Source organism: Papio anubis, chromosome 18 (assembly GCF_008728515.1).
Source record: "Papio anubis isolate 15944 chromosome 18, Panubis1.0, whole genome shotgun sequence".
Lineage (NCBI taxonomy): Eukaryota > Metazoa > Chordata > Mammalia > Primates > Cercopithecidae > Papio > Papio anubis.
In genome coordinates, this window is record NC_044993.1 from 16865277 (window position 1) to 16919719 (window position 54443).

At 48.3% G+C, this 54443-nt stretch overlaps 2 protein-coding genes and 1 non-coding gene across 5 annotated transcripts in view; 2 read left to right on the top strand and 1 right to left on the bottom strand.

Annotated features, from left to right (window-relative positions):
• The first annotated feature begins 2162 nt into the window (after positions 1–2162).
• Positions 2163–34259, top strand: CALB2 (calbindin 2). Its single transcript, XM_031658633.1, has 10 exons — positions 2163–2335; positions 15638–15714; positions 18234–18323; positions 21157–21237; positions 26286–26342; positions 26955–27032; positions 27559–27614; positions 28418–28563; positions 29760–29839; positions 33568–34259. The coding sequence occupies exons 1-10, from the start codon at positions 2242–2244 to the stop codon at positions 33682–33684; spliced, it is 876 nt and encodes a 291-aa protein (XP_031514493.1). The 5' UTR covers positions 2163–2241; the 3' UTR covers positions 33685–34259.
• Positions 34260–50945: 16686 nt separating this feature from the next.
• Positions 50946–51018, top strand: TRNAM-CAU. The gene has a single exon. It is a non-coding gene; the product is annotated as a tRNA-Met (tRNA).
• Positions 51019–52569: 1551 nt separating this feature from the next.
• Positions 52570–54443, bottom strand: part of TLE7 (TLE family member 7) — a 4962-nt gene continuing 3088 nt past the window's right edge. For 2 of the 3 annotated variants that reach the window (XM_017953546.3, XM_021932147.2), the window contains one exon: positions 52570–54137. In XM_017953546.3, coding sequence (XP_017809035.1) covers positions 54033–54137 — 105 coding nt within the window. In that variant the 3' untranslated portion in view covers positions 52570–54032. The other variant, XM_031658111.1, reaches the window with a different exon arrangement.

Sequence of the window (54443 nt, forward strand, 5' to 3'; positions counted from 1 at the left end):
GTGGTTAAGAACTTGTGTTCTAGAGATAATATCGGTCTTAGCCTTTCCCGTTGGCCTCCCTTTGGAGTCAGCCCCTCCAGGAGCCATTAGCTAGCGCAGGGGAGGGGGTGCTGACTGAGAAATTTCTTGCCAAGCCAACCACTGATCACTGGCTCCATGAAGGGCAGCAGGAGCCCTAACTCATTTAATCCTCAGAACAATTTTATTATTATTATTGTTATTATTATTTGAGACAGAGTCTCACTCTGTTGCCCAGGCTGGAGTGCAGTGGCACGATCTCGGCTCACTGCAATCTCTCTGCCTCCCAGGTTCAAGCAATTCTCCTGCCTCAGCCTCCCAAGCAGCTGGGATTACAGGCATGCACCACCACGCCTGGCTAACTTTATTTTTTTGTTTTTTGTTTTTTGTTGTTTGGTTTTTTTTTAGTAGAGACGGGGTTTCACCATTTTGGCCAGGATGGTCTCAATCTCTTAACCTCGTGATCTGCCCGCCTCAGCCTCCCAAAGTGCTGGGATTACAGGCATGAGCCACCGAACCTGGCCAACAATTCTGAGAGGCATATGCCCACATGCCCATTTTGCAGAAGAGAAAAACTGAGGCAGAGACAGGTTATGTAATTTGCTCAAGGTCGCACAGCTGATTCTGGGATTCGCACCCAAGCAGCCTGATTCTTGAGGGTCTACTCTTAACCACTGAGCCATCCTGCCTCCCTAGGGGCTTTTGTGAATCTCTCAGCAAGGTGCGTGGGAACCTCTAAAGCTAGTTTTTGATGACTTCTCCCTCCTAGTCTGTTGCTGCAAGAAACTCTAAACACATTCAACCTAGCCAAAGAACAAGTGGTTTTGGAACCTGCATTCTCTGTTGCCCTTTTGAGACTCTCTCTGGGCTTGGCCCTCTCTCCAAGGGACAACCCCCTCTCTGTCTCCTCCTGGGTTCCCCTGTCCCGCAGCGACCTCCTTTTCATTCTCACTTACCTCCTTCCCTTTCACTCTCCTCTTGGAAGGTGGTTCAGCTAACACTTATTAGCACATGTTAATGAGCGTCAATTCATGTCTCAGTCACTCCGTGGCAGGAGAGGGGAGAAACGAGGGATGATGCTGTCACTCTGTCACTCTGTGGGTAAGGTGTCTTACCTTACCACAAGGCCAGGACAGACCCCCAAGGGCTCAGACCGCAGGAGAGAATGGGGAGGGGAACCAGCTCCCTGCTGGGGAGTCCTGTCTGCTGCCCTCAGGGTGTGCGCTCAGTAGCTGCGTCTATTTTCTCTGAGACCAGCTCAGAACATCCCCAAGATAGAGCTGGACATTGTTCTCTGCCCACTGGAGCAGGCACATTCCCACGATGTCCCTAGGTGGGCGTGGTTAAGACCTGGTACGGGTTGATCTAGTTCTGCCATCCCCTGGCCAAATGTCTAAAAGCCCCCCAGAGCACGGCCAGGGTGAGGCAGGTACCAGGGGTGGAGGGAGGCTCCAAGGGGACGGATATACCAGGACCCAAACAGACATCGGAAGCCCCCCACCCCCATCCCCACGCCACTTCCATCGGAATCCTCCCAGGGCACTGCTGATTCTAGCTGCTCCCCACTAAAGCCTTGAGAACTCTTGGCTGCTCTGCAAGACCGGGCCCCATGAAGGAGCCAGGTGCGACGTGGACAGAGTGCTGAGTTCAAATTCTAGCCCTGCCACTAATTTGCTGGGCCAGTCTCTTAATCATCTCAAGTCACAAATACCTCATCAGAAAAGTGGTCCCTGCTCTTCCTGCTGTGGAAGGATCAGGAGAGAGGAGGCACGACAGAGACCTAGTGAACTCCGAAGCCCGAGTGCTAAATATTTGTCAAATTTGTGTATCACTATTAGTGTTGTTACTACTGTTATTATTGCTACTACCAGCAATAAGAAGTGGTGGATGTATTCAAGACGATCGGGAGGGAAGGCAAGGGCAGCCTCTCCCTCTTTTTCACCGAAAATCCTCCGGGTGTCCCTGGCCCGGCGCCGAGGGGTCTCAGCGCAGAGGTAAGGGCCCCCCTACGAGTCCGGGCCCAGCCTCTCGTGCCGCCGCCCTCGCCGCGCCGCGCCCCGGCCGGATTCCCTGAGCGAGCGCGCCCCCTGCTGGCAGCCGGGCGCGGGCGCAGGCTCCAGAGCGTATATAAGGGCAGCGTGGCGCACAGCCCCAGCGCGAGTGCCAGAGCCCAGCCGGCGCGGAGCGGGAGCGGTGCAGGCTAAGGTCTCCGAGCGGCTCGCCATGGCTGGCCCGCAGCAGCAGCCCCCTTACCTGCACCTGGCCGAGCTGACGGCGTCCCAGTTCCTGGAAATCTGGAAGCACTTTGACGCAGACGGTTAGTAAAGCTCCCAACTTCTGTGCCCATTGGCACCCAGGGGACCTGCGGTGAAGGGGGCAGGGGGCGGCGCTGAATGCGGGCAGGTGTACGTTTGCCCTTAGGAGGTGGCCTGGTCGCAGAGCCTGTTGGGGTAGGGTTCCCGAGTTTGGGAGACATCCGGCTGCTCTGGGCACAACTGTCAGTAACTTTCTTCCCTAACATAGATGACCCAGAGCCCACCCGCATTTGCAGCTTTATTCTGAGCAAGTGGGAGCTTTCTCAGAGAGGTGGCTGGGCTGGGAAGGCCTCTAGGTTCCCCCTGCCATCTCCCCCACCTCCCCTGCCTTCAGCTGCTCCAGCCACAGGTCTCAGAAGCCCACTCATTTCTTTCCTCCTCTTCCCGTTTTGTTGAATGTCAGGTTAGCCCCCTTACACTGCTGGAGGCTGGGATAAATTAGGGGATCCTGAAGGGAAACTTGGCCTCCCCAGCTTGATTGGCTGGGAGCAGGAGTATAAAATGGCATTGGGGACCCTGAGCACCCCCCAGGCTTCCTTTGTCCATTTTCCAGCCGCCATGGGCATGTGGGTTTCCTAACACAGCAGCAGTGGGTGTGGTGGGGACAGCGTTGGGGTGCCAGTCCCAGACCTGTTCCCTCATAGTAATAATCCTTGGTGCTCTTGGTGACTTCATCTCTGGGTAGGGGGAGGCACCACCCTAAGTGCCTCAGTGACCAACCCTCTGTTCTGTGTGGTCTTGACACTGACTCCCCCAAAAAGCAAGGGCCGGACAGAATGACCTTTGGAGGTAGCCCCCAGCACTGGGATTCCGAGAGTCTGTGGTGGTCTGACTCAGGCATAAAGGGTGGTCCCCCTTTAGAGGCTTTTGATATCACTAGAGACTCTGTTTCTGTCACTCTGAAAAAATAAGTGATCTGATGTCCCTCTCTACGCACAGACCTGGCTAAGATGAGCATTCAAAACGTCCTGGCATCTCAGACATTTTGTGGTGTCTGCAGCTACCCTCCCCTGGGGTAGCTAATGGCTCCTGGAGGGGCTGACCCCAAAGGGAGGCCAACGGAAAAGGCTAAGACAGATGCTGTCTCCAGAACACAAGTTCTTAACCACTGCACTGCACAGCCCCCCAGGAGGCCAGGCTCAGTCCTGTGGGCTCTGACACCTGTCATTCAGGCCCCTGTCCCAGATCTGTGTGGGGTGACAGAGTGGTGGCTCAGGGAGTTTATCCTGGGGTCTGAGAGCAAGGAGGATGGAAAACAGAGGGGCGTCAGGTGTGCCTCACTCCATTCTTCCCTCCTCCCTTCCTTGCCTTGGCAGGGTGTGGAGGTGGCAGAACAGAGATCCTCTGTCCAGAGTGCTATAGGGAGGCAGGGGTTAATGTCTGGGGATGCTAATGGGTGAAATTTTGTTTCCTTGGAGCCAACTGAGAAAGCTGAAGGGGTAGGGGACTAGGCATTTGAATACCTGCGTTAGGACTGTGATCTGCCTATGAATTACTGACGGAGGTGGGTAGATTGTTAAATCTGTAAAATGGGGCTAAGGAGGGGTTGTATTTCTAATCCCCAGCTCCTGCCATAAAATTCCCGTGGTACAAAGGACTCTCCTAAGAGAAGTGCAGCCTTTTAGTATTCCAGATGACATGCACGTTCCCTAAGGAGGCTCCTGCCAGTTTATCTGCACCAGAGACTTGCATGATTCAAGGAAAGTTACCAAGCAGCCAAGGTTACACCACTGGCTTCCTGGTAGATGAGTCAGCTATAAACAGAGGACTCTACAGTTCTACTTTCCCCCATTCTCAGAGGGACAACCAAGAGCACTGTCTATAACCATGCAGATCTTTACGTTTATCTGAGACATTGGACTTAAGCACAATTGCACCTTCTCAAGCTGTGAGGCTGCCGGGCAGACCATGACTCCCCTTATACAGATGGGGAAATAGACACAGGGGTTGACTTTTCTGAGGTGATGGAGCAAGTTACTGGTGGGACTGGTTCCTGGCCAGCGTTTACTCCCCCACTCTGGTTCCTGGACACCTGCTTGGTTTGGAAGAGGGTTTTTTTCCATGATGATAGGTACACGTCTCCCTCCCATTCCCCCAAAGAAAAGCCCCCAACCCACCCTTGGGGGTGATGGGCAGTTTCATGGATCCCAAAATGGGGTCCTTGGCTTGGCTAGAGTGTAGTTAAGCTACCACCAAACCCAAGATCTTCAAAGCTTCCCACAGTCATTGTGCCTCTGGCTCCCTCCTGCTCAGGGTTGAAGGGGGAGCTCGATGCTTGCATCTTCCTTGTCTATCAGGCTCCCACTGCCATCTCTGCATCACAGCCTCAAGGGAGTCCCAAGGAAGGGCCATGGACCCGACAGAGAAGGAAGGCAATGAGGATTAAAATACCAGAGATGAGAGAGAGGTGACTTAGGAAAATATGTATACAGCCAAGTTGGAATTCCACAAAAGGATCCAGAATTAGGCTTTGGGTGACCTTCCTCCCCTCCTGAACACCCAAAATCTGCAGATGAGCCCAACACCGCACTGCTTGAGGTGCTCCCAGCCCTATTTAGGCCTCTCTCCTACCAATTCTGGTTTCCGTTTTCAACATGGGGTTTCTCCCCAATTCTTAGAGTGCCCCCCACCACTCACAATCTTAAAAACGCCTGAGAGAACTCTCCCTTGCAGCTCTCCAGGTCCCTGGAGTGAGCTCACTGGAGCCCAATTAACCACAGCCCCGAGAGTGGGAACCACCTCCGCACCCCTTCTGGATGCTGGCTGGTAGTAAACAAAGACGAAGAGATCTTAGGAGGCAGCTGAATCCCAACAAGAGGGAGGATGGGGGCAGGAGGACCCTTAGCCCATTTCAAAACAGAAAAAGCCACCATCACCCTTAAGAGCTGAATTATTTTCAAAATTCTTATTAGCCTTGTGGTAGAGAAAGGAAGATGTGTGTGTTTGGAGAGTGAGAAACTAGGACTCAAAGAGGCAAAATTCTTTTCACAAGATCACACAGCAAAGCAGGAAGAGGTGAAGGGGAAACCAGGAATCTTGTCTCCTAGTCCACAATACCATTCCACCAACTCTGCCTCAGCAGTCAGCCAAGGGCATGCATTTGGGAGGGTTCCAACATTGTCTCTGAAAGGCTGAGGTAGGGAAGATCACAGCCAAGCCCACCCAATGACCCTAGTGGGGTCTAGGGCTCTTCACACATTACCTCCGTGCTCTGAGTGGCCCCGACAGGGCCTTATGTATCTGAGCCCATTGCCCTGTTGCTTCCTGATCGCTTCTGTATCAGAAACTTTCCCCCTCTAAAGGACCCAGGTGGCTGAGGGATGCCCAGTTCAGAGTTCACACTGTCCTTTATTTGTGGTTCTGATTAGACAGGCCAGCAGGCTCCTATTTTACTGACCATCTGCAAGCAGCAAAGTTTTAGCTCCAAAGAGAAGTGCCTTAGCTTTTGCTACCTCTTTGAAAGAAACTAAGAGTGTAGAGATAAGGTGAGTTCTCTTCCAGGGGCAAGCGGACATTCATGGGGCCAAGTTGAACATCCTACTCCCTTCCAAGAATCTAGCCTACATAGATATACTCGTATGTGCGCAAAAAGTTATACAAACAAGCATGTCTATTACAGTCTTCTTTGGAATTACTAACAATTTCAATGGGCATGGGGGTATGTGCTTCACTGGGGGACAGAAAAATAAATATGGTCATCTCTATGATGGAGTATGATAGGGCAAAGTGAAGCTTTTGTAGTGACATGGAAAAATGTCCAAGATGTATTACTAAGATATTGTTTAAAACTGTAGCAGAACACTATTATGATATAACCCCATTTTTATTATGAATGACGTATGTATGTTGCAGGATATTTAGAAAAATACGACTGAATAATAGCGGTTCTCTCTGAAGAGTGGATGAGCCACATGAAAAGGGATTTTCTTTTACTTTCTAAGTTAATTTCTGTAGCACTTGAAAATTTTCAAGAGTATCTGTTTCCTGTGTAGTCAGCAAAACAATAAAGATATAAGAAGGGAGGCCGGGCACAGTGGCTCAGGCCTATAATCCAGCACCTTGGGAGGCCAAGGCAGGAGGATCACTTGAAGCCGGGAGTTCGAGACCAGCTTGCGTAACACAGTGAGACCCCTCCACCCTCCACTCTACAAAAATTTAAAAATTAGCCAGGTGTGGTGGTGCACGCCTGTAGTCTCAGCTACTTGGGAAGCTAAGGCAGGAAGATGGCTTGGGCCCAGGAAGTCCAAGGCTGCAGTGAGCTATGATCGTACCACTGCACTCCAGCCTGGGCAACAGAGCCAGACCCTATCTTTAAAAAAATAACTAACTAAATAAATAAAGATATAAGAAGAAAACAATGTGATAGACACCTTTTCTCCCTTGTAAAAAATATATATATATGTCTCCAGGTGGGGGGATCTGTCTAGACTCTTCTGGGCTCCTATTCACCTCCAAGTGGCCCAGGTGACGCAGCGGGTGCTCAAAGCCTCTCACAGGGACTGAGTCCTGCTCCTTATCTATGTGGACCCTGAGGGTTTTGAAAATAACAACAGAAGCCACAAAGGGCTGAGGATGGCTCTGCCCAGGCTCCCATCCTCGCCCTCTGAAACCCAGTGACCTGGTGGAAGTCGTCCCTAAGCCTACACAACACTGGGGACCACTCAGGGCCAGACTGCAGGGCCCAGGCAGGCTCTTCCAGAGCACGGGTCACTGCTCGTTTGTTTGTCCCTGGTTTCGGGAATGGGGAGGAAATTCACAACAGCAGCACCTCTCAGAGATGGATGGAAACCTGGGCAACTGGCCTCGGGCGGCTGCATGAGGGGTCCTGCAGTACCAAAACGAAAGACACATTGAAATAGGGTCACAAAATACGTGACGTATATTCAGTGTTTATGTAAATGACACAACAGTTACCATGCAGCATACCTATGATGTTTATAAGGTAATCGTAGGATTTATCAAAACAATTGGGTCTTGGCCCATTAAAATCAACAGGGTCTGACACTGAGAACCGAGATGAAAGTTGTCAGAGGAGAGCTTTCTCTGAACCCTGTTAGTGAACCTCTAGGGGTCTGTATACGTCTCAGTTGGGCGTGGCGTGATGTCAGGATATGAGGTTCTCAGGGAACAGCTGCTTGAGCCATCTGGGGTAGGCCCTGGAAAATGTCCCCCACCCCTCCCTTTGCTCCCACCCCCAACCCCCCAGTTCACTAACAGTGTCCACGCGCACCAGCTCTACGCTGGGAACCTCCAAGTGGGCTCTTGCCCACTATGGCTCTGCTTCTGACTCTGATTGCACCAGCCGGCAGCAGGGAGCAGCTGGTCTGTGAAGAGCTGGGGCTCCCGGGGGAGGCCGCCTAAGGGACCCATTTCACAAACAAGACGCCAACCCCGCATTGCCAGGGTAGCTACCAGCCTGGCCCGGCCAGCTGTCCCTGCCCTGCTCAGCTTGTATCTTCCCCTCCAGACTTCAGCAGCTTTACCAGCCAAGCCCCTGGGGGAGGTTTCCAGGGCTAAGGAGACCCCTCAGGGAAATCAATTCCAACACCAAGGGAGCCAGAATTAATAGAACAGGCCTGAGGCTCTTCAAGAACAGTCCCTCTCCAGCCCCAGCCCGCCGGCGGATTGCATCACAGGCCCTCGTTTGCCAAGCTGGCCCATCTGGGGCCTCTGGCTTCAGCCCTTCCCCTGTCCTTGTTGGCTCTCCACTATCTCCCCTCTCACCCAATCTGCCCTATCCTTCTGGCCTCCCTCATGCCTGGGACTCAGCCCAGCATTAGGCTGCCAGATGTCCACAGGTTCAGGGGACCCAGCCCAGCTCCGGAGCCACTGGTCCAAAGCAGCACAGCCCAGAAACAGATTGAAATTCAAGTGCCCAAGCATTCAGCTGGTAGCTGGTAGCTCTTCACTCTGGGGCTCATTCTTTTTTCCAGAAGCCACTGGAAGAGGTGTGTGTGTGTGTGTGTGTGTGTGCGTGTCTGTGTGTGCGAGAGAGAAAGAAAGAGAGACAGAGAGAGCGAGAGTGAGAAGCCAGGACAAATGCAGATATGGACAGACATTGTCCCTGGGACAAACAGAAGGAGGCCAGGACCTCTGTCAGCTGTGGCTGAATCTCCTTCCCCCTCTGATTCCTCCTTTCTAAGATGGGGTTGATAACTGCTTACCAGGCAGGTTGTTAAAGAACAGATGAGGTGGGAAGCGGAAAGCTCTTTGTGAAGGATGCGCAGCATGCGAAGCCAGATTAATACTGGGGCAGAGCCTAGGGAAGCCAATTTCTTACCCCAAAGGGTAGGATTTGACTGTCCCAGAGGGTGGTCCAGATGGAGGTTAAAGGACTGTTCCCCTTCGGTAAATTTGAACTCCAGATAGACCAACAAGTGTCCAGGCCTCCTGGATGCCTTCTGGTGCAACTTAACGACGAAATTCGGAAGGTGCGAACTTTCCCTCCTTTGACCTCACTAATCTATGGACCGCGGAGTGCTACACAGGCTGGTGCACTAGAAGCAACTGGATGCAACATCTTGAGTGTGCTGGAGGGCTGGTTAGAACACAGGCTTCTGGGCCCCATCCCCAGGGACTCAGATTCTGTAGGTCCTGGGTCAGTCCTTAGAATTTGCATTTCTAAGAAGCCCCCAGGTGACACTGATGTGTCTGGCCTAGACCAAAATTTGAAAACCACTGAGCCATTGCTTCTCAGATTTTAGCATATTGATGAATCACCAAGACAGTGTGATCAATAGACTGCTGGGCACCACCCCCCAGAGAAAGAGATTCAGTAGGTCCAAGGTGGGCCTGGGATTCTGCATTCCTAACAAGCGCCCAGGTAGTTCCAACGCTACTGGTCCACAGACTGCATTTTGAACAGCACGCCCTTATGCTCCAATCCTACTAAATTAGAATCTCCACTTTAATAAGATACCTGGGTACTTTTTATATACCCTAAAGTTTGAGACATGCTGCTCTGAAGCAGTTCCGAACCTTGACTGTTCTGAGCTTTAGAATCACCTGCAGAGCTTTGAAAACACCCCCTTCCCCCTCATCCATTAAATGAGAAATTCTGGGGATGGGGCCAAGGCAACAGTGTTGTTGTCAGATCTTCCCAGGTGATCCTAATACACAGCCTCAATTGAGAACCAGTATTTTTTCTTTCTTTCTTTCTCTCTTTCGTTTTTTTTTTTTTTTTTTTTTTTTGAGACGGAGTCTGGCTCTGTCGCCCAGGCTGGAATGCAGTGGTGCAATCTCAGCTCACTGCAAGCTCCACCTCCCAGGTTCATGCCATTCTCCTGCCTCAGCTTCCCGAGTAGCTGGGACTACAGGCGCCCACCACTATGCCTGGCTAATTTTCTTGTATTTTTAGTAGAATCGGGGTTTCACCGTGTTAGCCAGGATGGTGTCAATCTCCTGACCTCGTGATCCACCCGCCTCAGCCTCCCAAAGTGCTGGAATTACAGGCATGAGCCACCGCACCTGGCTTTTTTTTTTTTTTTTTTCTGAGAGAGTCTTGCTTTGTCACCCAGGCTGGAGTGCAGTGGCACAATCTCAGCTCACTGCAACCTCCGCCTCCTGGGTTCAAGCAATTCTCGTGCCACAACCTCACAAGTAGCTGGGATTACAGGCACACACACCACCACATCCAGCTGATTTTTGTATTTTCAGTAGAGATGGGGTTTCGCCATGTTGGCCAGGCTGGTCTTGAACTCCTGACCTCAAGCAATCCACCCACCTCAGTCTCCCAAAGTGGTGGGATTACAGACGTAAGCCACCATACCTGGCTTGAGAACCAGTATTCTAAGGAAAGCAGTGGTGCTGGAACTCTTCAGGTTAACGGGTTTTCATCTATAAACTGATTTAGAGGAACTTAAGAGGAGAGAGTATAAATGGAAGGCAATATTTGTTCCTTCCATTTATGTGAGATTTTACATTTTCCAGAGTGCTTCCACAACATTACCTTGTACAGCTCTCACCATAACTCTGTAAAGTAGAGAGGGCATAAATAGTTACGTCCATTTTAGAGATAAAGAAACTGAGGCTCGGAGAGATTGACTTGCCCAACATCACATGGACAGTCATAGAGCAGGTGGTAGAATTATTAATATTATACCAGTTACTCAGGTACCTCTTACCTGTTCAACTCCCAGAAAATCTGAACGTACAAGGCTCATGGAGAACAAGGCCTCCCTGAGGTCTCTTTTCACTGAGGGGTGAAGCCTCCTCCAGGCATGGCTTCCCAAGTGTCTGTGGCCAGATGAAAGGTAAAGAAGTATTGTCTCACTTTAAATTGGGGGAAACCAAGGCACGGTGGTGATGAAGAATGGTAGCAAGAGTAGAGTAAGGAAGGAAGCAGGGTCCCTTGGTTTCACCTCAGTTCTGCTCCCTCGTGTTCACAGGACGTGGTTTGACAACAGGTTAGAAGTGACGGTTGCCACGGTAACCACATCTTTATCGCTGCCCATCCGCATGAGCCTTGCTTGGTGACCAGTCACCCCACCCGCTGCAAGAGGGTCATAGAAACAGCAGACCATTCATCCAGTGCCGACGTCCTCCTAGAAGGGTGTCCACCAGCCTCTCCTCTACCCGAGCCTCCAGTGATAAGGGCCTCCTGGCGATGGATGGGGAGTTGCTTTGAGGGAAGCCAGAGCAGCGAAGGCCATTTTCCATCCACAATGGAGGGCTGGGTGTGGAGTGTCCCTTCTGGGCCCTGCAGTGCTGCTTGCCAGTCTCTCCTCTGCTCCTCACTGTCTGCCGTCAGCTGCCTGTCTGCCTCCCTCTCCCAGGCTGACCCCTGGTGCTCATGGGGAATGGGCCCACATCTACACCTTGGTGATAGCTCCCTGAGCACCAGGCACAAGGTGGAACTGTGGCTCAGTTCAAAAACATCAAGGCTCATAGCATTGAACCACATTTCTGTCCTTTCGTTGAGGTGCCCAGAGGGAGGTGGTGGAATTCCTAGTATGGGGAGGGGGGTTCCTCCAGCCCCAGAAACCTCCTGCTGCCTGTGCTGCTCAAGCTGAATTCAGGGAAGTGGCTTCTCTCCACAGGGCTGCCCTTCTAGCTACTAGCTACTGGACCTCTTTCCCTGCCTCCAGTTTTCCTCCTTCCTTTCTCTATCCCCTTCCCGGAGGCTGAGGTTTCTTGGGAGGTCTTCCGTGCTCGTCCTTCCCAAGAAGCCCTGGAAGTCGATATCTACTGTGTGACACCATCATTCCTTCATTGCTCTCGACACTGGAAACACCATGTTTAAATTCATATCCTTGCTTATTGTCTGTCCCCTGCCCCACCCACACCCCATTAGAGCATAAGCACCACCATGGCAGGACCTAGCTAGCCTTTGCACCTCCAGTGCCTACACAGTGCAGATGCTCAACAAAGCTTCCTCCAATGGGCCAGGCACGGTGGCTCACGCCTGTAATCCCAGCACTTTGGGAGGCCAAGACAGGTGGATCGCTTGAGCTCAGTAGTTAAAGACCAGCCTGGGCAACATGGCAAAACCCTGTCTCTACCAAAAACAAACAAACAAACAAAATTAGTCAGGCATGTGCCTGTTGTCCCAGCTACCTGGGAGGCTGAGGTGGGAGCATGGCTTGAACGCAGGACATTCAGGCTGCAGTGAGCCATGATCCAGCCACTTCACTCCAACCTGAGTGACAGAGCAGACCCTGTCTAAAAAAACAAAACAAAAAAATTCCTCAAATGAATGAATCAGTGAATTAAGCCAGGATCAGGAATGAGGACACTTCCGTTCTGGTCCTCCCTGGCTGTGTGGTCCTGAGCAAGTTGCTTGCCTTCTCTGTCGTGTGCCTCAGTGTCTTCTGTCTGCAGAAAAGGATTCTACTCTGCCATGCCCGTGTGTCTGGAAACACCGTGTGTGGGTTCATTTCCCCCACAGCAACCCACGCACACCTTACCCATAGTGAGGGCTCAGATTATCTGCTGGAGCAAAGCAAGAGAGCAAAATCGCTTTGAAAAGTTACAGACATTCCACTGACCTTCAGAACTTTCCTGCTGGGCGAGGCACTGGCTGATTGTCTGAGTTTCTTGAGGTTGTTAAACCTCCTTCAAACCTTTCTAGAAAAAAAAGATGGAGTAAAAATAAATACTTACTCTTTCTAGGTCCCAGAAAAACTCCAAGGAAAAGGTGGCCCCTAGAGATCTGTACTTTTTTTCTTTGGGTTCAGAGCATTCAGTGGAGCGGGGCTCGGTGCTAGCCTTGCCTGCTCTAGCCTCCCTCTGCGCCCCTAAATCTTTCCAACCTAAAGAAAGCAGCCCAGGGTCAAGGTGTTTGCAGCATGGGCGGGAGGCACAAACAGCGGCCATAATGGCAATGTCCGCCCGCACGTTTGAGGCTTGCTGCAGGCCAGCGCGGCAAGTGTATTATTATCCTCTTTCATCTTCATGGCAGCCGCATGAGGAGGGTGCTATCGTTGTCCCCGTTTCATAGGAGAAGAAATTGAGGTTCACAGAGGTGGTGTCCTCTGATCTGGGTACGACAGAGGGAGGAGAAGAACCAGGTGTCGGTGCCTCAGCAAGAAAGGCCAGTCACTCTGCCGACCCCCTAAATGGTAGGTGAGGGGGCCAGAGAAGAAACAGCAGAACATCGAGGACCTGGTGCAAAACAGGGCTCCACAGAGGAGTGAGGGACCCTGTTCAGAGCTAAGTGGAGGCAGCTCTTGGAAACATACCATGCTGCTCTGTGGGCTTCCCCAACCCAGTTCCTTTTAGCCACCTCCTGACACACTTATGAAACAGACACATACTCGCTCCTGTGTCTGCCCAGCCGTGGCTCCTGTGGTCTCTGCTTCGCTGAACCGTGCCACGCATTCATGGTGCCAGCTCTGAGCCCCCACCTCCTGCCCTAGCCTCGGGCTTCTGGAAGCTGCAGATGCACCCAGGGCTGAGCTCAGCTTTCCACCTCCCCGTCTGACTCTACAAAGCCTCCGAGGAGAAGAATGTGACTTTGCCTTCTCAGTCGAGAAGAAATTGCACCTCAGCAATAGGAGAATAGCCAGATTGCTGCAGGGAGTAACCAGGAAGAGAAAAATTCCTCATTCTTCCAACTCAGAGTATCATCAACTAGATGAATGTCTTTTTGCCTAGAAAGCCCATCTCCCTCTCCCTCACTCCCCTACTTTAGCCGGCTTCGCAGGAACCACGCTCTTCTGAAATTCCAGTTCTCCTAAGAAGCTTTACAAACATCCTAGAAGGAAGATAACCACCCCATTCTAGGAAAAAAGGGAACTCAAGTCTCACTCTGCAAGCCCATTACAATCACGTCTTTTCCCTGCAGACAAAAATACATAATTTACCTCATGTGATTCTTGCCATACAATATTTATCGTGGCATATTCTTCAGTCGAGAGTGCCTCTAAGTTTATTCAGAATTTAAATTCTCAGGGGACCCTAGGAGGAGAGGCTGGGAAAAGCCTCCCCTCGCAACCCCTCACAGTGGCCAGGGTAAATGCTCCTTTATTTTCTCTGTTGCGTTTGTAATTCCATTTGCCCTTGGTGAAAGCTACCACCTCCCTTCCCATTCGAGTTGAATCTGCTCTACGGGAATCTTCCTCAATGGCTTTAGACCAAATTTGGAACTTGACTTTAGGTCAGTGGTTTTCAAACTTTGCTACACAGGAAATCACCTGGGAGTGTAGAAAAAAAAAGAAATCATGGTGCTTAGTTCACACCCCAAACAAACTGCATCAGAAAGTCTAGAGGTGGGGGCCAGATATCCATATTTTTTAAAGATCCCTGGGTGCCAGGTACCTGTAGTCCCAGCTACTTGGGAGGCTGAGGCAGGATCACTGGAGCCTAGGAGTTTGGGGCTGTGGTGTGCTATGATCACACTTATGAATAGCACTGAACTCTAGCCTGGCAACACAGCAAGACCCTGTCTCAAAAAAAAAGGAAAAAATCCCCAGGAGATTATTTGCCGCAGCAACGTCTAGGAGGCATTGCCTGAGCCCTGCCTGATTTCCCACCCACAAATGCCTCCTTCCCAATCACAGCACTGACCAGTGACCTTGACTATGCATTCAGCTCAGTCCTGGTCTCTAGACCACCCAGGCTGAAGGCGTGAGAATCTAAAGGACCTCCCACTACTTAGTGATCTCGCAAGTCAGGCTGTGACCTCGAGACCTGGTTCTGATCACTGCACTCTTCCCACAGATTCATTCCCACGTTAGACACGGGTTCCAGTAATGGAACTCAGTAACAACATTTATGCTGCACTCATAATGACTAGAGGACGGGCTTTCCATACAAAATCCTGTTTAATTATAATAACCCACTTTGCAGATGAGATGAGTTCAATAACAGTCTCAAAGTCACACTGTTGTTAAGTACAGCAGAACTAGGCTTTAAATCTGCATCCACAGACCTCAGAGCCTCCTCTCTTCATTACCATGTGGGATGCCTCTCCTATCCTTGATCCCTGTGACCAAGTGTCAGGTGGGGTGGGGGGTGGGAGGTGATATCCCATAGGACAGATGCCCTGTGGTTCTCTTTTTTCTGGGCCCTTCTGTTTTTGTTTGCTAGGACTGTCATAGCAAGGCACCACAAACTGGGTGACTTAACACAACAGAAATGTATTCTCTCGCATTTCCAGAGGCTAGAAGTGTGAAATCAAGGCGTCGACAGGCTCTGCTAGAACTCTGAGGGCAAATCTGCTCCCTGCCTCCCTCCTGGCTTCTAGTAGTTGCTGGCAGCCCACAGCGTTCCTTGGCTTGAACCCACATCACACTGGCCTCTGCCTCCATCTTCACGTGGTCTTCCAGGGTCTCTGTGTGTCCACGAGGCCTTCCTATAAGGACACCAACCACTGGATTTAGGGCCCATCCCAATCTAGTATGACTCATCTTAACTAATGACATCTGCAATGACCCTATTTCCAAATAAGGTCCCATTCTGGGGGAGCACTCCAACCCACTACACCTTCTGAATCCCAGGGACCCCGTTCTGGTTCTGACCAGAGCCCACCACTTGCTGACGACCTGTCACACCTCCGCCACCTAGTGCTTGCTCAGACTTTACGGACAGATACAGAAGCTGCCAGCTTCTGCTCTCCTCTGTCCTCTCGGACCCTGTGCTAGTTCCTCCCAGTATTTTCTAGCTGCTAAATGTATGTTGTTCATCTTGGATCTCTAGGTGCAAATGTCCTGGGGGCTGGACCCACACCCCTAGCTCCACTGGCCTAGACACCTGCCTATGGGCCAGCTGGGAGAAGACATTCTCCACGAAGCCCCTGGCATGCCCACCCCATGCTCCCCTTACTATTTAGCGCTGAGATTGATTTTTTCTCTCTCTCTTTCCAGGAAATGGGTATATTGAAGGTAAAGAGCTAGAAAACTTTTTCCAAGAGCTGGAGAAGGCAAGAAAAGGCTCTGGCATGGTAAGCCCAGCCCTGTCTCCCATTGTTTGGGATTTTCCTGACCTATGCCTTTGAGCATGCTCTGTCCCAGTTATGTATGCCATAAACAGGCCTCATATCGCTGGTCTTGACACAGCATTTTATTTGTAAGGATAAAAAAATAGGCTATCACCTAAGAGTACCCTATCTCAATATCCTTGGGTGTCTGGAATTGGGGGCTATTCATGAATGGACACCAGGGGTTGATGAACCCTCCTGCAAAGCTGCAAAGCTTTATGTCTGTGTATGCATATATTAATATATATGCAGTATTTTTTTCCCTAGGGACAGAGTCCATAGCTGCTCTAAGGTGCTTAGGGGTCACGATTCCAGATTGGATGCCTAGGAGGTTTCAAGTGCCCTGATTCTAGACCGGAGTTTCTCAACCTTGGCACTGTTGGCATTTGAGGCTGAATAATTTGTTGTGGCAGCTGCCCTGTGCATTGTAGGAGTTTAGTAGCATCCCTGGATCTACCCGTGAGATGCCACTATCATCCTCCTTCAAGCTGTGACAATCGAAAATGTCTCCAAACATTGCCACATGTCCCCTTGGTGGGAGACTGGGGACAGAATGGTCCTCAGAAGAGAACCACTGTTCCACAGCAACACAGGCTAGAATCCCCAGCAAGGAACTAGAGGAAAATTAAGGATTGCTCTCAGCCGGTATCTGAACCACACGGCACTGGCTGGCCTCATTTGTGGTGGTGTCACAACCTTCTAAGCCTGCCCAAAGTGACTCCAGATCACATCTCAGCCCCTTAGTGACAGGAATGTTCCTTTCCCTGGTGCCAACATGGCACGACTGAGTTTGCTAAAGGCTTTTGGGGGAGGTATGTGAAATATTGCAAAGCTCAGGTGATTGGAACTAGTCTGCTGTGATTCCCGTGTCTGGTTCTGGAGTACATGGAGTCAGCCCCACACCCTCCCATCAACTCCCTCGGGTCCTCTGGAGGTATCTCTACTGTCCCCTGCTGCGTGTCTGTTGGCCAATCCACTGTTTATTTGCAGCTCTTCAGGGAGCAGTTTGGGAGATGAGTCACAAATCTGCCAGTGAGCTCCTGGTTCAAAGCTCGGCAGAATGCCCCAATGAGAAGGAGGTCAAAGTGACGGGCTTAAAGCGTTGGAGGCAATTCATGGGTTTGTTTATCAACAGTTCTCCCGTCAACTCCTAGGATAATGAAGCCTGGATCACGGAAAGCATGGGCTTCAGAACTGACTCTGGGATCATGGGCTAGTTGGAGAAATGTGTTTTTATGAAGTGCTTTGCATCTAAAATCCTTCTCTTAGTCATTCCCTTCCTCAGATGTCATCGGGGTAATTTTCAAGTCTGTCAACAATCCCAACTGATGTCATCCAGGACTGGTTCTCAGAGCAGCTGTTATATGGTAGAAAGAATATGGGCCTTGGAAGCAAAAGCCATGAGTTCAAATTCTGGCTATACTCCCTGGGTGCCCTCTAGAGAAGTCATCTCGACCTCCATTAGTGTGTCAAATGGAAGGGCTACTAACTTCACAGGAGCTACTGTAAACTTAAAAAAGATGGCCACATTTGTGACAAGTGCCTGGGATCAGACTATGTACTTTTGTAAATATAAATAAATATTGATAAACAAATAAATATTGACAAATTGATACTAATTCCAAAAGTAAAAAGCAATCAGAGGGATTCAGGAGACTCTCATAAGTGATAGGATTTCCCTTGGCCCAATCCTGGGGAGCACACAATTCATGTGGACGTCATCAGCTGAGTGACGCAGGAGCATCAGCCATGCCAGGTGGGCTCATCATCAATTAGGGAGAAGGAAGAGCTCCTTAATGCAAATAATTAATCAGCACTATCTCAAATCAGGGGAAGGTTCAAGAGCTTCAAGTCTATATTTAAGATAGGCAGCTGTGGGCCTGAAGGAATGTTTTAAGTTCTTTGCTTTCTAGTAGTCAGAATAATTGGGTGGACTATTTAAATTACCCTTCGGCTACAGGATGACCTCCTCCTCATGTTCCTCCTGACATGAAAATCAGGAGTGAAAATAGTGTGGAATTGCCAGTTAGTCTTTAAAGAAGAAAATGAGCAATCCACCTTGCTATAATGAAGTGCTAACCTATTATGGGGCACTGGATGAAGTTCAGTTTGATTACAAGCTGCTTCAGTAAAGTGTTGAGGCCTTAGTTCTCACATCTGAGTGATGGGAACAAGTCCAAACCCTTCCTATAGAGTTGTAGCTTAATTCATCTCAAAGGCAGCAGGGCATGTTTGATTACGTGGCAGGGAGCATGGCCACGTGTCCTTTGAAATTTGTATGACTGAGCCTTGAAGAAGAGATGACTTGATTTGGAGGGGACCTGGAAAGGAAAACAACACAGCTGGGATCAATCAGAGCATCAGCAGAACCTGGTGCTGCACCCACTTATCCAGGATGGAAATGATTTCCAAGCCTGCTGTTCTGAGATCATGGTTCACATGAGCTACAGCAGCAAAAATCAGCCCCCTTTGTCTTTCCACAGATGTCAAAAAGTGACAACTTTGGAGAAAAGATGAAGGAGTTCATGCAGAAGTATGATAAAAACTCGGATGGGAAAATCGAGATGGCAGAGGTGAGCCCTGCCTCGCTGGTTAAGAGCTGTGTGGGCGGGGGCCTGGGCCCCTGTGCCTCTCCCAGGCATGAGCATCCTGCTGAGAAATGGAGTGAGGTGGGGGCCTCAAAGCTCCGGCACCCCCAGCACTTGGGCTGACCAAAGAGAATAGCAGGGGCTTTTCTTGTGTGTCACCCCAGGAAGGAGGAAGTGACAAACAATGACCAAAGACAGGGGTGAAGACCTTAAATGCCCACAGGGGCCAACAGGTATTGTAACCAAGTGGCAAGCCTAGCTGAAGACACTAGGGAGGCTGAAGACAGGTGAACAAGAGACTCCATGCCCCACCTAAAGATATCCAAAGGATAATTTTTAAAAGTTACATACATAATTCATACACATATAATCTATACATTTATCATTCACATCAGTAATTTACATATATAAACATATTATTTGCATATAACAATTTACACGTATCCATATATACATATATACATTCATATATGCACACATATATACACATACACACATACATTCACACATACTCATATACAGGTGCATGTTAAACACCTCTGATAATCAGTGACCACGGTCAAGGGCTCAAGAGTGCTGGCTGGACTCTGTGGGCCATGTCTATAATCCCAGCACTTTGGGAGACCGAGGCGGAGGACCCTTGAGGCCAGGAGTTTGAGACCAGCCTGGGCAGTATAACAAGACCCCGTCTTTACAAACCATATAAATAAATAAATAAATACATAAATAAATAATGATGATGGTGGTACCGGCATTAGGGCAGAGCTCCACCCAGGGTATATTGTTGGGATGCTACCTTAGGTTGGGTGCCTGAGACAGAGATTTGAGTGGAAGTGGCTTACTGAGGCAGAACTCTCTAGAGAAGGGCAGCAGCAAAGGGCAGGGAATGGTGCTGTGCAAGAATGTGATCTCAACTGGAGCCTTGCCTTGGCTAGGCTTACAGGGACTCCAGAGTGTGGACTGTGCCACAGAGTGGGTCCCACCTTGAGGCAAGGGGGCTGATCTGTTGTACCCCTGTGTCAATCAGTCATTTGGATGCAGGCTGCCCCTCTTTGGGCAAGGAGGAGACCTGTGGAACTTCCCCAGCAGAGCAGCTCTGGTCTGACTGAGGGCAGTTCTCGCGTAGGGGCAGGGGTGAGCTGTTAGCAGTCTGACTTCATAGCAGCTGAGGGGTGGCCACCAGCCTAGTTACAGAGGAGCAGGGAGAGGCACCAAGAGTGGCCACTGTAGATGCCCATGCTGATATAAGAGGGCTTAAACCAAGGGTTGGCAGACTTTTTCTCTAAAAATACAGATTAAGGTAAGTGTGTTAGGGTTTGTGGGCCATCCAGTCTCTGCCACAGCTCTTCAGCTCTGCCACTATAGCACAAAAGCAGCCACGGGTGTTATGTCAATGAGTGGGTGTGGCCACGTCTTATAAAACTTTACAAACAACTTCTGGGCCATACTTGGCCTGAGGGCCATAGCTTACCATGAGAGGCTTCTAAAAGAAAGGCCAGGGGTGGGGTTGGTTCCAGGTGGAAGCCAGGGCTCCTGCTCTGCTCCCTGCAGTTCTCTTGGTTCTGTTCTCTGTCCTCAAAATACCTTCATCCTCAGGTTGTTAACAAGATGGCCACCGTAGCACAGCCATAGGCATCACATCCACATACACCCACATACATCCACATACACCCACTTACATCCACATTCAACCACATGCATCCACATACAACCACATACAACCACATCCATATACACCCACATACATCCACATGCACCCACATACATCCACATACAATCATATACACCTGCATACATCCACATGCAACCACATACACCCACATACATCCACATTCAACCACATGCATCCACATTCAACCACATGCATCCACATGCATCCACATACAATCACACACACCCACATACATCCACATGTACCCACATACAACCACATATATCCACATGCACCCACACGTACCCACATACAACCACATGCACCCACGTACAACCACATCCAACTACTTACATCCACATACATCCATATGCAACCACTGTCCAGCTGCAGAAAGGGCCCTTCTTAAGTGCAAGGAAATGTTCCCAGAAGTACCCACAGCAGCCCTTCCCTGACATTTCATTGGTCAAAACTGGGTCACGTGCCTACTTGTAAGCCAATCACTGGCAAGAATGGGGGCTCACACTTCACCAATGTAGACTTATCAGGATTGGCCTATGACACAAGCATTCCAGGAGCAAAGAAGCAGGCAAGGCCGGTTGGGTGGGCAGCCAGCAGTGCTTACTGCAAGAGGGTACCTGCATTTTTCAAAAATCAAATTGTTGCAGTATCAATTTACATACAATAACTGCATCAATTTGAAGTGTAAAATTCCTTGAGTTTAGATTTTAGGCCATGAAATCGCCACCCCAATGAAGATATAGCCTTTCTATTACCACCCCCAAAATGTTCCTCTAGCCTGGTGCAGGCCCTCTTACCCCAGGCAACCACCCATCTACTTAGATTAGTTCTCATTTTTCAGAATTGTACATACATGGAATCATCTATTAAGTATTCGTTTGAGTCTGGGTGCTTGCATTTTAAAGTAGCACCACTTTTTCCCCCTCCAATTGCTCATCCCCTAAGGTTGGGGTGACTCAAAGCACCTCTCTGAACATCCTTCTTTCCCTTTGAAGGACTGCCAGCACCCGTTCTCAGAGAAGGAAGCAAAATGCAATTCCCACACTGCCTCGCCACTGGCCCTTTCCATCCTTCTTAGGGGAAAGTCTGCTCTGCTCGCTGGCAAGTCCCTCCGTAATGTTAGTGTCACTCTCTGTATCTTCACAGCTGGCGCAGATCCTGCCAACTGAAGAGAACTTCCTTCTGTGCTTCAGGCAGCACGTGGGCTCCAGCGCCGAGTTTATGGAGGTGAGGCCAAGGCACCATCTTCTTTCTAAGCATTGGGACCTGCCTTCCTCCTGTGTTCAGAGCCAGGCCCACCCTCCTGCCTGGTAATGGTCCCTGGGAGATGCTAAACCCCTTAGAACTCTGCTACTCAAAATATGGTCTGTGGACCAGCAGCATCAGTATCACCTGGGTGCCTGTTAGAAAAGGAGAAAGGGGCCAGGAATGGTGGCTCACGCCTGTAATCCCAGCACTTTGGGAGGCTGAGGCAGGCGGATCACCTGAGGTCAGGAGTTTGAGACCAGCCTGGCCAACATAGCAAAACCCCATCTCTACCAAAATACAAAAACGTTAGCCTGGCGTGGTGGCCAGCTATTCAGGAGGCTGAGGCAGGAGAATCACTTGAACTTGGGAGGCAGAGGTTGCAGTGAGCTGAGATTGCACAACTGCACTCTCAGCCTGGGTGACAGAGAGAGACTCCATCTCAAAAAAAGAAAGAAAGAAAGGGAGAAAGGCCTGTAATCCCTACTCAAGGAGGCTAAGGCAGGAGGATCTTTTGAGGCCAGGGGTTCAAGACCAGCCTGGGCAACATAGTGAGACCTTGTCTCTACAAAAATAAAAAGCTACCATAGTGAACAGGATTAAAAAAAAAAAAGATTAAAAACTTAGTGGGATATGGTGGTGCACACCTGTAGTCCCAGCTTCTCAGGAAGGCTAAGGCAGGAAGAGCAGGAGTTCGAGGCTGAAGATCACACCACTGCCCTCCAGGCTGGGCCACAGAGCAAGACCCTATCTCAAAGAAAAAAACAAAAAAATAAAAGGCAGACAGACTCCCTGACTCAGTGAATCAGAAGCTCCATTTTAACAAGATTTCCAGATGATGCGTGTGCACATTAAAATGTAGGGAGTAAGATGAGAAGTAAGCTTGGGTCAAGTACACTTGAGAAATACTGTGTACATGCATCTCTCGTTTGGGGATTTGTTGTGGTCATTTGCATATTACAGGCTCTGAGAAATCAAGCAATAAAGAAAACTGTGCCACTCAGTTTGGCTCCAGGATCTCATGCCACTCAATAATAATGTGTCTCTCCAAGTCAGAGTTCCAAGAAGCAGGCTTGGGAAAGATGGACTTATGTACGATTCTATAGCTAGAAAAATCCAGTGAGGATTCCAGTTTCTGGTATCGTTTATGTTTCATCTTTGACTATGATAAGGTTTCGGTTTTTCTTTTTAAAATTAGCATTCCCGGCTGGGCACTGTGCCCCATGCCTGTCATCCCAGTACTTCAGGAGGCCAAGGCAGGTGAATAACTTGAGGTCAGGAGTTTGTGTCCAGCCTGGGCAACTTGGAAAAACCCCATCTTTACAACAAATACAAAAATTAGCTGGGCATGGTGGTGCACGCCTGTAATCCCAGCTACTCAGGAGGCTGAGACAGGAGAATCACTTGAACCAGGCAGGCAGAGGTTGCAGTGAGCCGAGATTGCGCCACTGCACTCCAGCCTGGGTGACAAAGACTCTGTCTCATAAATAAATAAATAAATAAATAAATAAATAAATAAAATTAGCATTCCCCTCTTGGCAATATAATTTCCTTAAGATCTTCATGTAAAATATGATGTTCAAACTCATGTCTCTTGAGTAATATTCACCTGATAAATGGAACCATATGAAATTGCTGATATTTAACGATTTTTTTACTTACAAAATGTGGACATTCTATGTGGTTCAACCAAATATATTACTAATCCTGATGTCCAGCAAACTGCCAATTATTTCTTGCTCTCTTTCTGGTACTTTGCACTCTAACCCTTCAGTATGTGCATCCCTCAGAGTGAGATTCAACCCATACTCACCTCACGAACTGCCTGCTCTGATAAATAATGACTGGCCTTCAACGTGACTCTCTTTGCTATTCATCGGGGTTAAATCCATTTCCAGCCACCGGTAATCCCCTCTCCATGATCCACTGCCTGTAACAACTGGAAAGCTGGCCCAGAAACTTGCTTGCAGCAAGCTCCCCTACTGGGCAGACAGTCAGTGAGAAAGAACCAGTTCTCAGGGTGCAAGAGTCATTTTTTAAGTGACAGCTTGCCTGAGCATCAGAGATGGATTTAATTTTATGGTGCTTTAAAAGATTTTTCTCCAGTTTTTTCAAGACGGCAAGATTCCACAAGCTGATAATTGACATTCTGGCTTCTGTTCTTAGTCCTTCGCTAGCCTGCCTGGGAGAAAAAAAGTTCTGTGCATCCTTATAACTTGTCAGGGTGTTGCTTTTGTATCAAGTTTTCCAACTATAGAAAAGGGAGCATCATGCCTGACTCCTTTCCTGATAGAGAGACAGCCAAAAACTGGCCTCTATTCCACCTCTGGTCTGGAAACAGGGATGGGGCAGCTTGTAGGGGGGCAGGGATGCTCACAGAGGAGCTAAAAGCATCTCCCCGGACCCTTTTCTCTTTCTCTTTCTCAAAATCATTAGTGGCTTCTCTCTGTGCAGCTGACAGGATTTCTTTCTTTCTTTCTTTTCTTTCTTTCTTTCTTTCTTTCTTTCTTTCTTTCTTTCTTTCTTTCTCTTTCTTTCTTTCTTTCTTTCTCTTTCTTTCTTTCTTTCCTTTCTTTCTCTCTTTCTTTCTTTCTTTCTTTCTCTTTCTTTCTTTCTTTTCTTTTTTTGAGATGGAGTTTCGCTCTTGTTGCACAGGCTGGAGTGCAATGGTGTAATCTCGGCTCACCGCAACTTCCACCTCCTGCGTTCACGTGATTCTCCTGCCTCAGCCTCCAGAGTAGCTGGGATTACAGGCATGCACCACCATACCTGGCTAATTTTGTATTTTTAGTAGAGACGGGGTTTCTCCATGCTGGTCAGGCTGGTCTCAAACTCCCAACCTCAGGTGATCTGCCAATCTCGGTCTCCCAAAGTGCTGGGATTACAGGCGTGAGCCACCGCGCCCAGCCTCAGGATTTCATATTCTTACATGCATTTGTCCTTCTAAGCCCCAGCATAACTGCAGAGGAGACATGCCTGCCAAGGTTTCTGGGACCCCACCCTCCTACAGTACCGTCCCACTGTCCCCTCCTGGGGTCTGTTCCATTTGTTCCATTTTTACCAGCCGGAAGCCTGAAATGGTCCCTCGGTAGCCCTGAAAGGCTTGTGCTCTCAGGTAGCTCCCATCCCAGCACTCAGCACAACTTCTAATTTTAGGGATGCCTCAGGATTTCTTTGAGATTTCACAAAGCCCAAGTCTCTTGAACTCTTTTCCTTGAATGAGAAGAGAAAGGACACACTGATGATGATGAGCAAAGTGCTGGATGGGGAGAGAAGGCAGGCGGGGGAGCCCAGAGCTGGCATCCTGTGGGGGTGCATGGTCGGGAGTGGACCCGCTGGCAAGATGGCTTGGAAAAGCAGCCACTGGTGCTTTGCTCTGTGCAGGGACTGGGGTTCCTTCAGGTTATTGCCCTTTTAGGCAACTTGGAGGGGGCGTCTTCCTCTTCTCAGTAAAGACTCAACTTAGACCAACTAAACTCTGATGCACCAAGTGCCTGAGGGTTGTTGGTGAAGTCATATTTGGAAATCCTCACATATCTTTTAGTACCTTTTCAAGGGCAGATTTTCTGGCCATGGGAAGGAGTATTTCAAAGAGTCTGCGGCATTTTTCTGCAGGGAAAAGACACTCTTGTAATCAAATACCATCGACCTGAGTTGCATGTAGTACAAATCTACCCTTTTCTTGGGATATGCTCCTGTCTTGTAACAAAAAAAAAAAAAAAAAAAATTCAGGACCAAAATTTCTGAGCCCTGTCACCATAAAAATTACATAACCTTGTTTGCTGATGTTTAAAAAGATACCTTTTCTGTAAAATATAACTAAACTCTAAATGTCCATAAACTCTAACACTCCTGACAATAAAAGGGGCACATGCGGTGGAGAAGTGGGGGAGGCGGGGGATAAGCTGTAGGAGAAGGATTAGTGGTTACTGACTCTCAGAAAATCAAGTGTTGCTGCTCTTCAGGTGTGCAGTTTGGAGCTGGGGGAGAAGGGAAGAAAAGTCAGGGGAACAAAACTTGAAAGAGAATCTAGGAGCCAGGCATGGTGGCTCATGCCTGTAATCTCAACACTATGGGAAGCTGAGGTAGGAGGATCACTTGAACTCAGGAGTCTGGAGATCAGTCTGGGCAACATAGTGAGACCCCATCTCCACAAAAACATAAAAAATTAGCTGGGTGTGGTGGTGCACGCCTGTAGTCCCAGGCACTTGGGAGGTTAAGCTGGGAGGATCACTTGAGTTTGGGAGGTAGAGGCTCCAGTAAGCTCTGGATGCCACTGCACCATAGCCTGGGTAACAGAGTGAGACCCTCTCTCAAAAAGGAAGAGGAAGAACAAGAAGAAGAAGAACAAGAAGAAGAAGGAGGAGGAGGAGGAGGAGGAGGAGGAGAGGGGGAGAAAGAAAAAAGAAAGAAAGAAAAAAGAAAAGAAAGAAAGAAAGAGAAAGAAAGAGAGAAAGAAAGAAAGAAAGAAAGAAAAAGGAAGGAAGGGAGGAAGGGAGGGGAAAAAATCTTAGTAATATGTGGCGCCAAACAGACCAAAGATTTAGGGGAACATGGTTCTCCAGGCATCTTTGCCACAGATGTGGGCAGTCCCCTCCCCTGCACCACTGCCCCTCCTGTGGCTCTCCCTCGTCTCCACCAGATGACTTGGTAAAAGGCAGGGATGTCACAGCAGTTGTATACAGGACCATTGAATGAGTTACTTATTGCTGTGTAATAAACTACCCCTAAAACTTAGCAGCCTGAAGCAACAAGCATTGATTACATCCCACTTTCTATGGTCAGGAATTTGGAAACAGCTTAGCCGCGTGGTTCTGGCTCAGGCACTCATGAGATCACCGTCAAGATACTTCCCCTCATTTCCTTCTCTGTGACCTTGAAGGGTCTGGGCTACATCATCTCCATGTCTCCGTCCCCTTCCGATATTCTTGAAGATCAAGACCCTGGCTGGCCCATTAAAGGGGAATGGAAGGCAGGCAGGTAGATTTTGATACGTCTTTGCAAGGAGTTTGACATTCCCATTGTTGCAGGCTTGGCGGAAGTACGACACAGACAGGAGTGGCTACATCGAAGCCAATGAGCTCAAGGTAGGATGGGCCTTGGGGAGGGTGGGAGGCCAGAGTGGCGGTGGGCTTAAGGTACCTGGGGAGGGAGGAGATGTTGGATGAGGGGCATGGGTTTGCGGGCTGCTTAGGAATACTCAGACCTGGCACTGAATTGTTGAACTTGTTCAGAGAAGTCGGGAAATCGGTAACATAGAGCCGCCAGGCTGTAGAGTTCAACCAAACCCAGCTCTTCTGCACCTCCGTGCTCAGAACAGGTGTCCTCCAGGCAATTCCAGAAGATTGGCCTCTGGCTCCTACGTCCACTGCCAAATTCCTCTGACTATCACCCAGTGATTCCCCAGGCACTGCTTAGCTCCATATACTGGGCTCCGAGGAGGCAGAGCCAATCTCTAGCACCTATTCTGTGGGGCAGGGTTGCACCACCAGCTAGTAAAGCCTTTGAAGTCACTCCCCAAGAGTTAAGAATTATGAGGGCCCTGAGTCATAGAAGTGGTAGACCTGAAAACACACACACCCACACCCACACACACACACACACACACATTGAGAGACTGTCTGAATGAGCAAGTAAGGAAATGAATGAGGGACTGAATGCGTGAGTCAGGAGTACTAAAGAGACCTTTTGTGTTGCAGGGATTCCTGTCAGACCTGCTGAAGAAGGCAAACCGGCCGTACGACGAGCCCAAGCTCCAGGAATACACCCAAACCATAGTGAGTGGACAGAAGTGTCCCTCTCCCCCAGGGTGCAGGACTTGGGCCCCAAGCCACTGGGGCTCTGGTGTGCAGGGTCTCTGTTTAAAGATTCTTCAGGCCCAGGGGCAGTGATTCACAGTGGCAGCTGGCAAAAAGGGATGCTAGTTCGTGGCTTCACATACCCTTTGAGGTCCTGGGTGTGAGCTGACTCATGGGCCAATGTGAGCGTCTGTCTCCATGGCAACCTCTGCAGCTCCAGGAGAGGGTGATCTTGGAGAGAGTGGGCCTTTAGTGCCGGCCTGCTGTGCCCCAGCGGCCCCTGTCCCTGAGGAGGGGAAAGATGAGCAGTGAACGGGTCCCTGTGATCCCCCCATGGGACCCCCGTGACTGATTTAGGCCATGTTGGTCCTTGGCCCCCAGGGACCTCAGAGGAAGCATGAGCAGGTGCTACCTGTCCTCCTTGCTGTCCTCTCCAGTAGAAGGGGATGTCAGGTCAGAGAAATTCACAGCAAATAACCCAGGCACCTCTTTCTGTCCCCAACAGCTACGGATGTTTGACTTGAACGGGGATGGCAAATTGGGCCTCTCAGAGATGTCCCGGTAAGCACCTCACCCCCGGGGTGATACTGACTCCCGCAGGTCATTCCTGTGCTACGATCCATCGCTGAGATCCATTGGTGGGAAAGTGACAGGTGCGGGTGTCAAGATGCTCAAGACAAAGCGAGATAGAATTGTGACCGTCGACACCTCACCTTGTCTGTCTCCCTCATTTTTGACCTTCCCCCTGATTCCTTATTATGTATGAAGTGCTCAGAAATCATTTGTGTAACTGCAGGCACTGCCTCTGCCTTCCCCTCTCCCGCTTGCCCTTGCCTGTGCAGTCTCCTCACCTCTGCTCTAACATTTTCTCTGGTCTTTGCCTGTCGGAAAACTTCCTTAGCCAAATTCAGTGAGCTTTGCTCCTTCTTCCCCTTCCCTCATCCACCAGACCTGTACCCTCCTTCCCCCAATGCACCACACACTGCACACCACACACACGCCACGCACACACGCAAAACCACCACACACGCAACGACACACACAGATCCTTTTACGGATACCACGCACCACACACACTAAAACCACACCACACACAACCCACAGCAGGATACACACCGCATGAATACACTACCTGACATACACATCACACACACACACCACACACCATATGCAGGACATCACACACACACGCACCAGGACCACACACCACACCTGCCACACACCGTTATTGCGTCTGGTACACGCCACGCACGCCACGCATGGTTGCGATCACTGTGACGCTGGGTTCTGCCGCCACACACGCCACCTGCTGGATGCATATGTCAGATTTTTGCCTGACCCTTGGATGCGGCATTGTGATACAGGCCTGCCTGGACCACGCGGTACACACTGCGTGTCGTACTGGTTGCCCTCAAACACCTCTGCGGTTCTGTTCACCTGCCCCTGCAGCCATTCACACTGCCTGACCTGCACTGGGATGTACCTGCCGCACACATGCTGCAAGCTACGTGTACGCACACAGTACACGCGGATGCACGCACCGCACGCTGGATCGTGTGCCATAAAGCGCATGCCTGCCACAATACTGGGACCACCACGCGCACATGCGCACCTTTTGCACGCCGCACGCGCGCAGAACATCATGCGCACTTTTTACTGGGGATGCCTGCTCACAGCGCGCACTTCTACACACGTTATGCCTGGACCGCGCTTGCACCCCCAGCCCCATCCCACGCATGTCTGCCTGGACCGCACTGATCAGGCGGGACGCCACGCCATGCGTCGCGTCCTGTCTGCGGGACCACCAGCTTTTCTGGACCTCACGCGCCATGCCACACACACACCTGACACACACACACCACACACATAAACACACACACCACTGCCGCTGGCTGCTGTATATGTAACATGCCTGAGACCTTTTAGGCATGGCCTCTTGAGGTTGTCGATCTCTTCCACGTTTCTGGAGTGGAGTGGCGAGGAGTGTGGGAGGAAATTCATAAGCCCATCAGCAGCCTGGCAGGGCTCTATTTCATCCATGGGAGGCCTTGCTAAGCTTTCCAGGGGCGGCCTGGGCCGTGTGGTTTCTTCCTGCCGCATCTTCTGCTGTATTAGAAGGCAAATGTCATTCTCCACCGGTGGCCTATGGAGCCCAAGGGGTTGGTTTCTGCAGAATGTAGCCAAGGATCGTTGGGAGAAGAGGACTGTGCTTAGAACTAGGGTGTTACCACGCTGTCAGGAGCCAAAGGGAAGAGACACTCAAAACTGCCCTGGTGCCAGATCACAATTCTGCCCAGGGCCAGGTCTTTCTCTGGGAAGTTGGAAGTTGGATGACCTCCATAGCCACCCCTTCCTTGGCTGTCCCCTGCCCACATGACTCCAGTGGTCTTCTTCATAACCAAGGTATTGGAGGTAAACTTTAAATAGCCCCCGGACTCAGGGAGTTAACCACATGCTTCTTGAACCTCATTTATATTTTCAATGCAGATGAAAAGCACCACAATGAAAGGCTACCCAAAGCTTGCGCCCACTGCCACCTTCCTGCCATGACTGGTCAAGGCAGAAGGGACGCATTATTTTGTCGTTACACGATCTGAACACCCCGTTTTGCACAGAGTAATGGAGAGGCTAGACTCTTAGACATCCCTGCAATGGGTCGGGACAGTAGGGGCTCAGGCTTTAGAACTCTGGGTTGACTCTGCTCCCATCCCCAGGACGGAAGCGGCTACATTGACGAGCATGAGCTGGATGCCCTTTTGAAGGATCTGTATGAGAAAAACAAAAAGGTGAGCAGCTGGGCCTGAGGCCTGGCCACCGTCCCCAGGGCACGGGAGAGGCTTCTGCGGGAGAAGAGGGGAGAGGTGCCTGGTTCTGCTCTCTGCTCCCCTCTGATCTGCCACAGCAAGGCAATAGCCATTCTGTGGGTTTGCTTTAGGTTTTTAAATTTCTGGTTGGTTGATTAATTGATGTTTCTCTTTAAAATTTAATTGCAGCAAAAAACACAGGACAGAAAGCTTGCCATCTTCACATTTTTAGTGTACAGTCCAGTGGCATTGAACACGTTCATAATATTGCACATGCATGGCCACCTTCTCATCCTGTAACGCCAAAACCTGTACCCATTAAAAAATAACTCTTCATTCCCCTGTCCCGCATCTCCTGCCAACCACTCTACTTTCTGCCTCTGTAAATTTCACTGCTCTAGGTACCTCATGTAAAGAAAATCGTATAATCTTTCTGTGCCTATTTCACTTTGCATAATGTCCTTGCAGGCTGATCCATGTTGTGGCATGTGTCAGAATTCCCTTCCTTTTTAAAGCTGAATAATGCTGCATCGTATAAATATACCACATTTTGTTTACCCATTCTCCTCTGTGGACGCTTGGGTTGCACCCATCTGCTGACTGTTGTGGGGGATGCTGCTGTGAGGCCATGACAGTGTTGATGTGTGAAAATGTTAGCCTGATTGCCAACCAAAAAAACACTTTCCACCAAGAGAGAGATTTTGGAAGACAGGGGCCAGTGAGAGGGGAAGGGCTAGTCTGGATTGATGAACTGCAGAATCAGGAGCTGGGGGAGGGGTTAAAAGGAGCCACTGAAGAGTTTGTTCCTCTCAAAGAAAAGGCAAAGAAGTGAACTCCATTATTTTGCCTGATGTTGCCTCCTGGGAATACCCTGGGAGACCCTCCCAATGGGCTCAGTTTGGTCCCTGGGTGGAGGAGTCAGGTGGAACAGCAGCCAGGAGCCAAAACTTTGCACCTGTGTTCCTTCACCACCCGGAAAATGTCTTTCTCTGAGCAAATGGTTTTGCTGCTTTCTTTAATTAGATAATGAAAGCCCACAATTACTTGAGTTGTCTCACCACCTTGGCTGACAAGCAAGAGCTAAATTTAATGCTCAATTTCAGGAAAAAATTATCTGCAGCCTCTGAGTCTGTTTATTTCTCTTTCCAAATGCTTTCTGATCTCTTTGTCTTAAATATCATCCTTCATTTGTTTCATCTTTTTTATTTAAATGTTACCTACAATTACTCTTGAAAAAGGCAGAAAATAAATGATAAGGAAGCAAATACTTCCCGGGAAGAAGGAAGTACTCACCAGGTGTTTGAACTCGGCAAACCTTTTTCTTGGCACTAAATTCTAGGAGAAAATTATGTGTGTGCCCTGATGTATCCAAGGAATTTTGGGCACCACAGTGGAAAATATCTTTACGTGTAATTGTATGAATGAGGCGTAGTTTGTCTTCATGAGACTCTGCCTTATACGTGAGGTGGATAAACCCTGAAGACATGCATTAAATCTCAGAGTGACCTGAATTTCCTGGTCATCAACTCACTAAGCTCTTCCTTGGTTCACACAAAGGGCAGCTTGTGGTGCTGCACAGCTTGACTCCAGGTGTGGAAACAAAAGATTCTGCTGTTGGGATTCAGAAGCCACTCTGAGGGTCAGAGAGCAAGAATATTAACAAAGCTATTTACCTGAGAGCCTTCCACCTGTACCAAGTTTCAGATTTGGCGCCTGAGGATTGAGAGAGTGAATGAGTAAAAACAGAGAGCTGCATGACTCTAAATCACAGCACCTGTGCTGGAATGGAAGGGCCATTTTTTGTAAACCCACATAGATGCACGCATTCCATTTGGATGGTGCCTGCATGGAGTGTGATAAGCGTTTCTGAGCAGATTAATGTTTGAGGCACCTGGAGGGGACAAGCTGATGGGATTGAACTTCAGTAGTTCTTAGCACTCCTGAGGCCATGGCAACTTGCTAGAGCCTTCCCCAGGTTTAAGTGAAACTTATAGAAAGTAAAGCAACCCCTCCCACCATGCTGCTAAGTCTCTCGCTGCCACAGTTCACTGTGGAAGTTGTCCCAAGCTTGGGGTTGATAGATGAGGTCCCTTCCTTGGCTCCTGATTAAGTGGCAGATATCTCAGGTGCATACCAGTGTTATGTGACATTTCCAAGAACATCACAACTTAGGAAAAATGCCTCTCAAAGCTAGACATGCTTGCAAAGTGCCCTCGGGTTTTCATGGCACCAAACCAGAAATTAATGGCATAAAAAGAGAAGTCCTGGCACAATGGGAAAAAAAGACTGGCCTTCAAGCCCTGAGAAAGAGGTGACAGAATAGTGCATAGTGAATCATTAGACTTCAGGGCTCATGATTAGATTACAGATATTCATGAGCATGACTGTACCTCACTTTTCTTATTAGCAGGATGGAGATAATGACCCATCAGCCTAGAAGGGAAAAAAAATTAAGTATCTGCCAACATTTTCAGTACAAAAGAATAAAAGTAAGAAGAACTGGGTGTAGTGGCACCCACCTATAGTCCTAGCTGCTTGGGAGGCTGAGGCAAAAGGATCGCTTGAGCCCAGGAAGTCAAGGATGTGGTGAGCTGTGATCACAGCATTGCATTCCAGCCTGGGTGACAACAGGAAGACCTTGTCTGAAAAAAAAATTAAAAAAAAAAAATAAGTAAATAAAAAGGGACGGAGTGGGGGAGAAGTAAAGAAGGAAAGAAAGAAAAGGTTGTTTACGTGATTTTCCAGTGTTGATGATGACCTTGCTATATTTCAGACCCATTGGTTATTTGTATCCGAAGCAATGATTGTAAAGCATGGATTTAACATCAGGTATATCAGGTGTTGGTATTTAATATGGGTCTCCATTTATATGAGACAATGGGCATATGTTCATGGCTCACCTGTCTCATTGGCCACTAAACACCACAAGAAGCCAGTGAACAAGAAGGAGGCTAGCAAGCTTTATTGTTGGAGAAGCTGGGATTTAGAATTTGTTGCTTAAATAGTGGCTGGGTGCAGTGGTTCACACCTGTAATCACAGCACTTTGGGAGGTGGAGGCGGGAGGATCTCCCGAGGTCAGGAGTTCGAAACTAGCCTGGCCAACATGGCGAAACCTCATCTCTACTAAAAAAAAAAAAAAAAAAAAGAAAAAAAAAAAAAAATGAAAACATAAAAAGGTTCCTTGCTTAAATAGATGAGACTTAGGAAAGAGTACTCCAGGAGGCTGGAAGGCAAGACCAGGGAGCTTTCCTGGCATTCTCTTCATCACCAGCAGGGAGCCAGATTGGCCTTGAGTTAACAAAGGCCCAATGAGGTCGAGGAATATATACAAGTTATACGTAGATCATGACTGTCACAATAACTACCTTTTATTTTTCAAGTGCTTGCTGACGTGGCTTATATTCATTCCCTCATATAATCATCGCAACACCTCAATGAGGCATGAACTTTTAGTGTACCCATTTTACAGGTGAGGCAGCTGAGTCTCAGGAAGGTTGACTACCTTCCCCAAAGCAGTGCAGCCAGTTAGTGAACGAGAGGCTTTAACCTCCGTCTGTCTGACTCCAAAATCTGTGCTTTGCATTCATCTAAGCCACTTATCCTGGGATGAGATGAGGGAAAGTTGCGGGCGTTTGTGAATGTGGATGTGGGCTCCTTGGGTTGGGGCCATCCCCTGAACCTGCTCTTACCCTCTCCCTGTATCTCCTAGGAAATGAATATTCAACAGCTCACCAACTACAGAAAGAGCGTCATGTCCTTGGCAGAGGCAGGGAAGCTCTACCGCAAGGACCTGGAGATTGTGCTCTGCAGCGAGCCCCCCATGTAAAGTGGGGATGGGGGCTGCTTCTCCACCTCCCCCAAACCCTGCTCCTGCTGCCCTGATGCCTCTACCCAGACCCAGAGACCATGAGCGCCCCACCCCCACCCCTGCAGCCTGCACACACCTGCCTGCAGAGCAGGAAAGGAGAAATGGAGGATGGGCCGCTGGGGGGCCGTCCTGAGCCCCCTGCACCCACCCCTGCCCAGGCAGACTACTCTGCCTCAGTGGATCACACACACGGAAGGTGATGGGGGCATGGGTGGAGGATCCCTAATTCTCTTCGCTGTGATGCATGAGCTCCCTCGCTGTATGATTTAGGCTTCTATGTCCAACAGAGTGAACTCTTCCCTCTCGCTCCCCTCTGCCAGTCCCCCATGCCACCACCCACCCCAAACTTCCAGGTTCCATCCGCCACCTTGCTAATGGTGTAGCTGTCCTCTCAGAACGCCTGTGTGTGGAGGGCACCCGCCCTTTCCTTGCCTTTTTACTTGGCGTGCTCCTTTTCTCTTTGGGTTTCTTGTTTACCAAAGAAGAGTTTACAGACAATAAAATGGAAAGGTTCTGCTGTGGAAGCTTACCCAGTCCTGTCTCGTGGTCAGCTTCTCTCTGCAGCTAGCAGCTCTGCTTGACAAAGGGAGGGCCTATTCTCACATGGGTGGAGGAGGGTAATGGGACCCACCTAAGTGGGGCATAGGACCCTCAAGACTCTAGGGCTTTCACTCACCATTCATTGCCTGTCTCTTCACCAACCTGAGTCACTTCTTTTTTTCATGTTTGTTTCTGTATCTCTGAGATTATAACATAGCTTACAAGTTCATGGAAGTCTTACTATGGGTGGTATTAGTATTGTGCTCAACAGTTGACCTGGAGTATCTTTATTAATCCTTTGAGAGAGATGCTGTGATTGTCTCCATTGTCCAGGCAAGAAAACTGAAGATTAAAAAGGTTTTGGGCCTGGCGTGGTGGTTCATGCCTGTAATCCCAACACTTTGGGTGGCCAAGGTGGGCGAATCACCTGAGGTCAAGAGTTCAAGACCAGTTTGGCCAACATGGTGAATCTCCATCTCTACTAAAAATACAAAAATTAGGCCGGGTGTGGTGGCTCACACCTGTAATCCCAGCACTTTGGGAGGCTGAGGCGGGCGGATCACAAGGTCAGGCGATGGAGACCATCCTGGCTAACACAGTGAAACCCCGTCTCTACTAAAAATACAAAAAATTAGCCGGGCGTGGTGGCAGGTGCCTCTAGTCCCAGCTACTCAGGAGGCTGAGGCAGGAGAATAGCGTGAACCCGGGAGGCGGAGCTTGCAGCGAGCCGAGATCATGCCACTGCGCTCCAGCCTGGGCAACAGAGTGAGACTCTGTCTCAAAAGAAAAAAAAAAAAAAATTAGCCAGATGTGGTGGTGCACACCTGTAATCCCAGCTACTTGGGAGGCTGAGGCATGAGAATCACTTGAACCTGGGAGGCAGAGGTTGCAGTGAGCCAAGATTGCACCACTGCCCTGCAGCCTGGGCAACAGACTGAGACTCTGTCTCAAAAAGTAATTTAAAAAAATAGATAAGTAAGTCAATATATAAATAAAAAGGTTTAGAAAAGAACCCTGGCCAGTTGGGGCAGAGCCAGGGTATGACTCCAGCAGATTGGATCCACTTTATACCAGTGGGGTAACTACCACTGGGACTAGGTGATTTCCACCAAGCAGGAAGGACCTCCAGCCAGAAGCTCTAGACCACCAGAACTTAACATCTCCTCCTCGAAGTGCAAGTTACCCAACACCCGATCCCATGCCTCTTGGTGTAGGGCCAGCTTGGGTCCACAGAGCTCTTAGATCCTAGAATAGAGAGATGACTGATTTTTTTTCATGCTGTCACATATTGATTGTCTACAAGACATATTTTAACAACACTACGTCATTTAATCCCACAACAGTCCTACAAGATGGATACCATTTTCAGATAAAGAAACTAAGGCTCAAAGACATTAGGGGATGGGGTCAGGGGAAATTAGGGACTCAAATTTATTTGCCTCCCTCATGTCTCAGGGCCCCACGCTTCCCCCACTGGCATCCTTACCTTGGGGTAGGAGCTTTGCCTCTGCAAACTTGCAGCCCTTGTCAGTTCAGCCATATCTGCCCTTGGACCACAGGAGACGAGGAACTCCTTCCAGGTCATCCTAGAGGTCTTCTTAATCTTCATGTATGCTCTTAATTGTATATTTGTAGTTTTAAAAATTCTCAGTTGGTCAAGGTGGCTCACATCTGTAATCCCAGCACTTTGGGAGACCAAGGCAGGTGGAGGGCTTGAGCTCAGGAGTTCGAGAACAGCCTAGGCAACACAGTGAAACCCCATCTCTACAAAATATACAAAAAATCAGCTGGGCATGATGGCATGCAAATGTGCTCCCAGCTACTCGGGAGGCTGAGAGTGGGAGGATTGCTTGACCTGGGAGGTCGAGGCGCTGCAGTGAGCCAAGATCACGCCATTGTACTCAGCCTGGGTGACAGAGTGAGACCCTGTTTCAAAAAATAATATTTTTCCTTATGTGTACTCTCTAGAGCCACAAGAATGATCCAGATGACCCCACAATCTTTAAATTCCTTTTGGTTGCCATAGGAACTAAGTACCACAACCATTTGAAGCACCATTTGAAACCTCAGTGCTTTACCCTCTATTTTCCCTGTCCCTACCAGTAGTCATTTGAGGATTTGTGATGACACCACCTGTGATGAAGAATCCATGTTCTGTTTCCCTCTGACAAAGAGGCCATCCCTGTCTTTCTTGAGTGATTTATCAACCCAACCCCAGAATATCCAGATCCTGTTTCCTAGGGCCATCTCCAGTACCAGTTACTAATTCAGTGTAGATCCCCATAGGAAACAGACTTCACCTTCCAATCATATTCAAGGAGGATTTGTTCACAAACAGCTTTTATATACATGTGGGTGAAATATAAGGGACTCATAAGGGATAGTGGTGAACCAGGGACTAGTGACAGGGAAGTTGCTGTCACTACACTTAGGCCCAAAGGAATGAGAGGAACCCAGAAAGGAAGAGTCGTCCAGGGAATATCACATGTTCTGTTCAAGCACACAGCCAAGCCCAGGTTAGCCCTTATGGAGTAAACACATGCCCCCTCCTCCCTGCTTCCTTCCCATCTCCTTTTAGGGTTCCACATTGCCTGAAGCCAGAGGGCAAGGAGCCTACTAATGGAGTCCACACAGGCCAGCCTCAAGGACAGAAAACAAGCAGGGAAGGGTGGGGAGTGATGAAGAGGGTCAGTGAGGACACACCCAACATACTCAGAAACTAGAGACACCAGTTGGCACTGAATATGTGAACCTGAAGTTCTGGAAGATGTCAGGGCTAGAAATATGAATTTGTAAAACATCGGTGCAAAGATGGGTTTTAAGGTGGTGGGAATAGCATGAGATTCCCCCAGGAGATACTAGAAAGGACGTCTGAGATACGATCTCTGGGTCCTCCCATAGTGAGAGCTCTGGAAGGGAAAAGGGCATGGCCAGGCAGGCAGAGAGAAACCAGGAGGATATGGTTTCCTGAAAGACAAGTGAAAAGTGGTGTCTGAAAAATGAGGTAAGTGATCAAAGGTATCAGATACTGCTGAGATGTATGAGGGCTGAGATTTCAAAGCCTAGTTGTCTCCTTATCCAAGTCCTCCAAAAAGATAATGGGAACTCCTAGAGGTGGGGGCTGTATTTTTTGAGCAGTGCATGGCCACAAGAGTGCACAAATGAATGAATGAGTGACTCCACCATCAGGGAAAGAGGGTGGGTGAACTTTAGAAACCCTTTAGGGAATGATAAAATAATAACAACTCCAAGAACCTCGGGACATGAGCTAGTCAGAATGTTACCTTTGCAGTAGTCAGGCCTTTGGAAAGTGACAGAAATCCAGGTGCAACTGGCTCAGGCAAAACAGAGAATTAGTGGATAGAAGCTGGACTATCTCATATGTCTGGAAGGGCCTCCTGGACAACCTGAGCTGGGAACTCACATACTGCCACGACTCTTCTCTCTCTTGTTTCTGCTTTGCTGTAACTGATGGCTTTATTTTCTCAAGCTGATGTCTTCCATATGGCAGGAAACATGACCTTAGCTGGCTATATCCCCACCATCTAGAATGATGCCAAGCACACAGTAGGTGCTCAATAAACATTTGTCACATGAATTCATTGGCTCCAAGCTACACATCTGGCAAAGGACTGTTTCTCTTCCCTTAGTTCTAGTTCAAAATGCCACGGAGAAGGAGCTCTAATTGACCCACCTTTGGTCACATGTTCACCTCCGACCAATCACCCATGGCCAGCAGGCGGGGTGATCCTCTTAGAATCAGACATGTGGTACAGGGGATGGGAATTTCAAAGAGTAGATGAGTGATCCAGTCCCCAGCAGGGAACAGTGGTCACCCAACAAATCCCCATTTTACAAATGAAAAGAATCGAGGCCATAAAGTTTAAGTATCTTTCCCCAGATCACAAGACCACCCAGAAGGAAAGAGCTGTGCAGAGAATGCCACACGTTTAGCTCAAGCACCGGAGTCCAGGTCTTCTTCATTCTTGGCCCGCTAACAGTAGGAAAGGATTGAAGGAGGAAAGGGCAAGACAATAGGAATTCACATGTTAGAACTTGAAAACTCGGGGGAAGGGATGTTGGATGCATATGGAAGATGGGTGCATATGTCAACACGTGGACATGTATGTAAGTGAACCTGCAGGAGGGAACAGGATGCCCATGTCAACATGTTGGCATGTATGTAAGTGAACCTGCAAGAAAGGACCAGATGCATATGTCAATACATGCGCATGTATGTAAATGAACCTGCAAGAGGCCCCGGGATGCATATGTCAATGTGTGCACAGGTACACAAGTAGCCAACAAGGGGTCTGGCAGACCACTCAGGACTGATGGTGGATGTGGACGGGGCACGGGATTGGGCGTGATACATACAGTGAGACTGAAACTTCATCCAGAAGAAACCCTTCTTCCCAAGGCATATTTGCGTCCTGTTGGAGTCATAACAAATTAGAAACTTCTCAGCCCTCCTTATTCTAGTTCTGGGTAAGGATGAAGAGAGAAACAGAGGGAACGGGGCTGTGTTTTGACTCTTGTGGGCCCTGGGCAATTTTGCTTTGGTGAACACCTTTCTCCATAAAAAGTATTGTAAAATATACTGCATGACTGAATTGGTATAAGGATGAATATGTTGATATTCTGTGCTAAAACATTTTATTCAACCTAAGATGTCATCTTTCCTCAGCTTTTAAAAAGAAATTAGGACCTTTTTGTGTGTTCCTTAAAGTGGCCTGGGTGCTGAGCATGGCACTGACTAGATCTGATGGAGAAGACAGACCGGAGAGGGAGTGGCCATTACATTTTCGGGTGGGCTTTGGGTCAGGAGCCACACACACATATAGGCAGGGACTCTTGTTTTGAAGGTATAGTGGCGAGATGTAGTTCCTAGCTAAAGCCAGGAAGAACATGTGGGGTGAAGGTGTCTCCAAGTGTCCTATCAGGAAAACTGCTCAGGAAATAGAAAATGGCCCAGCACAGAGAACCATGGACTCCCTCAACAGGGCTGCTCTTCTGATGATCAAAGTATTTTGGACCTTGACTTCATGCCCTGTTTTGTTTTGTTTCAGGGTAATTGATGGCTAAAAGTTGAGCAGATAAAAGCATACACACAAAATATTAAGAGACTAATACACAGTGATACCTTTAGAACAGGTTTTGGGGTCACATACCCTGTGTCGGGTTCTCTCCTAAGCATATTCCTGGGGTTGGCTAGCTTGATCCTCATACCAGCCCTGTGGGAAAGGTACTACTATTGTCTTCTCTTTATAGAAACAGTGGTACAGATCAGCAAAGCAACTTACCTAAAGTAACACAGCAAGTCAGTGGTAGAGTCAGAATGCAACCAGAGGTAGTTCGATCCCATGTCTTGTGTTCACAGTGGCTGTACTTTTCAGTACAGGGGCTGAATAAATAGTAGAGAGTGTTCATTCACCTCAGATATTTATTGAACATCTGCTATGATCTAGGCCCCAGGCTAGATGCTAGGGACACAGTAGTGAAGGCGACCATCTCTGGCTGCTGGAAGCTTAAAGACTGAGAAGAGGAAACCAGAAACGCAGTGTGATGATACTAGTGGGTCCAAAGAAAGCCCGGGAAGAGACTTCTTACCTAGATTTGGAGTAGGGCTGAAGTCTGGACAAGGTGATGAATAAACAGAGACCTGGAAGTAATGTAGGATTTGGTCGGGAGAAGGGGTAAAAGCAAAGAAAACCATCTCAGGCAGTGATACGGTTTGGCTATGTTACCACCCAAATCTCATCTTGAATTGTAGTTCCTGTAATCCCCATGTGTCATGGGAGGGACCCAGCGGGAGGGAACTCAATCATGGGAGCGGTCACCCTCATGCTGTTCTCATGATAGGGAGTTCTCACAAGATCTGATGTTTTATAAGGGGCTTTTTCCCCTTTTGCTCAGCACTTCTCCTTGATTCTGCCATGTGAAGAAGGACAGGTTTGCTTCCCCTTCCGCCATGATCGTAAGTTTCCTGAGGCCTCCCCAGCCACGATAAACTGTGAGTCAATTAAACCTCTTTCCATTATAAATTACCCAGTCTCTCAGGTATGTCTTTACTAGCAGCGTGAGAACAGACTAACACGAGCAGGAAAAAAAAAATAGCATCAACAGTGGCACCAAGGCCAGAGGTGGCCTGGCTCATGTCAGGCAACTTCAAGCCGCTCAACCCAGAGGAAGCTCAGAGGGAGAAGCAAGAAATAAAACTCAAAGGGTAGCCAGGACCAGCTCATGAAGGGCCCCGCAGGCCTGCTGGGTCTTTGGACTTTACTCTTTCCCCAGCCTGCAGCGTGGCTGCTTTTCCCCTTCCAGGCTTGGCTCAAATGTCACCTCTCTCGTTGAAACCTGATTAGGCTGCAGCCTTCCACCACCCCCTACGCTCTACAACCTCCCCTGTCATATTTTTCTCCATAGGACGTTGACCATGTGAGATAGGTTTTGGCGGCTCTGCCAGTAGAAGCCCACAAGGGATTGCTGGCTCATGTATTGCTCTTCCTGCCTACATCCACTGAACCTACACACCTAGGAGTACCTGCCCCTTTCAGGGCTCCTCCTCACCGAGTACCCCTCTCCTCCTCAGAACAATCAAGTCTCAGGGGCCAAACAAGCTGTGGAGGGCTGAATAATCCCCACCAAAGCTGTGTCCTAATCCCGGGGCGTGGTGAATACGTGATCTCACATGGCAAAAGGGAATTAAGGTTGCTAATAAGATGACTGTAAAATAGGGGGTTGTCCTGGCTTGTTTGGGTGGGCCAATGTAATCACAGGGGCCCTTCTGTGTGAGGGAGGGAGGCAGAATTGTCAGAGTCAGAGTGACACGATGGAAGAAACCCTCCACCGGCCATAACAGGCTTTGAAGATGGAAGAGGTGGTGTCTAGAAGCTGGAAAAGGCAGGGAAGGAGACTCTCCCCTGGAGCCTCGGGAAGGAACACAGCCCTGCCGAGACCTTGATTTCAGCCAAGTGAGATCCAGTTTGGACTTCTGACCTCCGGATCAGAAGATGCTGCCTTGACTTTTGGGTGTATGTTCTGTGGCTGCCCCAGGGCTCACAGGAACTCAGGTACTTCCACATTTGGAAGTCCTTAGACAAGGTGCCTACCAGGTACGCCCTTTCCTGCTTAGCGAGCGTAAATCCTCTGAACTGTATGCCAAGGAGCAGCTGTGCTGAGCTGACCTGCACATACCAATCCCACAGTGGGGCAGACGGGGGCTCCAGAGACTGCCCAGAGGCCTGGCTCAGTGTGCTCCGTCCTCCCCACATCTGTCCTTAGTTTCCACTCAGAGACCACAGTGGGCTGTGGGAAAATGGCCAGACATCTCTTTTCGGATCTCAAATCCCCCATCTGTAGAATGGGGAGCTTGGTACAGATAGCGTCAAAGTGTCCTTCAGAATCTTACTTCCTAGGCCATGCACCGTGGCTCACACCTGTAATCCCAGCACTTTGGGAGTCCAAGGCAGTGGATCACCCGAGGTCAGGAGATCGAGACCAGCCTGGCCAACATGGTGAAATCCTGTCTCTACTAAAAATACAAAAAATTAGCCAGGTGTGGTGTCTCGTCCCTGTAGTCCCAGCTACTCAGGAGGCTGAAACAGGAGGATCACTTGAGCCTGGGAGGCGGAGGCTGCAGTGAGCTGAGATCACGCCACTACACTCCAGCCTGGGCAATAGAGCAAGACTCTGTCTCAAAAAAAAAAAGAAAGAAAGAAAAGAAAAAAAAGAATCTTACTTCCTAACCCTTTGATGAAGAAGATAAACAAGTGGCAAACAAACACATAAAATATGATGAACATCATTAGCCACTAGGGAAATGCAAATTAAAACCACAATGAGATACCCCTGCACACCAGCCAGAGCCAAGTCTCATTTTAAAATGTCGTATTGCAGTATATAAAAGCAGAGTCCACTAAATTGTGATGGGTTACAGGGAGCCAAAGAAGAGAAAAGGTTTCCTCTTAGAGCCTGAAGATAGAACATTGAAATAACATTAACAAGAGTTTAAAGAAATAACTATGATGAAATTCCCACAGCACCTCATGCAGTCCCATGAAATAAATTCTTGTTCCACTGGATCTTGGATCCGCATTCTCTGCTTTCATGAAGTCATCTGCTTGTGGATTAAAAAAGAGTCCTAGAAATCCTGACTCAGTCCACTGTTATAATCTGAGAGCTGCTTAAGTGATGTCAGTTCAGATGCCTGTGCTCACGAGTCTATAAAATGCAGACCATTGGAAGTATCTGGTCAGTCATTTACCACCGGCTCTAAAACTGTTCTTTGTCGTTGATGACACCAACTGCAGCCTGTAGTTTAGAGCAGAACCTTCAAGCAAGCATCAGAGAAAAACAAACACAATCTGTAGATGACAGAGACTTCATAGCTGTGGTTAGTTTATTACCATAACCAATAATGTCAGAATGGAGGAGAGTAAACTTCTCTCTTAGGTCGTATCCATCAGTAACCAAGGAGGCAAGCTCATGAAACCAGAGCAGATTTTACTAAAATGTAATACATTTCATAGTTTCTTTCCAAAATCAGGTATAATAAAACAACATCAATAAAATTCACTTTCCAAATTTTGTCCTTCACCATGCCCTTTCATATTCTAAAACAAACTGACAATTAGGACAGGAATTCTGTGAGGTTGAAACAATTTTCATAATAATGCCAAAATGTTACTTATGTTACCATGCAATGGGCCCATCACTGCTATTTTCAAACGAATTCTTTTAAACTGCTTCACAACAGTCTGGATCTGTGTTTTTCCTGAGGGTGAAGTTCTGGGCAGGAGGCCATTGACAAATCGCCAGGGACTTCCCATAAAACACACATATTCTAAAATATTTAATAATTCATTAATAACATTTTGTCTATATAACTTTAACCTGGGGAAGGCTGAGCATCTCTTCCAATCTGACAATTCTTCTCATGTAAATCTTATAATAGGAACACAATCAAATAAACCTAGCATCTTTCTTTTTATAAGGTGGAAGAACAAATCTCTGCAATTTTCCAAGGCTCCTCTGGGAAATTATTGTAGGTGTAAAAGATCTCCCGAAAATTCCTTTTCATTTTTTTTTTCCTGTCTAATTTCGCAAGGTAACATCTAAAGAGTTGTCAGAGATTTAGATGCTTGATTAACACATGCTCATGGGTGGCTGAGAAACAATCTTTGGCGACTCAATTAAGTGATAAGAAAGCATTTAAAAATAAACAGACCCAAGAGTATTGAAGAGACATACATCCCCATAAAAACTCGCACACAAATGTTCCTAGCATCACTCATGATAGCTAAAAGTGGGAGCAATCCAAATGCTTATCACCTGATGACTGGAGAAACACAATGTGGTATACCCATACAATGGAGTGTCAATCAGCCCTAAGTGGAACAAAGCCCTGATACATGCTCCAACATGGATGGACCTTGAAAGCATTACGCTAAGTGAAAGAAGCCAGACATAAAAGGCCACGTATTGTACAATTCCATTTCTACGAAATGGCCAGAATGGGAAAATCCATAGAAACAGAAAGTAGATCAGGGACTGTCAAGGGGTTAGGGGTAGCGAGAGAGTAACAGGAAGCGTGTTCTAATGAGCATGGGCTTTCCTTCTGTAATGTTCTAGAAGTAAATGGTGTTGGTGTTTGCAAAGCCTAGCAATATACTAAAAACCATTGACCTGTACTCTTTAAAAAGGCAAACAAGATCTCAATTTCTTAAAAAGCCTATGCACACATGAATTGCAAAATAAATAAGTAAAATAAAGAAAGAAGCATACATACAGCTTGTTCATGAGAGAGGACTTTTTGTTGTGCCCTATTCTAGGGCATTACAAATTAAACATAAAACACTATCAAGTATTCTGGTATGACACAGAATCTTTGCTATCCAGAATAACCTTTCCTGTCCTAGGCAGTGGTATCCATCAGTAACCAAGGAGGCAAACTCATGAAACCAGAGCAGATTTTACTAAAATGTAATACATTTCATAGTTTCTTTCCAGAATCAGGTATTATAAAACAACATGAATAAAATTCACTTTCCAAATTTTGTCCTTCATGGTGCCCTTTCACATTCTAAAACAAACTGACACTTAACTAGGACAGGAATTTTGCAAGGTCAAAACAATTTTCATAATAATGCCAAAATGTTACTTATGTTAACATGCAATGAGTCCATCACTGCTATTTTCAAACAAATTCTTTTAAGTGTCTCCTTTCCATTTCTAATGCAGTAAACGTCAATAGCATTAGCCCACATAAACAGAAGCTCTTTGGGAAATCTCAGTAAGTCTTAAGACCGTAGAAAGGAAGGTCATACCTTAAAACGTAGCATTGATTGAGAAAGGAAGGAGGAGAAGAAATGGCAGAATGATACCATCTATGTGAATTAAAAGTGCCTACACACAAAACAGCCACAGTGCTTCGTTAGAGCATTTTTCTAAAGGCACCCAAGACAAAGCAGAATGATGCCTGCAGTGGGAGAGGGAGGCCTAGGAGTGAGAAATCTCATTCAAAGGCAATAAAACAAGAGGGGGACCTCACAGAGACCCCCTGATCATGGCCTACCATGCACTGTGGAGTGTGCTTAACTCACCCTCTGCACCAGAGGCTTCCGCCCTCCCTCCCACAGAACAACAGCCCCCTGATCCTCCGCCCTGCTGCAGCTGCAGTTCCCCAGGACAGAGCTGTAAGAAGTGTGGCAAGCACCAACCCCACAAAGTGGCACAGGACAAGAAGGGCAAGGATGCTGTGTATGCGCGGGGAACGTGGCATCATGACAGGAAGCAGAGTGGCAATCTTGGGCTGAGTACTCAGGAGGCTGAGGCATGAGAATTGCTTAAGCCCAGCAGGTGGAGGTTACAGTGAGCCGAGATCGCGCCACTGCATTCCAGCCTGGGTGACAGAGTGAGACTCCACCTCAATAAATAAAATAAATAAATAAATAAATAAATATAAAAAGTCCATCACTGCCTCTGAGATTTGACATGCCACCTTTATCATATACTAAATTCCCATTTGTACTTAGGTCTATTCTGTACTTTCTTTCCTATTCCACTGGTCTGTCTGCCTGTTCATGTGGCCAATGCCACACTGTTCTAATTACAGAGGCTTTATAGTTTGTTTTAATAGCCCATAGGGCTAGGCCCCCACTTTGTGTCAGTTTTTCCCTGGCTGTTCCAGCATGTTTATTTTCCATAGAAACTTTAGTATCAACTTACCAACTCCATGAAACAAAGCTTGTTAGTATTTTTATAAGAATGGCATTCAATTTATAAATCAACTTGGAGGGAATGGGCATCTTGATAATGAGTTGTGATAGCCAAAAACAAGGGATGTCTTCCCACTCCACATGCTTTTGTGTCTTCCAGAAGTGTTGTAAAATTTTCCTTTTATAGATTTTGCACATTTAAGTTTATCTCTATTTAATCTTCTTTGTTGCTATTATACATGGGCTTTTCTTAAGTCCTCTAACCTAAGTATTGTTTGTGTATATCAACGCATTGATTTCCGTAAGCTGATTTTCCAGAAAAAGGCTAAAACTACAAAGGAGATGGTGCCGAGGCTTGAGCGCTGAGCCCAGCTGCAGATCTAAGACAATGCTGGCTATGAGGAAATGCCAGCATCTTGAACTGGGGGGAGATAAGAAGAGAAAAGGCCAAGTGATTCAGTTCTAAATTTATCTTTTGTTTTATTATGAAGACAATAAAATCTTGAGGTTATGTTCACTTCAAAGAAAAGAAATGTATGATGAATTTTACACTGTAAATAAATCCTTTTTTGTGGGTGAGTAGCAGGCATTCCTCAGTTATCCCAGTGGGAACCAGGGGAATATAACGGGCCTGAAATCTGGCAGCTCTGGAAGCCACCCCTACTTCATAGCAGAGGGTCTTGAGAATAACTGGACCCACTCCATACCAGGTGGTGAGGAGAGAGGGCTCAGCCAGGCCAGGAGGGATCCTCCAGCTCTAAGTGGCCGCAAGTCAGTGATCAGTGACAATCAGTAATCAGCCACTGCCTTCCCGTGCTAGGCACCTTCTGTCCACTCTATAATATAACCTCCCTTCAGCAGCCCATGAAGTAGATTCAGGTATGATCACCATTTTATGGGAACAGAGAGGTTAAGATACTTGTCGAAGGTCTCACAGCCAAGCATGGCAGACCTGGGGATGAATAGATCACTCCAGCAACTGCGCACAGTTGTTTCTAGGACTGACCCCATCATTTCATAGAGAAGAAACAAGCCCAGAGAAGGAAGAGACATTCTCAAGGTCACACAGCCAGTCCAGGTCTCCTAACCAGAGCCCTTTGCATCCACGGCCATGTATTGGGGTGTAAGATGCAATGCAAGGCTTCCCCCTGGAGGAAGGGCCAGAAATTGCAGACAGCCCTACCAGAGGCCCTGGGCAGCTTCACTCTGCATGATGGTGGATTTAGTGACCTGCCCCAGGAGGTTCTCCTTTCCTCTTCTTTTTTATTTACTTTATTTTATTGTTTTATGTTATCGCCCAGGCTAGAGTGCAGTGGCACCATCTCGGCTCACTGCAACCTCCGCCTCCTGGGTTCAAGTGATTCTCCCGCCTCGGCCTCCTGAGTACCTGGGATTACAGGCATGCGCCACCACATCCAGCTAATTCCTTTGTATTTTTAGTAGAGACGGGTTTCACCATGTGGGCCAGACTGGTCTCGAACTCCTGACCTCAGGCGATCTGCCCGCCTCGGCCTCCCAAAGTGCTGGGATTACAGGTGTGAGCCACCGTGCCCAGCCTTTATTTTTTGAAACAGGGTCTCTGTCACTCAAGCAGGAGTGCAGTGGCATGATCTTAGCTCACTGCTGCCTCAAACTCCTGGGCACAAGTGATCCTCCTGCCTCAGCCTCCCAAGTAGCTGGGACTACATGTGCATGACACCACACCCAGCTAACTTTTTTTTTTTTTTTTTTTTTTTTGTAGAGATGGGGGTTTCACTTTGTTGCCCAGGCTGGTCTCAAACTCCTGGGCTCAAGCAATCCTCCTGCCTTGGTCTCCCAAAGTGCTGGGACTACAGGCGTGAGCCACTGCATTGCGCTCCTCTCTTACTAGTGCCCCACTGTGGAATCTTCAGGACCCTGTTGGTGAAGTCATATCAGGGGCCCCGTATACACAAGGCAATTTTTCCTCTCACTGCCTGACTGAAATCATTGACTCTCTCAAGACCTACAGATTCAAGTTCCAGGAAGTCCCTAACAAAAAAGAAGAAAGAAAGGATCGAGTGCCATGGCTCATGCCTGTAATCTCAGCACTTTGAGATCCCCTGTCTCTACAAAAAAAAAAAAAAAAAAATGTTTTTAATTAGCCAGGTGTGGTGGTGTGTACCTGTAGTTCCAACTACTCTGGAGACTGAGGCAGGAGGATTGCTTGAGGCCAGGAGTTCAAGGCTGAGGATTGCTTAAGGCCAGGAGTTGAAGCCTGCCGTGAACAGTGATTACCCTGCTGCACTCCAGCCTGGGTGACAGAGCTTGAGAGCCTGTCTCTCAAACCAAAAAAAAAAAAAAAAAAAAACACCTAGAGAGAGATGGCTTTCCATGTCAGAGACACTGGGATGGATACAGTAGAGTCAAAACCTGAGTGGATGGCACTGTCTGTCCTCACAAAAGTTATGACTTCTTGGATGTCTCAGATGCACAATCTGGTGAGCAGAGTGCTGGGATAGGCCAGGGAAAGGACCAAATGCCAGCCAAAGACGGGCGCAGGGGCCACCTCTAGTCCCAGCACTTTGGGAGGCCAAGGTGGGAAGATCACTTGAGGTCAGGACTTTGAGACCAGCGTGGCCAACGTGGTGAAACCCCATCTCTACTAAAAATACAAAAATTAGCTGGGGGTGGTGGCACATGCTTGTAATCCCAGCTCCTCAGGAGGCTAAGGCACAAGAACCACTTGAACCCGGGAGGCGGAGGTTGCAGTGAGCTGAGATCATGCCACTGCACTCCAGCCTGGACAACAGAGTAAGACTCTGTCTAAAAACACACACACAAATGTCAGCCAAAGAAGTGAGGGGTCTCCTCACAGTTGGGATCATCTCTGAGCTGAGTGTGAAAGGTGAACAGTTTCAGGCATAAAGAAGACAGTAAGAAATGCCTGGGGAGACAGAGAAGGCATGGCCGGTGCCTTTCTCACTGGTCTTTGGTGCTGCTGCCTCCCCTCCACTCCTCCCTCCCTGCGCACCAAAGTCCTCGGGCTGCTCCAATGGCCGACTCCTTCCAATCTTCCACTGCTTCCCCCCTCCCCGTTGATCATGCCAGCCTCATCTCACAGCCACCCCTGCCCCCGGCATTGTCCATGTCTCCTGTTCTCACCACACACCCAGCCTCACACACCCACCCCTAACACTGAACGCTCAGATCTCTGCTTCCTACATAGAACTGTCTACAATCTCGACATTTCACAAATCAATACGCAAAACCTGCTTCCTGCATACATGCTGCAAGGGATTCAGAAAACTCCATATCAGTCTCTGCCCCTAAGAAAGAGAAGTCAGCTCAGGGAAAGAGGAAAGGCACAAAGAAGTAGCAGAGAAAGAACATTCCCTGCTAGTTCTAGGCCACTGTGGCAAGGGGAACCCAGAAGGAAGGGTTTTGTGGACGACGAATGCTGGAGTAGAACTGGGTAAGTGGGAGGATGGCAGGAAGGCTCTGCACCGGTCCGGGGAAGTGCATGGCCTGTTTCATCCGGGTGGGAGAGTGTGGGTTGGCCTTGTCCTTGCAGGGCCCTGTGGAATATTTCCCCAAAGGCTGGGGGAAGCCACTCAAGGTTAGGAGCACGGACATCTTGAAAAATGTGTTTAAAGGGATTGCTAGAACTAACTACATTCCTTCCCTCTATAGCCTCTCTGGCTGAGCAGCTTTTCAGAGCACCTGGGAACCAGCCCTACTGGGGATGCTGCCTGTCCATCAGCTCCCCAGGGCAGTGTGTGTATGACCCCAAGATGAACAGGAGGGGAGCCCCAAATTCAAGGCTGGCTGGTGGCAGAGAGAACCACACCCAGGACACAGACTCCGGGCAGTGCTTTCCTCCCTTCACACTCTCCCTCCTGCACTGAACCTGGAATGGAGACACCAGCAGAGGGCAACTTGAGGGTGGGATCCAGAGCCCCCCTTTCCCCATACCTCTGGGCATGTGGAATGTGGGCCGCCCAGGGGTGGCTCAGATCCTGTCTCTGGATCGCAGAGGTCCCACCCTAATGGAGAAGATAGGACTGACACACAGAGAACAATTGAGAACCCCCGCAAACCCTGGGATGTGCTAGTCACCACGTGCCCTAGGAGATCAGAGAAGGAAGAATCAGAGTGACCACTGTGCAAGAAATCACCCGAAACCAGTTCCCAAAGGAGTACCGAAACCCGAACAGAAGAGCAGGTGTGTGCGTTGGGGGTAGGGGGTAGAAGAGACTAGTCCTATCAGATATTGAAATATATGATTGGTTATCTGGTGAAAACAAGCAAAAATGTCACAAGGGCTTAGAGAATCAGTAAGCCGGCAAGTTCAACGTCGTCATCTTACCCAGGATGGTTTTTGGGCAATGGGATGGGGTGAAGACTCCCTGAGCCAGTAATTTCCCTGAGTGAGGAGGGAATCTTGAGATGGGGAGAGTTCCCTCCACCCACCTATCCACTCGCCCATCCCTCCCCGCACCCTTTATTCCTGTCATCTTTTCATGTGACAATAAATTGGAGAGCCCTGCTCTGAGGGAGCAGTGCGACTCTGCTGCCCTTCAAAATGAGAGGCCCCTATGTGTAACCAGGAAGCAAGAGTATTTGAAAAATAAGAAAGAAAAAGAAAAGTGCGGGATGTAAAAAAAAAAAAAGAATCGGCAAGTCCAAGGCAACCATAACTTCTTCCCTCCATTTGCCGACTGAATTCACGTCCAAGAATCTTCTGGAACCTTCCCTCCCTGCTTCCACCTCGCCCTACCCCAACTCCAGGGCCTGGGCTTGGAGATTTCACACCCCATACCCCTTCTCCGCCCTCCTGCCCGTCTGCCACGCCCTCCTGCTCCCCAGGGCCCTACCCACCCCTCGCTCCGGAGTCGCCCCTGACGTCCAACCGCGGCTGACGTCGCACGCTCCAGCCTCAGTCCACCCTGGGACCCTGCATTTGGCAGCCACGCGAGCCCCTCTCCAGCCCAATCAAGCGGCCGTCGCCCTGGAGACTGAGGACCCCTGCTGGGGTCACCCCTTGCAGCCTCCTCTCCCATGCTCGCCAGTCCTCGCCACCCCCGCCGCTTGCACCAGACCCAAGCGCTCGTCCTCCGCTTCCCCTGCACCCTGGCCTGGTCACACCTCGGAGCTTGTCCCTACCTGGCCGTGCCCAGAGTCTGCCCGCCGGGTATCCCACACACACCGCTGGGCCTCACTGCCTCTCGGTGAGCTGTGGTGGCTCGGGTCCTGGTCCCCACGAAGCTGCGACCGGCAGGCAGCTTTCTTCCATGCGCGGGGCTCGTTCCCTGAGCCCAGGCCGCTCCGTGGCTGCAAGAGCTACCTTCCCACCCACGTGTCCCCAGGTGTGCGCACAAGCCCAGGGTGAGACCAGGGGCTGCTCCCTGCAGAGGCCGACCTTGCAGAGGCGACTCTGTGAGCGCAAGGGGCTGCAGGTATTTTATTATGAAAGGTAGAAACCTTAGAGAAGCAAAGGCCGCCCTCTTAGCGCAGTGGGCAGCGCGTCAGTCTCATAATCTGAAGGTCCTGAGTTCGAGCCTCAGAGAGGGCAGCTGTTTTGTTGTGTACGATGGCAGCAAAGATGCTTAGAAGCAGCTAGAAGCTTCTAGAAGCAAAGCACTTTGGAACACGGGAAAAGAGTAGGTGTGCCAGTCAGGTACTAGAGGGTAAGGATGTGTCACCACCCGAGAGCCGGGTGTACAGAAGCAGGTTACTGAGCTACAGGGCGGCGTAAATACATTGTTATGTAAACTCGCAAATGAGTCAACCTCGCTCATAACAAAAGAAACTCAGATCACAGCCACAGGAACGGCTATTGTCCCCTCTCCCAGGAATTAAAATTCACACATGGGGCCAGGTGCATTGGCTCACATCTGTAATCCCAACACTTTGGAAAGCCAAGATGGGAGAACAGCTTAAGCCCAGGAATTTAGAGACCAGCCTGGGCAACATAATGGGACCCTGTTTCTACAAAAAATAAAAATGAAAAAAATTTTAAAAATAGCCAGACGTGGTGGCAAGTACCTCTAGTCCCAGCACCTCTGAGGTGGGAGGATCCCTTAGGTCAAAGCGGCAGTGAGCTATCATCACACCACTGCACTCCAGCCGGGGTTTAAAGACAAAACAAAACAAAACCCTCCACAAATAAGAAAACACACACTGTTGGCGTGAATGTAGGCAAATGGACACCAAGCGTTGCTGAAAGCTAAATTCCTCTGGCAACATCTGTGAAAATCAGTCTCCTAGACCACTTTCAATCTCTTTTTCCCCCAACCTTCCTCGGCTAGGAGAAAGGCCTTGTCTGTAAAACTTAAATCCTTTGAAATTTATGGCTCAGGTATATGGTCGTTTGTAAATGCTGTGTGTGTGGGAGGGGTGGGGGTGTCTTCTGTAGTGGTTGTAGGCCTTGTTCTAAGTTTTCTAATCATGTTATTCAAAGCTTCTGTACCCTTATAAATTTTTTGTCTATTTGAACTGCTGGTCACTGTGAGATACAAATTTGTCTTAATTTGTTGATTTTTCTTTTTGTATTTTGAGGCTACAATAACAACTACATAAAAATAAAATTATTGTGCTTCCTGATGAATTGAACCTGAACTGAACACTTACGAAATGTTCACCTTTATCTCAAATATTTTTTGTTTTATATTGTCTAATATTAACATCAACTTTCTTCGATTTGTGCAAAGTATCTTCATTATGCTGTACTTTCTGTGCCCTTATGTTTTAATGTATCTTTCAAACACAGTTGTGATTTTTTTAAATTGTTATATGATCTCTACAGATTAATAGGAACATTTAAACCACTTACATTTAATGTAATTACTGCTATATTTGGATTTAAATCTATTATTTCAGTAAGCTTTTCCTTTTCAGGTTCTTCTTTGTTCCTTTTGTCCTTTTTCCTCTTTTTTTGGATTATTATTATATATTATTCCAATATTTTCCCTCTTTGCTTGGAAGCTGTACACTTGTTTAATATTCTTTTAGCAATTAACCTAGAGATTACAATGCTACTCCTTGATTTATCAACACTGCTATTAGGACTCTTATCTTATTTCCAGAAAGCATTTTAAAATTCTTGTATTCCCACTCCCAATTATTACCCTCCCAACTTGTATGTCTTTATTTTTAATTCTCTTGGACATAGGAGTGGAATTACTGAATCATATGGTAACTCTATGTTAAGCATTTTGAAGAACTTCCAAACATTTTCAAAGTGACTGCAACATTTTCCAGTCCCACCAGCAATATATGAGGATTCCAATCTCTCCACATCCTTGTCAACACTTGTTACTGTCTTTTTTACTCTAGCCATCCTAACAGATGGTAAGTGATACCTCCTTTGGGTTTGTTTTCTTCCATGCAATAGTCCAAAGTGAACAGCTTATCTCGATGTCTGACTCATGCACAGAGGATGCTTCTAGGATAGAAGCATCCTGTGTTTCTGCAATGCCCTGGGGCCTCCACATCATTTGCCTTGAGCTGGTAGAAGTGGAACAAGACCCTGGAGGGAACAGTCCTACTTCTTTAGGTCTAGCCCAAAGCTGACACATATTATTCACTCATGATCCACTGGCAAGAACTCAGTTCCTGACAACACCTACATGTTGCAAAGGATGGCAAACTTGGCCCTTGGCATTGCAGCTTCCTCCCAGGGAAAACTCTAAGCCATGAACTTCAGTGGGCAGCTGGCAGTCTCAGCTATACAAACACCAAGCCAAAAAGAGGACACTGATGGAAGAACACTAGAAAGCAGGCCTTATGGCTTTTTTTCCAGGAGCTGGGGCCTTTCCAGCCCAGTGAAGCCCAGATATACTACTACACTGTCACATTTTCAAACATGAGGAAACTGTCCTGAAACAGTGAGCTAGGTAGCTTTGATTAGCACCAAACACCAGAATTAGCATCAAGACTTTTAAAAAGTCAAATACAGTGAAGTAGCATGAAGCAAGGAGCTTCTCCATCATTGAAGTTAGGCACAAAAAGGGAACCTGTCCTCAGAACATGGCTAGACCAGCTCTAGGAGTTTTACCGGAGTCAAGAGTTGAGCATTGTTGGTCTATCTATCACAGTCTGAAAGTTGGTACGTAGTCTTACATTTCTTGAGCTTTAAGATTCCAAAAATTCCCCACTTTAAAAAAAAAAAAAAAAGTTTACAAACAAAATTAAGTCTGGTCTAAAATTCCTTCCCCACCCTGGAATTTGCTGAAGGCATAAGCAATCCATCACAATGAGTTTGTGACTTGAAAGAAAGGGACACATATCCAGGCCATTTTGCTTTCTGCTTTGCTATTTTATTCATTGCAAAGGGATCTCAAGTTTCCCACCAAAACCCAGAAATCAGTAGTAGAAAGATAACAAAGGAAAAAGCTCCAAGCCATCTGATTAAAGTCTGGGAGTGTGGGCTGAAAGCGGGGTATTGGAGGAGAGGAATGACCTGCCACCCAAGCTAAAGCAGAGGGGATGGCAGGTGTTAGAGGTGTCCAGCACCCTGAAGCCATCCTCACAGCCACACCAGCCCAAAGACTGGGTCTTCACTGGCAGGACCATGCCATGCCACCTTTAATACAAGAGCTGGTAGACGATGGCACTGCTCTTGGAGCCCATGACCAGATACTGGTTGTCAGAGGATACATCACAGCACAGGATACCTGAAGACTCCTCTATCTAGATGGATGGAAGGGCCAAAAAAGGGATCACATTTGGGGCAAAGATTGGGCCAGACATGGAGGCTTCATTTAGGGCTCTTTCAAGGCTCAGTGTAGACCTAAGGCTCAGGTGGAGGACAGGGCCAGGTCTCAGGGCTCAAGGTGACTTGGGAGTTCATAGGATCTGAAGTCCTCTTTCCTCTACTCTGTAAAATGGCCCTGGGTGCCATCTCAGAGGTGTTTTCCAACACCCACTGGAATCCAACCAACTGGGACCTGGAGCTATAAGCTCTGAGTGCCTGGGTTCAGGCAGCTGTCTGTGTTC

Excerpts from the sequence above, each read along its gene's own strand:
- CALB2 (XM_031658633.1), top strand. The coding sequence starts at position 2,242 with ATGGCTGGCCCGCAGCAGCAGCCCCCTTACCTGCACCTGGCCGAGCTG. Across the intron at positions 28,564-29,759 it reads ACACATGCTGCAAGCTACGT|ATCCCCAGGACGGAAGCGGC; the intron begins GTACGCACACAG and ends GACTCTGCTCCC. Across the intron at positions 29,840-33,567 it reads TGTATGAGAAAAACAAAAAG|GAAATGAATATTCAACAGCT; the intron begins GTGAGCAGCTGG and ends TGTATCTCCTAG.